This window comes from Lactuca virosa, chromosome 9 (assembly GCF_052849685.1).
Source record: "Lactuca virosa cultivar CGN04683 chromosome 9, Lactuca_virosa_CGN04683_v6, whole genome shotgun sequence".
In the NCBI taxonomy this organism is placed as follows: domain Eukaryota; kingdom Viridiplantae; phylum Streptophyta; class Magnoliopsida; order Asterales; family Asteraceae; genus Lactuca; species Lactuca virosa.
In genome coordinates, this window is record NC_136434.1 from 133,210,536 (window position 1) to 133,282,624 (window position 72,089).

At 35.3% G+C, this 72,089-nt stretch overlaps 4 protein-coding genes across 4 annotated transcripts; 2 read left to right on the forward strand and 2 right to left on the reverse strand.

Moving 5' to 3' along the window:
* Window positions 1-25,550: 25,550 nt before the first annotated feature.
* LOC145139804 (protein FAR1-RELATED SEQUENCE 6-like) lies at window positions 25,551-26,753 on the reverse strand. Its single transcript, XM_079073503.1, has 4 exons — window positions 26,448-26,753; window positions 26,247-26,366; window positions 25,896-26,144; window positions 25,551-25,787 (listed from the first exon to the last, which is right to left on the reverse strand). The coding sequence occupies exons 1-4, from the start codon at window positions 26,751-26,753 to the stop codon at window positions 25,551-25,553; spliced, it is 912 nt and encodes a 303-aa protein (XP_078929629.1).
* Window positions 26,754-27,679: 926 nt separating this feature from the next.
* On the reverse strand, window positions 27,680-28,695 carry LOC145139805 (protein FAR1-RELATED SEQUENCE 5-like). Its single transcript, XM_079073504.1, has 2 exons — window positions 28,022-28,695; window positions 27,680-27,947 (listed from the first exon to the last, which is right to left on the reverse strand). The coding sequence occupies exons 1-2, from the start codon at window positions 28,693-28,695 to the stop codon at window positions 27,680-27,682; spliced, it is 942 nt and encodes a 313-aa protein (XP_078929630.1).
* A 13,478-nt stretch (window positions 28,696-42,173) lies between these two features.
* LOC145139806 (uncharacterized) lies at window positions 42,174-42,695 on the forward strand. The gene has a single exon (XM_079073505.1). The coding sequence runs from the start codon at window positions 42,174-42,176 to the stop codon at window positions 42,693-42,695; it is 522 nt and encodes a 173-aa protein (XP_078929631.1).
* A 5,161-nt stretch (window positions 42,696-47,856) lies between these two features.
* On the forward strand, window positions 47,857-48,642 carry LOC145139808 (uncharacterized). The gene has a single exon (XM_079073506.1). The coding sequence runs from the start codon at window positions 47,857-47,859 to the stop codon at window positions 48,640-48,642; it is 786 nt and encodes a 261-aa protein (XP_078929632.1).
* Window positions 48,643-72,089: the final 23,447 nt, after the last annotated feature.

The window sequence follows — 72,089 nt, forward strand, 5'->3', positions numbered from 1 at the left end:
ACCCTCATTGATTTCGTGTTGACTTATAAGTGTTAGGCCTAGCCAAGACTAAATTGATGTGTTCGATTAGAAGTCTTATGTCGTCATCACAAGTCAGAAATCGGGAAACAAAACTTGGACAATGAGATTGATTATAATCCATGTCTCATGTCTGTACGATATCTTGTAGAACGGATGACTATTTTATCACTTATCTTAGGACACATATCTGATTGGGTCAGAGTTCGACAGCGGCTTTTGGAAGCTACAATTTACTGATCAGTTTAGAAGTTGTACTGGCAATTATAGTTACAGACTTATCCAAGTGGGAGGCTGTTGGGTTAGGTGTTTAAACTCAAAACTATAATTGGTATAAACTTGAATTGATAGTAGCACGATCATTTTTGGTTGCCCTCAAACCTAGCAATTGAATATGATAACTTTTAGAGAGAGAGAGAGAGACTTATTTATTAATTTATTATATGGTTAATAAATTAATTAGAAATCAAAATAAATGATTTGTTAATATATTATGAGAATAATATATTAATTAGAAATAGTAATATTTAATTAATCATAAATTAAGTAAAATTAATTTTGGGACTAATGGAATTAAGTAAAAATACAGGGGTTAAAGTGTAATTGTTCAGTAGTTGAGCAAGAGGCATTCTAGAGCCTTCCTAGATGGTTGGACGATTTTATGGAGGTTCTAGGATTCTAGAATTATCCTTGGAGGATAATTAGGAAGCTGGATAATTACCATAAGGAAATAATATTATTTTATTCCTTTTAAGTTATCTAGGGTTTCCTGATTACACTATAAATAGGACCCTTGAGATATGAATTTCGGTTATGATTTCTTGTAAAGGGTTAGGCTAAAAATTCCATTTCTCTCCTATCTCTCTCTCTCTCTTCAAGCTCCTTGGTTGCTAGGGTTTGGGTGTGAACCATTAGAGCCACGACACTTGTGGTGCTTCCTTCCAAGAGTTTTTCAAGAAGGTTTTTTGATTAGTTATTTACTACAATAACTAAAAGGTAAGTAAGCCCTACTTTTGTTTTTTTTATATTCGAAATTACATAGGGTTTATAGTTTTTGTTGTTCAATAGAATATTACTTCAATAGAGTTATGACATAGATCCTTAGGTTGCATGTACCCTTAAGTGTTAAGGAATTATCCGCTTTAATACATGTAAAACCCATTAGCCTTATGGTATATGGAATTGCTTGATATATGCAATCTGATTGTGTGACTGCTAAGTGTATGTTGTATAGTTGTATACGGGCGAGATTAAATAGCCTTAGAATGATTGATTTAGCCTTATTTCATGTTCCTTGTTTGGTTGTGGACTTAGGGTAGAGTCGATTATTCGAAAATCTATCTGACCCCGTATTGTGTATGACAAGCATGCACAAAGAAACAACCGGTGCGGGAGCGAGGATGATCCGAGGAGGAGTGTCTAGGAAGTTAGTTGTGGCTCGTAGGAGCATGTAGGTGTTTGCACACCTAGGAGTGGTCTAGTGCAGTAACTTATGGGAGGAATTCTTAATCGACTAGGGACATGTGTGGAAGGTAGTATGGGTCCATACTACTGAAAGCACAGGATCCGTATGAGATTCAAGAGCAACCTCGAGGCTACAAAGGAACTAATATAAGGGTGGCCTGGTGTGTTGAGCACTGTGTTTTAATGTTTCACCTTCCCGTTGTATATTTTTCAGTATGATTGCTATCATAGGTTCAGGATCAGGTACAAGTGGCAGCTAGAGGGCAGGTGCGGGTGATGAGGAGATCTGCGGGATCATTGCTGCCGAAGTGGTCATGGCAATCAGGGAGGTGATTTTGAAGTTTTTTGGGTCTAGTTAAGACTACATTGATCGAGGAGTTTGACCAACACTGTGTTGACGTCACGTAGGTAACAGCTGTTGCAGCCATATCATCCGTGATAGTTGCATGTGTTAAGAGAGGCGGGGCGATGCAGTATCGGGAGTTCAGTTATATGAAGCGTCTGGAGTTTAGAGGCGAAAGGGACCTGATAATCACTTTGAGATGGATATCTGATATGGAGGGATGTTTCTCCACATGTTCGTGTCTTGAGGACTAAAAGGTGAAATTTGTGCTTAACCTTCTTCATTGGGCTGCGTACGATTGGTGGGAGTTTGTGACCCATGGGTTTTCGCATGCAGCGCGAGCTGTAATGGCTTGAGAGCAGTTTCTGGATATGTTCTGATCAGAGTATGTTCCTCTTGTGGAGCGAGAGCAATTGGCACAAGAGTACCTGTCGCTCAAGCAGACGACTGAGTTGGTGACAGATATCACCAAGATGTTTACATAGAGAGCTATTTTTTGCCCAGAGTATGCCACTTCAGAGAAGGTGTAGATGCCGTGACACTTGAGTATGCTCAAGATGGAGATTCATGAGGTCATATTGACTCAGTCGTATCAGACCTTGACCAAGTTTCAGTTAAGCGCCAGGATGAAGGAGATTGAGTTGGAGATTCAAAGGAAGGAAGAGAGGACAACTTCAGGTAGTATAAGCCGACGGCCAAGCGGTTCAAGTCAACCAACTCGAGTTCCGGACCAATTGAAGGGAGGAGTTCCGAGTTTGACAAGTGCGGGAAGTTTCATGCGGAAAGTTTCATGAGATGGTTTAAATAAAAACATAAAATAAAGTGAGAACGTGAGAACACTACTTTTAAGTTAAAATTCTATTATGAATTTTGTATATACAACTTTATGTTAATATTCAACAATGAACATATGAATAATTTTACATAATATTTACATTAGAATTAATATAATACTAAACATATACAAAGTTTATAGCAGAATACTAACATAAAAGTGAATAAATAAATAATCATACGATAATATTCACGTTATAATTTCCTATCATACTTTACATATATATAATTCATAGTAGAATAATAACATAAAAATAGTATTCTTACGTTCTTACTTTAGTTAATGTTTTTTATTTGAACATATTCTTATATATATATGATTTTGTGACAACCCGATACTTTCTAGTCATCAAAAGTCAATTCCGTTAAATAAAATTTAGAATTTTGTTTATTCCGTTAAGTTCGTGAGGGTTAGAAAATAATTTAAAATATATAAATAAAATTTATATAATTCTTCAGAACCAAAAACGCTCGAAAAATCAGCAAACTCGTCCAGCCACGCGTTTACCGCTGTAAACCCTTAGGTCGTAAACCCGTTTACAACCGAGAACCCATTTCCGGCTGCAAACCCAATCGATATAAAGGTTTTTCCCGGAGAGATTTTTCATTTCTCACCTTCTTCACCCGAAAACTCTCTCAAGTCACTCCCATGAACCTCCCAAGAACATTCATATCTTCAAGAACAAACCTTCATATCTTCATATTTTCACCAAGAACACCAAGAACATCTTCAAATCTTCAAGCAACCGAGAACTCCCTGAACCGGGAACCCGTTTACGGCTGTAAACCTGTGTTCGGCGGTAAACCTGTGTTCGGCGGTAAACCCGTGTTCGGCCGTAAACCCGTGTTCGACCGCAAACCCCTTTTAACCGAAAACCCTCCCTTCACTTCCAACACTATTGGTAACATTCCGAACCCAAAAGAAAGTGTTTTCTAACAATTTAATTAATGGTTTCGCTAATTTAAATACAATTATGTGTTTAATTATCATTAGGATACCGTTAATTCCGCGTACTCCAACTTGAGTGTCATCTTTCCGGTTTTGCTGTCGAGCACATGCACATAATTAACTGTGAGTTCATACCCCTACACTTTTACTGATTTTAACATTTTCAGGGGGAATACAAGCAAAACACAAAGAAATTTTGTGTTCTTATTTAAAGGATTTCAACAGGATTAAAACTTACGCAATTGATACAATCAAGAGATCACTATATTTTATAAAATATTTAGATATTTTATCCCTTTTTGTAACATGCTGAGCATAAGGGAAGTTTTCAACATACAACCATAATTGCAAAGTTTTTAGTACAATACGCGAATCGAGTACATAACATACATGCAAACTATAATAGGTATAGTTTGGGGATTCAACAAACGATTTTACCATTTCAAGAACTTACACATTAACTAGCATATAAACTATGATAGATATAGCTTATGGTATACAATACTATTTTTCCGAATACAAGAGTACAATACTAATTAATTATTTAAGTATAATTATTTTTACATTACAAGTCATACATACAGTTTCAAGTACAAGAGAACATTACAACACTACACGCAAACTAGTTAATACAGGGTTGCGAGGCACCACTTCAATTGTACCCTTCGGGGTGCGGAACTAAATCCTACCACGGTATAACCAGAGTCTCCTGGAGGGAGAGCGTGATATTTGTGAATAGATCTATTCGGGATTGACAATCCTACACCTAGACTGCTAGCTATAGTTAGGCAGGCATGCCTGGGGTGACAAATATCATACCGTTCCGACGCCTGAAGAACGTTCTAGAGGTCACTAGGTCATATCAAGCATGGTTATATCAAACTCACAACAGTATAAACTAACCAATGTTTACAGGATTTCATTCTTCATTAGTTTTATTTTAATTAATAGAACTACTATACATACTAATGGTAACCAGAGTTTTCATACAAGAACATACTATACATATTGGTGGTAATCAGGGTTTTCATACGAGAACATACTATACATAGTGGTGGTAACCAGGGTTTTCATACAAGAACATACTATACATACTGGTGTTAGCGAGGGTTTTCATACAATACAGTACTTTACATTACTGGTGGTATCCATGGAATTCATACAAGAGTTTTCATACAAAACAATACCATACGATACAGCCGGTGGTAACCAGTCATACAAACTAACACTTTCGTATACAACTACAGAACACAGTAACAAACATACACTTTGTTCTTAGGGTTTAAGACTACTTTACATCACTAAAGAAAATATTAGATTTTCATGAGAAGCATACAAACGTTTTCACAGATTCAAAGACAGGTTTTCGTTACAAAAACATACTTATGAACTCACCAACTTAAATGTTGATACACTTTCAAAATCACTTGTATTCTCAGGGAACCAGTAGATAGGTACACCCGCATGATTTTGAGAAGACGAAGCTTTTAGAGTTACGTCTTTTATACTTTTGCTATACTTTTGTTGTCATACACCCTATGTCATGAATAGATGTAAATAGAATATTCTATTAATATAATGGTTGTGTTTGTTTGATTTACTATTATGAAATCGTTGTGATATTGTACATGACGTCCTCCACCCCCAAACATTTCCTTCGTTCCGGTTTGGGGTGTGACAAATTTAATCATTATAGAACAAAGAACATGTGACAAAAACATTTAATATATATATATATATATATATATATATATATATATATATATATATATATATATATATATATATATATAATTTTCTTGTCACATGTTCTTTGTTTATCATGATTAAATCACATGTATTTTATAATTGAACTATTTAGTTGATTTTTTTATTGTTTTAAATGAGTGTAAGTGTATGTGATTATATTGTTACATTTGCTGAAAATGGGTTTAAATCCAAAACTCGTGAACCTATGGGTTGAACCAAGAAACCAAATCAATTCAGAAACCGACCCAGAACCCGAACAGAAACCGTACCCAATGGGTTCTAAAATCAAAAAACCAAAATTAGCGGGTTGGGATCGATTATAGCCCATTACCAACCCAATCTAACCCATGCACACCACTAGTTCAAGCAATAGGTTTGAAATTACAATTGGCTACTATATTCCATTATGGGTTTTGATCATTGCAGAAAGTAATGGAGGAAATAGCAGACTGCTGCAGTAAACTGAAATTTAAATAAACTAATTTTATAAACTGAAAATAGTTCTCAACACCGAAATTTTAATAATTCTAGTCTTAAAACATTGAAAGAATAATAAAAACAACATGTAAAAAAAATATAAAACTTTTTTAAAAAAAAACCTTACAAAAATATAAAAGAAGCTAACAGCTTTAGTCTAGAAAAAAAACTAATTTTAAAAAACATAAAAAAGAAAATAATAAAAAAAATTAAGAAAGTATTGCGAACGATGGGTACAAAGTTCATAAAAAATTACACACATTAAAAAGGATGAAACTGAAACTGAAAGTATTATTAACAGAAACGGTAAAAAAAATTAAAAAAATCAAAGTTTTTTTTTTTAAATCAAGTTAAAAAAATTTGTGGAAACTATAATAAGAAATTTTATCAAATCCGTAAATAAAAGTTAAAAAAATAAGTTATACAAAAATTCCAAAAAAAACACTTCAAAAAATGAAAGCTGAAGAAGTTTGAAGAGGCAAGTCAAGTGTTGCGCCACGCAGCACACGCGCAGAGGTTTTGCAGTCTGAAGTCTTCCAAAAAACAAACTGCTGCGAGAGGGAAAGTGTTGCGTGTGTGCTGCGCCGCGCAACAGAAAGTGATTTGAAGAGGTTTTTTTTAAAAACAAACAGCACCTAAATGTAGCTTTTGTTCTTAGTGTGTTTGATTAGATTTCAATGTTATGTTTTCGATTTATAACCATTCTTACTTTTATTTTTTAGGAATAAATTTATATCTAGGAATAATATGGTACGACCACATAATACTTGTTAGCCACAACAATATAACCTAGCCCTTCATATATATATATATATATATATATATATATATATATATATATATATATATATATATATATATATATATATATATATATATACAGTGAGAGAAAGAGAGAGAGAGAGAGAGAGAGAGAGAGAGAGAGGATCGGGTGAGGACTTTTTTTCGGTGAGGACACCTTAAAAAAATTGAAAAAAAATACAAATCATAAAATCGAGCATAGTACTATATCAAAGAGAAAAAAAATTGGATAATTTTTTTGGATCATTAAAATTGAAGTATGGATCATTTTTATGATCCATGATTCACTTTTTATATCTATGATTCAATTTTAATGATCCAAAAAAAATTTCTATTTTTTTTAAAACCATTTGAAAATTATTTTAAAAACATTTTCCTTAGTTTGAGACTGGATTCACACGAGTGTTCCTCCAATTCACTCAAACCAAGGCTCTGATACCAACTTGTAACATCCATAAAATTCGAGCCAATTTAAAACTTTTAAAAGTATTTCAAAACCATTAAATCATTACAACTTGTTTTCAAAATGTTTAATATCAGAGTTTTCCCAGAAACATTAACAAAACATGAGGAGCTGTACGATCACGTCTTCGCCTTGCCGCGATCCCCTGATGTACCTGAAACAATAAACTGAAATTGTAAGCCCCAAGCTTAGTGAGTTCCCCCAAAATACCGATACACTGTACATAACACATATACAAATAACAACATGTACTAGGTCCACAGTTTTACCGTCTGGATTGCCTCCCGGGCCCACAGCTCACATCTGGATTGCCACCGAGCCAACAGTACGAGTCTCCCTCATCTCGTATCTGGAATGCCCCCGAGTGCACAGTACGAGTCTGGCATGCCTCACCTGGCCCACAGCTCGTATCTGGAATGCTCCCGAGTTTGTTAGTTACCGCACGGAGCAGTATCACCTCAACCCATCCCACATAATATGTCTACATATAACACAACTAATGCACATACAGATAATCACATAATAACACAGGTAGTCCTACAGATCTACCCAACTAGCATAGCAACTAGCATGCAATACTAATTCGTACTCAACATACTACCAACTGCTAGGATATCATATCCAATGGGCCGGCCTTGGTGCCTTAGAACCCATAGCATAGTGAGGATAACTCACCTCGCACTGCCCATCTGAACCGAAGAATCGAACTCCTGAATCGCTGCCTCACCAATATCCCGAACAGCTGATCTCTCGATTCCCAAAGCTATCAATACCATAATATCACTTAGCTCAAACAATAATGCTCCTTAGGGTAAAATGACCATTTTACCCCTAGTCCAACTTGGTCCATATCTAAGGCTCAAAATCATAATATAAAAAGCCCAACTCTGGATGGTCTTCCCAACCCACTAGTGGCCCATTAATGGCCCAATTTGCTAAATTGGGCCCAATCCCTCTTAGAGGCCTTACACTAAGCCCAAACATCTTCTTGGCCCACAATATCTAACTCCTGATGGCCCACCAAGGCCCAAGGTCCAAAATTCCCCTCCATGGCCCAAACCGAGGCCCAAAATCCATAAGGCCCATAACTGATGAGTACGTTGGGTGTACTCCTATGTACGCTAAGCGTACTAGCCAAAAGGTGCGTACGCTGGGCGTGCCTGCTTGTATGCTCAGCGTACTCCACTGATAAGTCATTTTACCACTAAGTGCTTAATACTCAGATTCAGAAGCTACAATCACAGATCCAAGTCCTTTCCAACATCTTAATCCATAAAGTCACTGACTTGGTGAATTTACTTGTCCCAACCAAGTCCAAACTCCAAACATTATGTATTACTTCCATGAAGATGGTCTTAACTCTTGCATGAATCCATTAAGACCATCAAGGTGGCAACTTTCTGCCGTAGGGACTGATTTAGCACCAAGGATGGCAACCCTTGTCCTGGAAATCGGATTTGGGCTATAAAGCTTCCACCTTTTGACCAAAATTACTTCAAAACTAAACCTTACTAGATCTCAGCACTCTTAGGTAAAGTTAGGAACTTTATACCTCCAAGGAGTTCCAGATGATGATGATATCCCAGATCTATGAGCTCCAACTTCCCAAGTTCTTCCTTGCCAACTTCTTCTTTTCCCTTTCCAAGCTTAAAATCACCAAAATGGGCCTCTCAAGGTTAAAATCACGCACGAATGAAGGGATGAGATGTTCTAGAGTTTTTCTGAGGTTGGGGAGGCTGATAAGGGGCTAAGGTTCCAGTCCTCATGTTCTTTATATAGTGCTTGACCCTAAAATTAGGGTTTTGCGCCACTGAGCGTATGCTGGGCGTACATCTCGTACGTTGGGCATACGTCTTCCAACACCCGCGGCCATTTACCCTCCTACATTGGGCGTACCCCAGCTTACGATAGGCGTACACACCCAGCTGCCACCTTTTTAAGCATGGTCCTTTCTTGCCACTTCCTTCCAACCAAGTGCCAAAAGTGACATAATTCAAATCTGAGGGATGAATATGAAGCTACTTGAAAAATGGGATGTTACAACTCCCCCCCCCCCCACTTAAATTCGATTTCGTCCTCGAAATCATTCCTTACCATTCCCGACAACCTGACATCCTGAGGGCACCTCATACCCATGAAATCCGACGATTTCTAAAGGTGACTAAATGCAATGGAAATCTTTTCGTTCCAGAGAATACGAATCCATAAACCCATGCAACACACAACTTTACTTTGCCTAAACCCGCAATCTGGAAACTTGAATTCGGTCTAGCTCCCTGACAGACCACTCATACTAACCATCGCTAGTTCTCTTCCCAACACTACTAACAGACTATTCAACCCTGGAATCCTGAGGTTCCTATCCGAAAATAGAACCATGGATCATTTCTGCTGAACCCCTGAGCCTAAGACTTACTGTCATCCTACATCGGGTATCTTGCCATACTGCATAGAGCAGGACCGCCTCAGCCCGATCTAGCACAACATGCCACCTAATAGACCATCTGGATAAGATGTCCACATAATACCGATGATAATCTACCATGTCGCTTCTTGTCGTCCACCACATCCATAAAATACAGTCCCGCAAGAGATTCCCACTAACAATATTCCTACCACTACCGGCCAACCAGAAAAAATCCTGATGATCAGCTTTCCCTCTTCCTGAAGCGAACCATTTTGTACTGACAAGATAAAGCGTCCTTCAGCTCCCAAAATCTCGGGCTGGAATACCAGGCATGCCTACAACGGGTCCATTCATCCCTAGGATGGAATACCCTCGTATCCCCACACATGTTTGGCCCAATCAATGCTCGGGTTGGAATACCAAACATATCATGTCCAATCAATCATAGGGTTCGGTCATCCTCAGGATGGAATACCCTAGATTGGAATACCTCCATGAACATAACTCGGGTCTATTCATAACTTGAGATCCAAGGATCTATCCTTGCGTCTCATCCACCATCCTCTGATTCGGCACAACCGAGTGCAACTCCCCCGAATCTCAAGAATACATCCAATCCGAACACGCTCCTACAAGAGACATAACCAACACAATCTCCATGCCTACAACCTATGACTGGAATACCCTTACATGGTCCTCAGCATAGGTCTGGATTGCCTCTGAGCCCACAGCATGAGTCTGGTATGCCCTCTCCGGCCCTCAGCTCATGACTGGAACGCTTCTGATAACCTATCGACACTAATGTCGTCACTTCAGTTGTCCAGCACTCCACCCTGGAGGTACTCACCTCCCCATTGACCAAGAAGGCCTAATCATTATCCTTCATAACACCAACAAGTGTCACAGTGCTGAAACCTCACCCTACACTATCCACTTGTCGAACAAGTTGCTACCCGATAACACATATATACTCAGAACCTGATCATATAACTAACAAAACCCATACAAAGTCTTCAGCATACTCCATCACCATGTTCAATACTTGGGGACAGACCTACTGATTGCTATAGCATAGCAGCATACTCAATACCCGCACACAAATCTACAAACACATACAGAGTCTTCAGCATGACTGGACCGCCTCACCAGGCCTTCAGTCTATCCGGGCCGCTCTAAACTATTGAGCATCTCCCTGGACCACCCCTCCTGGTGATCATTCCCATGCAGACTGTTCTCGCCCACTTGGGGTTCCGAACTCCTGATCCATTCCGTGGACTCTAACCCCGGTCTAACCCTAGGCCTCATGTCGATCGTCCACCATCTTGGAAATCCGTGGTCTGTTCCCTGACCCGCGTATCTACCACATACGATAAATAACCCACACACCCGTGCTGAAAGTACTGTCGAGCCCTGGCAGCTAACAAAACCCTCAATCTATCAATCCAAAAATCCTCAGAGTCGAGCACACCCTCGACCGAATACTCGAACTGAACTCAATTCACGATCAGAACTCCAACCTGATTTCCCCAAATTCTGTTATCAACAACCGAGAAGACGTGATACACATGCTGGGGAGTTTTACCGAACTCCCAACTCACACAACCCTCAAACCAAACAACCACTTGGGTTGTCTTCCTTCCTAACAACGATGTGAAACTTATCCCATTTTCAACACCACTCCTGCTTCTATATCCCGAGACGATTCTCCCCCACTTAGATTCGACTAAGTCTTCACAATACATGAAAATTGTAGAATTCTCAAACTTTCTCACTTCCCAACGATCGATTCGATAACAACCAACTCTTCTAACTAGCGCTCCATTGCTAGCCAATCCCAAATGATCACACACTTCTAAGAACCAGATGAACACTTTCTGAATCCCAGCAAAACCGACAGTCCCTAAATGCTTGAATGATCCCACATTCAAATCTTGAAGACCAAAATACAGATACTCCATCAAATACCTCAGCAACGAGCTACTTCCCTTGGCGCCTTCATCCGCCAATCAATAACGGTTACTAAAACCACTGATTCCAGACAATGCTGAATAGCCATCCTGTAGAACCCTGTCCGCAGACCTCCCACCTAATACCCTTCTTCCCAAGGTTCTACCAACAAGTCTCCCGCTCTTGGGCTTTAGAAATCATTTCATTCAGGGTTCGCACCCTGACTCACTCACCCGCTCACACGTCCACAGCTGAACTGCAGTAACTGAAACGACCTTTTCCCTAAACCGGCTACAACTACTTCCCAAACATAGTCTGCAATCCCAAAAGTGCAATAGGTCGCACAATCAATCCTTACCGCCTGATACAAGAGATCCAAGGAAAACCGAACCTCACAAAATACTTATGCCTCATCAACCCACCTACGCTCACCGGCGCTGAAATACTGTTGCCAATCACCGCCATAGATGATAAAATTCTAAACATCCACTCTGCTTCCCATCCTTTAATGAATCCCTGAACTCTAATCACCTATAATCGTTTGATAATAAATTTCTCCTGACACCTCCAATGGCCTAACAACTCATGAACTCCGCAACACATAGATCAGAAAGAACAGGCAACTAACCCGAGATTACTGCTTATCCATACTCAACAATATTCCAAGACAAAATAAATACCAATCACACACGATTTGGCCACAATAATATTACAGAATGGGGTTTTCCAATTACATTCCAGAGACTTCTTGCGGCTCGACCTTGACTTCCTGAGGAACGATGACCGCTGGAATCTGAATTCCTTCTGTCCTCAACGCAGGACAGCTGGACCTGAAATGACCTGGCTGGTGACAGTGGAAGCATATCTGGTCCCTCTTGCAATCCCGTTGCACATGCCCTTTCTCCCCGCACTTGTAGCACCTGAATTTGTGACAAGCAAATTTGTGGGTCCCCCCACACTTGCCACACACCTCCTGACCCTCCTGACTTCCAGAACTTAGGTTAGCTGTATCCAAATCTTCTTCCTCTGCTGAAAAGTCCCTCCTCGTCTTTCCTAGTTATGACCCCACCACCGGCACTCCCCCAGTGGTCATCCAGGTAGCAACATCTCTCACAGATTGCAATGCTGCAACTTGTTCCTCAAACTTGGCGATCACCCTGGCGGTGACCCGGTCCACGACACTGAACAATTCTTCTCGCAAAATCTAAGAAACCTCCATGGAAATCATCTCTCGTATCTGATCGACGGACAATACCGGCCTATCGTAGCCACTCGCTTCCGATCCTGATCCGGATCCCGCCTCAAATCGTTTCTCCATCACCATACTGAACATATACCATGAAGATATCAGATATTCCGCATAAACGACGGGAAACCTACTCCCAACCAAAACCATAGGGGTTGTGACTTCCTTGCTACGCGTATGGGTCATGTGCTTTCAGTAGTACGGGCACATACCACCTTCCACACCTACCCATATTTGTCTCAAGTATCATCACAACGCCCTAACTGAATACATAACATAACGAGCACTCAATCCTCATTCCTAGAGGAATGCTAAATATCTCATAATTGGCCTCCTGGCCTCTCACTACCCACCCATCCACCAACTGCCACGCAACCCTCCATTGGTGTCAGCTAACTATTGCATGAATACAATCACATACGGCACAGATTAAACAATCTTAGACTAAAAGATTTAATCCTACAACGGTTGGACTCAGATAAGAGCTGCGCAGCAGGACCAAATCCTTTACCCTAAGATCATTTAACCGAGGTAGCATGTGACTTGGAGTATTCACCCAATAATTAATTCACACACGAAAGAGTCATATAACAATCAATGAGGTGCTCTACATAAGATAAGGCATCAAAGATTAGGCAATTCTATCATACGATTCTTAAGGATCCCTATCTTAGTACTAGCATGCTGTTCTAACATATCACATAATATCAAATAACTTGTATGGTAATTTGCGGTCCACTTACTGGCTCCGGCTGATCGTACACTTACATCCTCCTTTATTATTTTGAAAGCCATTTGAAAATTATTTTGAAAACATTTTCCTTAGCTTGAGACTGGATTCACACGAGTGTTCCTCCAATTCACTCAAACCAAGGCTCTGATACCAACTTGTAACATCCATAAAATTCGAGCCAATTTAAAACTTTTAAAAGTATTTCAAAACGATTAAATCATTACAACTTGTTTTCAAAATGTTTAATATCAGAGTTTTCCTAGAAACATAAACAAAACATGAGGAGTTGTACGATCACGCCTTCGCCTTGCCGTGATCCCCTGATGTACCTGAAACAATAAACTGAAACTGTAAGCCCCAGGCTTAGTGAGTTCCCCCAAAATACCGATACACGGCACATAACACATATACAAATAACAACATGTACTGGGTCCACAGCTTTACCGTCTGGATTACCCCTGGGCCCACAGTGTGAGTCTGGATTGCCTCTCGGGCCCACATCTCACATCTAGATTGCCACCGAGCCCACAGTACGAGTCTCCCTTAGCTCGTATCTGGAATGCCCCCGAGCCCACAGTACGAGTCTGGCATGCCCCACCTGGCCCACAGCTCGTATCTGGAATGCTCCCGGGTTTGTTGGTTACCGCACGGAGCAGTATCACCTCAACCCATCCCACATAATATGTCGACATATAACAAAACTAATGCAGATACAGATAATCACATAATAACACAGGTAGTCCTACAGATCTACCCAACTGGCATAACAACTAGCATACAATACTAATTCGTACTCAACATACTACCAACTGCTAGGATATCATATCCAATGGGCCGGCCGTGGTGCCTTAGACCCCTTAGCATAGTGAGAATAACTTACCTCGCACTGCCTATCTGAACGGAAGAATCGAACTCCTGAATCGCTACCTCACCAATATCCAGAACAGCTGATCTCTCGACTCCCAAAGCTATCAATACCATAATATCACTTAGCTCAAACAATAATCCTCCTTAAGGTAAAATGACCATTTTACCCCTAGTCCAACTTGGTCCATATCTAAGGCTCAAAATCATAATATAAAAAGCCCAACTCTGGATGGTCTTCCCAACCCACTAGTGGCCCATTAATAGCCCAATTTACTAAATTGGGCCCAATCCCGCTTATAGGCCTTACCCTAAGCCCCAACATCTTCTTGGCCCACAATATCTGACTCCTGATGGCCCACCAAGGCCCAAGGTCCAAAATTCCCCTGTATGGCCCAAACCGAGGCCCAAAATCCATAAGGCCCATAACTGATGAGTACGCTGGGCGTACTCCTATGTACGCTAAGCATACTAGCCAAAAGGTGCATACGTTGGGCGTACCTGCTTGTACGCTCAGCATACTCCCCTGATAAGTCATTTTCCCATTAAGTGCTTAATACTCATATTCAGAAGCTACAATCACAGATCCAAGTCCTTTCCAACATCTTAATCCATAAAGCACTGACTTGGTGACTTTACTTATCCCAACCAAGTCCAAACTCCAAAAATTATGTATTACTTCCATGAAGATGGTCTTAACTCTTGCATGAATCCATTAAGACCATCAAGGTGGCAACTTTCTGCCTTAGGGACTTATTTAGCACCAAGGGTGGCAACCCTTGGCCTGGAAATCGGATTTGGGCTATAAAGCATCCACCTTTTGACCAAAATTACTTCAAAACTAAACCATACTAGATCTAAGCACTCTTAGGTGAAGTTAGGAACTTTATACCTCCAAGGAGTTCCAGATGATGATGCTATCCCAGATCTATGAGCTCCAACTTCCCAAGTTCTTCCTTGTCAACTTCTTGTTTTCCCTTTCCAAGCTTAAAATCACCAAAATGGGCCTCTCAAGGTTAAAATCACACAAGAATTAAGGGATGAGACGTTCTAGGGTTTTTCTGAGGTTGGGGAGGCTGATAAGGGGGCTAGGGTTCCAGTCCTCATGTTCTTTATATAGTACTTGACCCTAAAATTAGGGTTTTGTGCCACTGAGCGTACGTTGGGAGTACATCTCGTATGTTGGGCGTATGTCTTCCAACACCCGCGACCATTTAACCTCCTACGTTGGGCGTACACACCCAGCTGCCACCTTTGCAAGCATGGTCCTTTCTTGCCACTTCCTTCCAACCAAGTGCCAAAAGTGACATAATTCAAATCCGAGGGATGAATATGAAGCTACTTGAAAATTGGGATGTTACAGACGAATAGGAGTAACAACTCTCGACCCAACTTGTAAACCGATACTGACCCAACCTGAAAATAGATGGGTTTGGATTGAGATTTTTGACTCGCCAACCCACCAACCCGTATATATATATATATATATATATATATATATATATATATATATATATATATATATATATATATATATATATATATATATATATATATATATATATATATATATATATACAGAGAGAGAGAGAGATTTAGGATTCTAGGTTGAAATGTGGATTGACATCTATTGTGCGGACGTGTGGACAGTGCTATTCTGCGAGAATGACAAAGAAACTATGTTGTTTGATAATGTGAATACATTTAATCTTACATAACTATTATCATTATGACATATTCTCACTAGTTAAACCGTCTATAAGGTTACTATAAACTTTTTATTATTATTCTCATTCTGTCATAATGTTGTTAGAATGTTTTTTGAATCGTATTCTGTAAGAATGAAAATTAGTGAAAAACGATTTGTGAGAAAAAAAATGAATTAGAATTAGTCAGAATGCATGAAAATGACAATACTTGTGTGAGGTTGAATGCATTTAGATTATTAAACAACTTATTCTCTTAGTAATTCTCATAGAATAACATTGTCCACATGTGTGTACAATAGTTGTCTATCCACATTATAACCTAGCCATATATATAAATATTACATTTAAAAAAAATAGATATATTTAATTATTAATAAAATCTGATTTGCTTACCTATTCGTAATAATTTGTATCATTATATGCATTCTGTATTTGTATGTGGTTAGTCTGCATTTGCGGTGCCCTAATAAAAAAACACATGTTGTCATTTTTAGATGCTCACGAATGAAGAACACATTCACTTTGTATGAATGTTTTAATTTTTCAATTTTATTTGGATGTTAATGACTTTATCAATATATGTTGAAAACCTCTTTTTTTTTTATGTGAATGACTTTAATCACTTTGACTTTATGTTGAAAAACCGCATTTTTTAAAATGTGTTCCTTATTTAATAAACGAGTTATATGAGTTGGGTTCGACTCACTAACATGTGAACCCACGAACCTACATACTTAAATAGGTTATATGAGTTAGGTTGAGTTGAGGTTTCCAACCCGCCAACCCGTGACCCGCCAACCCACCAACCCATATATTATATGGGTTGGATTGAGTTTATGTTTTCTGGCACGCCAACCCGAACCCAATCCGATTGTCAGGCCTATCGACGGATACAATTGTAAGAGCTACCTTTAAATATATTTTTGCTTATATGACTTGTCCCGGACCGCAACTAGTTATTTTTTTATTTTTATTTCGTTTTGTATCGGTTTCATTTAGAAAATGAACTATGTAATTTTTACGTTCTACACTCACCGTTGCACGTCACCGGTGCCAAGCCTTATGTGCATGCAATTGCTCTTATTAATCACAACTTAACGACTCACTAGTTCATATATCTTCAATTTGGTGGCAGGAGTATCGATAAAGTTTTTCGGCCTATTCATGTGCATCCCTTGGTTAGGCGTCATCTCCTTTTATACATTTATTTTAGTTTAATTAGTTTCGTTGAATTTTTTGTTTGATTTTTGGTAGTTGATGTTGCTTCAATTTTGTAGTTGGGTTTGATTTAGAACGGGTTTTTTGAATTAAAGTGAAAGTGATGATTAAGAAGAAAATGATGTTATAAAGAAAATGATAAATTGTACCATCCATCTAATGTTTACATCAATTCGTTCCAAAGCCAAGTGAGAGCTTGACTGTTGAACATTAGTAATATTTTGGATGTGTCAGGATTTGAGCTCACTACTTCTATATGGATTTCACTTTTCAACCATTAAGCTGCGATTACAGAGCTGAAATCACGTGTGTGATTACAGGGCTGAAATCACGTGTTATATTCGACACTTGAAAAAAGCAAAAAGGTTTATACATTTTTAGGGGACCGCCGATTCAACCAAGAATTTTTCTATATCTTGCGGTGGTGTGCCTTGGCCTTCGAGTTGTGTACACTGCAAAAATATTCAATTTTCTTTGGAAATGAATTATTTTTTGAACGAGATAAGTAAATTCAACATAAAACATGTCATTATTGAACTGCTATTATCCTCGATTCCCGGTCCAACCGGTTCAAACCACTTCTTAAAACATTAACTACATCCCTAATCGTTAACCAATGGGCCAAATATGTTTGCAGCATCTAACTTTTGTTTAAATAAGTAATCTTTTTTTTGTAACCAATGGGCTTTGCAGCATCTTATTTTTATTTAAATAAGTAATTTTTTTTTGTGTACTACTCAAATTTGGTATTCCGACTTAAATAATATTATATATTCAATCCATGATAATTAAATGGGTATTAACATATTTTAGCGTATCTTGGGCGGTTTTAATAAATTTTATGAAGAGTTCCAAAATTTACAATTTGTTAATCGAATGGTCTCAATTTCATGCTAAAGTCAATGAAGAAAATTCTACATAGAAGAATGCCAGATACTAAAAGACATGAATAAAAACATTAGATTAAACATGTTGCGATAATTAATGTAATACAACTTATTAAATTATTATTTTGTTAGGTAAGTACAGCAACCAGATATCTTGCTTTGAATGTTGTCATGTACATATGCATAGCGCGGATAAAACAACGCGGCAAGAATTAGATCAGTAGTTGATTTAATTAATATAAACGTCTGTGATGATCAACTTCAAGATCCAACATAAGGTTTTTAGTAAAAATTAAACATTATATGGAACATACTTTATCACCTATCCATCCTCTAGAAAGTGATTGTGGATGACATTTTCATACTCTATGCATATAGCTCCAACTACTTAATTGTCAATTATATATATATATATATATATATATATATATATATATATATATATATATATATATATAGACACATTTCAAGAACGTACATATTTTTATATATCGATCGTTTTTGTGTTTGTTAGATGTGTGTTTTAATCGGTTGTTATAATGATCTTTTATATATATATATATATATATATATATATATATATATATATATATATATATATATATATATATATATATATATATATATATATACACGTTTAATCCCTTGAGATAAAAAAATAGAGATTTTGAGATATGTGTATAACCGTTTGATGTGTTTATGTTTGTTTTTGAAACTATGCGGTGACATATTTGTAATTATATTGGTAACTTATTAAACTAACGCCGTTAATTTACGATTGTGGGGCTATTGTTGTAATTTTACAAAGATTGATATGAATTTTGCAGGCTACGATACTGTAACCGCCTATTGTTTTCTTTTCTTTCTCGATCAAAGTCTCACTTCGAACTCTCAGGAAACCCTCTTTTTCTTTCTTTATCGTATTTTGCCCTAGTTTTCGTTTCTTACCTGTTATTGAGAAATCAGTAAATGTCTTCAGAAGAAAATATAAACGAAGTCGCATCTTCGTTAATCGAAATGAAAGGTTAGAATGCGAGTTATTTTTCATTTTATTGATAATGCATGTTTTTATTAATTAGTTAACTGTCTTTTTATGTTGATAATGATGTTTTTTTGTTTTGATTCAGTAGGTTTTTCGTTATTTTAACTTGATTTTGATGATTGTCTCGTTTAGAGTTGATATGTTTTTTATTATGTTTGTTTGTGGTGGTTTTTTATGTAAGTTTTTGTTTATATTTTCACAGATAAGGATTTCAAAAGAAACTATGTTCGAAAAAAATTCAAAAATCAAAAAAATATTGAATGCGGTAGAAGTGTTGTTATTTCCGAAGGTACAGTTCAAAAAAAATCATCCATGATTAGAAGTAGAAATAAACATATAACTTAATGTTTGAAGTTATTTGTTGTAATCATAACTGATTTTTTGATTTTTTGATTTTTCCAGTGTATTGAACATAACATTTAGTTATATGTTTATTTCTACTTCTAATCATAGATGATTTTATACGTTTGTTTATAATCATTGGTAAATAGTAATGATAAATGTATTTTTATGTATCAAACATGAATATAAAGTTATTTTTGTAATCATAACTGATTTTGTGGTTCTTTTAAGTGGATTGTATATAACATTTAGTTGTATTTTTATTTATTGTTCTAATCATAAATGATTTTATACGTCTGTTTATAATCATTAGTGAATAGTAATGATAAATGTATGTTTTATTTTTTACTAACACTATGTTTGTAATGAAAATTGTAGTTAAAAAAGGGAATGTAGATAGCTCAAGGAAGACACAGTCATCTTCCAAAAGAGAAAAGGCGAATGAGGTGTCGCAAACATGTTCAAAGACATCCAAAAAAACAGTTATTGAACAACCAAAAGTGAAGCTGAGGGTTAAGGTCAAAACTGTAAGTAAGAAACGTGAACTATCTGATGAAGATGATTCAGATTTTCAGAGTCGTCCTGGATCTTTAAAGAAACCAAAGAGAGAAACTAAAGTTTTGAAGAAACATAAAAAAGCTGCTGTTATAAAAGAATTTCCTTCATTGAAGAATAGATGTTCACCCGGGTCATTGTTGGGTGTTATTCAAGGTTTAAGTAGAGAACAGAAGGATTGTGTTAGGGCTATGGGATTTGGGAGTTTGTTAGGGATGAAGATGATTGACGTACCGTTGAAGATTGTTTATTATGTTCTTGATCATTTTAATTTTGAATCTTTGAAAGTGGAGTTTGATAATTGTGAAGTTAGTGTTGATAGTAAGTCTGTTCAAGAGATGTTAGGATTACCATCTGGTGGCTCATTACTTTCAAACATGGATTACATTTCGGAGAATAATGAAGAGAGCTGTATGTTTGAGTGGAAGAAACAGTATGAAAATATTGATAAATTGAGATTGAAACAGCTAAAGAATGAACTTGTTCAAACTAGTGCTACGGATGACAACTTCAGAATCAATTTTTTGATTCTTTTTATGAATACTTTCTGTGAGTCTACAAGCATCGGTAAATGTAATCTGAATCCATTATATTTAATCAGAAGAGATACTGATTTAAGTAGCATTGACTGGTGCGATTACATTGTGGATTGTTTGGTAAGGACGAAGAAGGTTTACAATCCAGAGAAAGAATCTTCTTTCTTTTATGGACCAGCAACATACCTTATGGTACGTGAGTTATTTTTTTTATATTTATTATTCTTTTTAGTTGTAAAAATATGTTTGTTTTTATAATAAATCATATATGATTTTATTACATATAATCATATATGATTATGTAGTATAATTTTTGTTTAATTATATATTACACATCAAAATCATATATGATGTTATATATGTTAAGATGTTATATATGTTTTTTTTGTAGTTGTTGTATGTGGATACTTTCAAGTTTGATCATTTGCAAGTCACACGTAAACGTCCAACTATTTTTTATTGGACGTCAGAGAAGATAAGGTTTCTTGAGGATATTTTACAAGAGAGTGGAGGATTTGGATGTAGACATGTTAATGAAGCATATGTTGAAGAAGAATTTCAAGAATCTGAGTATAATGAGGAGGAATCTGGTGGTGATGAGGTTGAATCTGATGGTGAAGAGGATTTATGTGATGAGGATGAAGAAGATTTTGATGTTAATAAAGTTAGTGATGTGGAGGTAATTCTATAGTTTTATTCATTTATGATTTAATTAGTTTATTCATTTATGACTTTTTATGTTTAAGTAGTTTAGTTGTAAGTATCTTTTTTCTTATGTAGGTGTATGAAAGTAAAATTTCATGTATGTATCAGAAGATGGAGGATTTGAAAAAGGATCTTGTTGTAAAGATAGATGAGGGAGTGTTGAAGTTTCCTCAAAGTCAAAATTTGAAAAATTGGAAATTATTATTTCCTGTTGAAGATTTAAGCACAGAAAGTTTTGATTTCAATTATGTTTCAGAAAAATATAAAGAACCGATATTAACACCTGGTTTTGTTCAAGTTAATGATGAATATTATGGGAATGATTTTCTTAATGATGATGAAAATGTTGAGGATTATGATCAAGGGAAATGTTCTGGTCGTCAGGGGGATGGAAGTGGTCCACATGAGGGCAATATTGGTAAAAATCATGTTGAAGGTAAAGGTGATGATGATGAGGATGATGAACAAGGAAATGGAAGTGGATGTAATAAAGAAGAGGCCATGAATTTAAATTTTGTTGTCGAATATGTTACTAAGAGTGTGGGTCTAATTGCTAGCTAGGAAGGTGTATCTTTTAGTCAATTTATTTGCGATCCAATTGTTGAAAGTTTTCTTAAAACTTTGGATCAAGGTAGGCATATTTTATTATTATATATAATTTAATCATATATGATTTTAATTTTTTATATTTGAATTTTATAGGTACTGATGGTTGTTTAAATCAGAAACTAGTTGAAGATGATGTGAATTTGAATTTGACTAGTATTGATGATGGTATGTATTTATTTATGTATTTTGAATACATAAAATATATATAAATATGTTATATAGATGATTCATTTATGATTTTAATAATTTAGGGACTGTAAATTTGGGTGAAGATGATCATAAAAATAAAGATGGAGGTAATTTGTTTATAATTATTGTTTATTCATATATAATTGTGTTTATAATTATTGTTTATTCATATATGATTTTTATAATTTTATTGGGTAGAAAATGTTGAAGATTGTTCAAATAAAAACAAGGATTCAAATGAGACTCGATCATTGAAAAATGATATTGTTCCAAGTTTTAGTCTTGGATTTAGTCAAGATTCTGAAGGTTCCAAGAAGTCATCTCAAAGTCAAATTTCTTCTGAACGGATGACAAAGAAAAAGATTAAGGATAGAGTTATTTTGGGAAAACCAAGTGCTGGTCCAGAGTGTGTTATTCCAAATGTTGATGTTATTGATGCTAGTCCAATTTCTTTTGCACCCCCTTTGGGTACATTTGAAGGACCATCAAAACCTGTTTCTGGAAAACCTAAAGATATAAATGAAGAAGCAACATCAGTAGTGGATGTCAAAGGAAAGATACAAATGAAGTTTTCTTATGTTTATAAGTCACCATTAAGGAAATGTTAATTGATTTTAAACCTAGTTTGACACAAGTAGAAAATGTTGTTTGTGAATGGCTTTTCAATCTTCAAGGAAATCCAGGGTAATTTTTTTTAATATAATTTTTTATTTTTATAATTATAATTTTTTATTTTAAATAACACATAATTAAATATATACAGGGATATTGTATTGCTTATGGAAACAGATGTTATTGGTTTTAGAGCTAATTATGAAAGTCTTTTTAAAAAAATCCATTTGCATGTTAGTGTTCTTGATTCATGGTCTCGTATACTAAATCATCAAGAGAAATTCAGAGATGTTGTTAATTCTCCACTCAGATTGTTCATGAATTCTGACACTGTAATTTTTTAGTTTATTCTTTGCTTTTCATATGTTGATAATCATTAATAATTTTTTTATTAAATATTTACATGTTATTATATAATCATTTATGATTTTCTTATATTACAGACTTTGTCATTTGAATATACTCATTTGAATGAAACTGCAAAATATAAAGTTTTCAAGGACAGCTTCTCTCGTAGTGTTTCTGGTGATAGAGACTTGAAGGTTTTGAAGGATGTTGATATGGTATATTTATTTTTTTTATAGATTTATATATATATTTATTAATATTTTATTTATAATATTATACATGTTGATGTTAGGTATTTTTCCCGGTTTTGAGGCATAAGCACATATATCTTATTGTTATGAATCTGAAGAAACGTGCTTTTGAGGTTATCGATAATGGTGCAGATGATGCTGATTTCGATGATAAATATGATGCAGTTTTTAAACCTCTTGTAAGTTTCAAATGATATTTATTCTTTAGATTTGAAATCATATATGATATGTTTTATAATTATCATACTTATATTTTTCTGACTTGAAATCATATATGATTTTCAGAAAAAATCTTTTTTGAAGTATCTAAAAGAGATCGATCATGTTAAAGCAAATGAAATGGCTGATAAAAATCTTACTCCAGTAAGATTGACAATGCTATAGAGGACAGTTTATAACAAAGTGGATTGTGGAGTTTTTGCTATGAGACATATGGAGAGTTATTTTGGAGAAAAATGTTCTAAATGGAAATGTGGTCTTCCAAAAGAAGGTGGTTCTCAAGAAAAAAATTATGGAAAAGTTGAGAATGAAATATGCAGCAGCAATTTTAACTTCTGAGATTAATACAAAGCGTGATGATGTGTTGAAAGCTGCATATGAGTATCAAAAAGTTGATCAAAAGATTCGTGGTAAGCATTCATATGATGCTCAATGGAATATAGAAAGAAGGCTGTCAAAATTTTTTTGATTGAATATTTTCTTATTGATGATGTTATAAGAACAAGTTTGTTTATGTTGTGTATGTTATGGATATTATGAAGAATGTTTGTTTTTATGATGATGGAAAACATGGTGATGGAAAACAAGTTAATATGTATTTTGGTGGTTTTTATTATGTAAGTTTGTTTGTGTGAATTATGTTATTGAATGTTAATCATAAGTGATTATGTTATATTTTTATATGTAATTTATGTTTTTAGTATTGATTATATGTTGCTTATATGTAATCATTAGTGATTGTATCAGTTATTTTTTTATGTTTTTGTAATCATAAATGATTATATTTGTTGTACAACACATTATAATTTATTATATATTTTTCTTGATAAGTGAGCTTATCTTTACTGCATGGAATACATCACCATGCAGAATCTTATCTTTGTAAGATTTTAGTTTTGTTTTTTAGTGTTTGTATTGAAGAATCTTTTCTTTATAAATGAAAACTGATTTGTACAACCATATATTGTATTTTTGATAAGTGATTATGTTTGTATAAAGGGGGTAGCCTCGTGCTACCCCTTATATTTCTTCAAAGATGAGTCCTTACACCATTATTTATTTATGATCTAAACAACTTCCATTTTGTTTCAGGTAAAATATGGAGTCTATAAGTCTAAAAGAACTAATTTTGCTGTATCTAATAACATGTTCTCCATTTTTTCAAGATTCTTGTTCTTTTATTTGTAGCTAGATTTTCATACAGATTGTAGCTGACTCCAAGAACGCCTCTTCCACCATTACTTAAAAAGTTTATCTTCATTGAACATATCAGATCTTTACTAGATGTCTTTGAAGTAGAAGAATGTTGTTCATTTAAATAATATTTCTTTTTAATGAACAACATTTGTCTACATAAGATATGTAGTAAAGATTTGTTATGTTCAATGGAGATAATCTTTCTAAGTAATGGTGGAAGAGTTCTTGGAGTCAGCTACAATCTGTATGAAAATCTAGCTAGGAATATGAAGAACAAGAATCTTGGAAAATGGGGAACGTGATATTTGAGACTTGTGAAATTGTTTGTTATTGAAGATTTTATCATGTTTGATGTTATTCTATGATGATGAATATTGTTATCTTTAGATTTTTTATGAGAAGTGTTGTATATTTGTTAGGAACGATGTTGTTGTATATGGTTATATGTAATGGTTAGTTGTTTTTTATGTGTAATCATATTTTTAATAACTTATGATTAAACAAAACATATGAAGTAGTATTACATAATATTTTATGATTATACAGATGAATATTGTATATGGTTATGTGTAATGATTACATGTATTGAATAACAGTTTATATGTAATCTTAAATGCTTGTAGTAACATTTAATAAAAGTTTAATCATGAATGAATATATTATCAAATCAAAGAAAGAATTATCAAAGTAGATTAAATCCAGTAGACAAAATCATAGTAAATTCTGTTTTATAAAAAGAGTAAAGTCTACTAAAGTATATTATTTTGAAAAAAAAAATTCATGACTTATTCATTACTGATTAAAGCAGTAAATATTTATGTAGCTTTTGATGATTGTTATGTTGCAAGTTTGATTGGGCATGTGCGCAAGTTATGAGGAGCCCTTTCACCACATCCTGAGCATCTTCTTGCTTGCTTGTTTGAATTTTTATACGCTATTTCTGTTGCACTTTGAATTCTACTTTTCTTTCCGCATCCTTTATTGCTTTGAACATTTGGAACATTGATGTCAATGTCTTTTGGAATAGATATGCCCATAATCTTTCCTACCTCTTCAACATCTGTCCTATTCTTCTACAATTCATTTGTAGGATCGTTTTCATATTCCTTCAGCATGCTTTATGTTTTCTTAACAAACAAATCCATTTTTTCTTTATTTTTTCTTACGTATTCCAAACATACTTCAAAGTTGTAGTATGCTTGATTGACAGATTTGTTAATTTCACTGTCTCCTGTATCATATACATGTCTACCAAAATTATAATGCCTTGATATCACATCCTTTCTCCAACGATTCTCAATGTACTGTTCAGGTATCTCCTTAATTCCATGTTTCATGAGTATGTTGAATGCATGTTTGCACAAAGTCCCAAAGCGGTTGAAGTGTTCACAAGTACATTTTACATCATTTGTTGGAAGTTTTATTTCTACCTGTTCAAAATAAAATTAAAGCATTAAGTGTTTTATAATCGTAACTGAATATTTTTTATATTATGTGTTGATTCAACAAAATTTAAAATAAGAATATATTACCTCAAATTCTGTTTTTAGATCACTGTTTTTGTTCAGTTGTTCCACTTTGTATAACTCCCACCCATTTTTTGTTCCAAGATGTTCGTATTGGCAGTACCAGGAACCTTTATAGATTTCTTTCTATACTTCATAAAACAATGTAATTGTATAAACTTTTGCAGCATGTTTTTCTATTGGTCGTGGTGAAATAAATTTATATACCGCCTTCTTTGTTTGATGATCAAGCTCATGTTGTGTATTTCTTTGTTTTTGAATTGTTGTGTCATAGTTCATCATGAAATGTAAAAGTAAATTTCCAGATTGAGAGTAAGTGTTGAAGAAGGAATTCATGCTTTCTGATCTTGAAGTGCTTTTCATCAATCCAGACATTCTTGTGTCACTGAAGTATGCAGGTATCCATTTGTCACGTAATTCAAACATATCATTGAACCATCTTTTATCTTCCAGATTGAATTCATTAATAATCAAATCCCACTTCTTTTCAAATTTATCAGGTTTGATATGCATGTTCCAAACAAGCTTGTTAAATCTTTTCTTGAAGTCTTTGTTTTTAAATAAATCGCCAGTAACTTATGAATGAACAACTTTGCTTATATAAGTATAAATTATATACCTATTTGGATATATCATATATGATTAATCATATATGATTACTGTAATGTAAGATATATCATGTATGATTAATCATATATCATTTATGTATTGTAATCATATATGATTATATATGATTAATCATATATGATTATATAATCATATATGATTAATCATATATAATCATATATGATTAATCATATATGATTAATCATATATGATTACTGTAATGTAGGATATATCATGTATGATTAATCATATATGATTAATCATATATCATATATGTATTGTAATCATATATGATTATATATGATTAATCATATATGATTATATAATCATATATGATTAATCATATATCATATATGTATGATTAATCATATATCATATATGTACTGTAATGTAGGATTGATCATATATGATTATATAATCGTATTATATAATCATATATGATTATATACTGTATCATCATAATCATAGTATGATATATGATAACTTATATTATTATAATCACATACGATTAATCATATATAATCATATATGATTATATAATCATATTAATAACATACTTGATTATATATCATTATATCAATCATATATGATTAAGTATTTTAATAATATGATTATATAATAATATATGATTATATACTGTATTATCATATTACATACTATGTAATCATATATGTTTATGCAGTAAGTATGGTATATGATAATTCATATTATTAGAATAGTTAATCATATATGATTAATCATATATGGTTATATAGTATGATATCTGATAAGTCATATATGAATCATCTGTCATAATACTATATAATCATATATGATTATATAATGTATTTTTATTATACCTTTGCTTGCAGTTTTTTCATTATGTGCCACATGCATAGTGTGTGTCTTGAATTTGGTAAGACAGATTCCACTGCTTGTTTTATTGCTGCATCTTGATCAGTTAGAACATTTTTTGGTGCTTTCCCTTCATGAGCTCTAAGAAAGGCTTTAAGCAACCATTCATACGACTCAATTGTCTCTCTACTCAGCAACCTAGCACCAACAGTAACTGATTTCTTGTGGTGGTCAACTGCTGTGAATGGAACAAATACCATTTTATACCTATATAAAGAAAATGTGTTTAGTACAATCATATTTGATTAATAGTATGTTTGAATTTATATACATTAACTTACTTGTTTGTTCTAAAAGTTGCATCAAAAGATATAACTTCTCCAAACTCTGCATAAAAAGCATTTTCTCTTTCATCTGCCCAAAACATAGCAGCCAACAAATCGCCATCACGTAGGAACTCAAATGAATAATTTGGGTAATAATCTCTACGATCATTCATTTTGTTTATCATTATTTGAGCATCATTGTAACATAAGATTCTATTTACTCCTCTCCTCAAGTTTTTGTAGTCTGTTACCTTCGCCCCTACATATTCATATCCTCCTTTCAAAACTGCTCGTATTTTGTGAGCCATTGTGGGACCAGTTTTAGCTTTTGATGCACGTACTACAAACTCTTTTTCAGAATATGACATCTTTCTTGCCTTTTTCGTATAAGGTCTTTCCTCAATACTTTCCAGTGGGTGGTTGTGCATTTCAAATAATTTCTTAACTTTGTAATCTGTTGTTCCATAAACATTTTCAAATATAATCTTTGTTGTACACCCAATAATTATCTTGTTTGAATTTGGTTTCCTCTTGACAGAACTTTTAGCCAACGTATCACAAGGTTTTGGTTTATCCTTGCCACCCCTATTGCATATAACATATTTTTCTTTTATTATTTGGCTATTGTATTTTGATTGGCTACTCAGTCTTGTATGAAAACCTGTCATTTCTGCATAATCCGTATACATTTTTACTGCCAAATTTAGTGATTTGAAAACACTGTTTACAACTGGTACAAATTTTGTAGGGACATCTGGTTTATATTCATATTCTTCAATTATGTTACTGCAATATGATTCATTTGTTGAATTGGAACTTTCACCTGATAAAAGAAGGGAACGACAAATATGTTATTATATAATTTTATGTTGTAATAATCATATGTGATTAACGATATGTATTTATATTTTAGTATAAAAAATCATATATGATTTTAGATATTAATATATTATTAGATGTTAAATCATATGTATTTGTACATTGTATTATATGATTGATCATATAATATACTGTGTAATCATAAATGATTATACGTATTAATTTATAAATAATCATACTTGATATTGTTTAATCATGTATGATTAATCATATGTATTTGTAGTTTGTAATATATGATTAATCATATTTTATGATGTATAATCATATATGATTATTCATCCAAATATAATATTAATATAGATTTCAATTTGAAAACATATATGATAAATCATAATTACAAACTATAAATACATATGATTAATCATAGATATGAACAGTCATATATGATTATTCATCCTTATATGATAAAATCACATATTGTATTGTATAATCATATATGATTTTTCATAATTTATATTGTATAATAAAAGAATCAGAATGAAGTGTAGAAACTGTAATGTAATATGTAGTATTAGAACGAATTAGTTGTACCTTCAATACGAATCGTATTTTGAAGTTATTCAGAAGTGAAAGAAATTGAATCGATTTGTTCGTCGTTACGAGATGAATTGATTTCAGCTATAATAGTATCAGTTGCGATCGACTTGTCAATTTCTTTTGGATTCGACATCATTTATGAAAATTGATTTTGATTCAATTTTCAAATGCTTTGTTTATGATTGCGAGGTGCTTGTTTCTTCGATTTGAGGATTGTATCTCGTATTTATGAGGATATGAACTGATGATCTGTTTCGATCGTTTTTTTCGATTTGATGATTGCGATTAATTTGATAACAGATTCAGTAAAAATAGGATCTTTTTTATTATATTGAATAATTCTTGAAAATTGGATGATATGATTACGTGACTGATACTCAAAATCGATGATTTAGCGATATGATGATTTTTAGAGAAGGAAGGTGTCCGCTTTCTGAACATTAATTTGAAGTTTACTGTTATACCCCTTAATCATTTAACAGTTGACGTTAAGTTCCATTGGCTGATATTTAATCTCACAATCTCTAATTTTTTATTAATCTCAAGGGAATCATCCCATATATATATATATATATATATATATATATATATATATATATATATATATATATATATATATATTCTTTTATATCAAAATTACATAAATAGTCGGATATAATGTTGAAGGTTATCAAATAAGGTTATGTGTATTGTTAATGTATTTAGATATTTATTAATCTATTATAAATAGTATATTTATGGAATGTTATGATTTGTAAACTTCAAAGATAAATATAATTTATTTTATGTAAAGAGGTGTTTGTCATTTCTAAATACTTTGTTAGTATTTGTTTATTAAACTCATTCTATTTCAAAGTTCTAACAGGCTATAGTACTGTCTTATTCTAAATCGTTAAAAAAAAGATTTCTTTATTAAGCTAATTTGTTTTTCTTTGGTTGTAGCATGTTTTGTGTATGCTCCTTTCAAGAAATAAGATTGGTAGCGGTAGGTGATCCCTTTAGCAGCGCAGACCCGCGCAGACCCTTAAGGAGTGACATGTAGCCTAACGCATTTGATGTCACTGTTAAATGATCTATCGTCGTTAAATGTGTCGTGATTACCGGTCTATTTAGTGATCCGTGCATTGTACATAAAGACCCAACTGCCGAGACACGTTTCGATCAAAACCAATAGTGGGGCTAGCAATTATGGCGCCACTAATGCCAACCAAGCGTATCACGCTGCTCATGTCAAAAAATATGGAATAATGACCCAATATTCGAGGAGTAATATGTAAGTTTTTATTGCTTAAAAGTGAAGTACGTTGTTGTTTTTTTGCTTTTTATTAGATGTATATTAATCATCTTTGTAAGATACAAAATGCTTTAGTTTGTGAGCTTGCTATACAATCTCAACTATCACCCTCCTCCAGTAATCAAACCTCGGTTGACGTGGTAGGCATTTTTGAAAAGGTTTTGGGTCCTCGAAAGGAACATATGAAAGACATCAGACGAAAACCTTCTTCCATAGTGGATTCTAATGCTCACTTTGAAGGGCACTCATACTCATAGGTATTGCAACAAACACATATACTTATTTATTAATTTAGTAATGAGTTAACTATTTAGGACATAATAAATTTTTTATGAATTTTGTAGTTTGGTAGTTTGCTAAATTGTTATGAACTTCATACAATTCATATAAATTTGGTACTTTGGTACTTTGCTAAATCTTAAAGACTATTCATTGGTTACTTGTAACTTATGCTTCTATACTTGTATTATGTATTGTACTGTATGTTTATATTTAGTTTTGTATAATTTGTGAATTCTTTTTGTTTTTATTTTAAAATTTAAAGTTGTATGGGTTGGAAGGTATTTGATGGATACATTTACATATGATATGAGATGGGAGGGGTGGAAGTGAGAGGAGAAAGTAATTTTGATGTGGATATGAGGTGACAAATAGGTGTGGAGGGGTGGAATGAAAGGATTTTTTTTCACCGTTAAGGACCTAATGCATTTGTTATGGATTTGATAGTTTGGCAGTTTGTTAAATTGTTACGAACTTAAATATTATAAAAATATAACGAGCGTTCGATACTTAATTATAATGATCCATTGTTACATGTAATGACGAAATTGGTACATGTAATGACCAAATTGTAGGTGGTTTTAAAAATTCTCTGATCCGGCGATTTTGGGGCTCCTCCGCGGGATCAAACGCCAACCGCCTCCAAGTCATTTCTGGTCATCCCTTCATTTGCTGATTGTGATTCTAGTTCGAGTAGCATGTCATCTCGCTAGAAACCTTCAGATTCCCAAAACAAGTTTCGACAACCCTATTTTTCGAATGAGACGGGTCACCATGATCACGTAAAAAAACAATAATCACGTGAACCCTAAAGTCTCTGCCTTCTACATCAAGAGTTTTCCTGATTATATTATTCTGAGGGACTTGTGGCGAGTATGTGGACGTACTGGAAAAGTTTCTGATGTTTTTATCTCAAAAAAGAAATCACGATTGGGTAAACGATTTGGGTTTGTTAGATTTCCGGGTGATTACAAGAATGAAGATATGATTAATTTGCTTCATGAAGTTTGGTTTGGATATGACAAATTGTTTGCATCCCTTACTAGAGTTCCAAAAACTGCTCCTTTACAACACTCTCGGAGGGCTCCATCTAAAAATGAGAGACCCGTTTCACCAGTTATTTCCTATGCTAGTGTTCTTAGAGGTTCGCCCACTATGAACTGTGATAAAGCTCATGTTGATGAGATTCTAAATCTTCCATATGGGGATTTTATTGTAGAGAAGAGGAAACATGCATGCTTTGTCAAAGTTAGAGATTACTCCACTCTGCTTAATATTCGTATGCTTTGTTATGATGAAGGATTTGATGATTTTGATATCCGTTATGTTCGTGGGTATTGGGTAATGCTCGAATTTAAAGGAACAGAGGTGTGTAAAAACTTTATGATTAGTTATGCTTTGAGTCATTGGCTTATGGAATAACGAGAATGGGATAGAAATTTCATTCCACTTTAAAGGCTTGTGTGGGTTGATGTTGAAAGGGTTCCTCCTTGAGCTTGGAGTAAGGATGTGTTTAGAAGGATTATTTTTAAATGGGGTTGTATTGCACATATTGAAGATGATCTTGGTGAAGATATCTATAAGAACCGCCTTTTCATATTTACTTCCTTTGAAGGTATTATTTCGGATGAGGTTAAGGTCCGGGTTGATGATATTGTCTTAAAGGTCTGAATTAAAGAAGCTCCCAGTTTGATTCCTTCTTTCTCAACCAATTTTCCAAAAAACTACGTATGAAAATCGAGAGGCTCATGGTCCCTTTGAAGAAGAGGAAAGTGTACATTCTAAGTTTGATAATGAAGATATTTCTGAAGACCCTTTTGGTATATATGAAACAATGGAAAACATGAAGTTAGATGAGGAAAGAAAAAAGGAAAGAAACTGAGTGTAAAGTTAGGAATTCTGGTGGTAAGGGTCGTGGTTGCCAAGATTAGGTTCAAGGACAATTTCGAAATGAGTATATGCCAGACTCTTATCCTAATGATCCGGATAATGTAGATGGCGATCGAGCCTTGTATTCTAATCAATCTCCTCTAGACAAACATTCTTCAGATGTGAATTCAAAAAAAGAAGCTGCCCGGGGAGCAGTTCCTCAGTAGAAGACAACCCCTGCTGCTGTAAACGAAACAGAAACCGATAGGCGTAACATTCCGATGATGAGGTATTTTCAATTTTAACCCTAATTATGTAACGTTATTGCATTTTAGCCCTTGTGCAAGAGAAAGCTTGAAAAATAGCCCAAAGTGACATTTTTGTAATTATTGAGGCGGGCTCACGTATGTTGGGCGTACCCAGCGTACACGAGGCATACGTGTATGAGCCACAAACCCTAATTTTTAGGGTTTGGACCCTATTTAACCAACTTTATGGCCTCTAAATCCCATCTCTCATCAGCCTCCAACACCTCCATACGATCTTAGCAAACCCTAGCTACTTGTTTGAGCATTCTTGACCCTTGTGTGTGTTTTTAGTGGTCTTGAAGGAGAAAGAAGGAAGTAGAACCACCATGGAAGCTTGAAGGAGCTTTGGATTTGGGATCTTCACCTGTCTAGCAACCTTCAAGAGGTATGAAGCTTTAAACTTGGCTTGTAATTCCTTATATCTTCCTAAGTTCTTGATTCATGAGTTTTTTGGTCCCAAGTCTTGACCTTTTTGGATGGTATGCTCCAGCCCATTTAGACTGTCCTTTCAGACGTTTTGAGAAGTTTAGAAGCATAAAAATAGGGTCTTGGCTATTAATTCTTTCCCATGCATGTGTTTGGTTGTCTTAATGGGTTAAAAGGTTGGGGTTTCTAGCATTTAGCACTTATTGACCATGCAAGACCATAAAGTTGGAAACTTTATGGTTAAGAATGATATTTGGGACTTAGATTTGCATTTTGGACGTAAAAGATTAAGTATTAAGCACTTATTATGTTAAGAAGGAGTTCAGATGCATACACTGGGCATATCAAATGGTACGCTGCACGTACGCAGTCAAGCCCCCGTTTCCTGGTCAACTATCGAGTACGCCCCGCATTCTACTTAGTGGGCTGGCTCGGCTGAGTTGTTGACTTTGACCGTTGACCAATGTTGACCTAGGAATGGTTTGAATATTTTGGGCCTCGGGCTTGTTAACTAAACTTAAGTCCCGGTTCCGTTTAGGTGATCGGTGTGCTGACTTTCGGAGTTGCGTTCTGTTCAGCGTTCACTTCGGACTGAGAGGTGACTTTTCCTCACTGTACTTACGGGTCGAAGGCACCAAGGCCGGCCCAATGGACTGATATCCTGTTAGATATTGGGTTATGATATGTTAAGCATACGATAAACCTGTTTGATTATCTGATAGTTACTGATACGCGTTAGACTGATAGACCAGTAGGACTACCTGTGATTATTGGTTGTATAATTATCTGTCTGCTGAATATGTATATTACTGTTATATGTCGACATGTTATGTTATGGTTGAGAATACTGCTTTGTGTTGTCAGTCCACAGACCGGGACAATCCAACCGAGAGGATGTGGGCAAGGGCATTCCAACTAGGAGGTTGTGGGCCAAGGGTAATTCAATCGGGAGGTTGTGGACCCAATATATGGTATGCAGAGCAATCCAACTGGGAGGTTGTGGGCTAGGGTAATCCAATCGGGAGGTTGTGGACCCAACATGCTAATCTATGTATTTTATATGTTGTGTGATGGTACTTTGGGGGAACTCACTAAGCTTTGACCTACAGTTTCGGTTTTATTGGTTCATGTACTTCTGATGATCGTGGGAAAGTGAAGGCGTGATCGTGCACATCTTCCTGTTCTGTGTTATCGGGTCTTGGGAAAACTCTGATTTGGAATAATACTTTTGATACAATGACTCTTTTTTTGTAAACAATGTTGGTTAATGGTTGATTTTAAAATTTTTAAATTTATATGATTTTTGGAGTGTTACATAGGGCACCACCTGTTGTTCATGTCGATGCTGATGTAGCTACTGCAGCAACTAAATTTTTGGCCATAACTCCAATTTTCTTAGCTTCATTTCATACGATGAATAATCAAAAGGTTAGGGTGGCTCCGGAGTGTTTTGTAGGGGGATTTGGAAGGATGTCGGGTGTGTCTGAGTCGTAGGATTCCTTGTCTCGTCCTCCAGGTTTCTCAAATTTCGTGGAACAAGGTGGATTTTCTAAAGCTTCAATAAATAATCAATATTTTCTCAACGAAATTCAGAAGTCTTTAGATATTGGTAGATCCTTAGGCTTTAATATGGACGAGTGCTATGATTGGGTGACAGATATTGTACAAGGTCATGTGAAAGGACAAGGTGTTTCATGAATTACCTTTCCGTCAATATTCAAGGAGCGAGGTGTAAGGATAAGCGGGTGTGGATACATTTGATGGGTTTTGAGCATTCTAACACTCCTATGGTGTACATGCAACCCTAGATGCTTTGGATCTATGTTTTCTCTAATATACATGCAAACTTTGTTTTTTCCAAAGCATCATCGTAACTAGCATACAATGGAGTATCTTTACCACAAAATTCTAGTTAGATGACATACCTTTTGTTTTAGCTGGAAACCTTGGACCATTAAGAACATAGGACCAATAATATGAATGCCTCAAATGGAATCACAAAACACCTAGAACAAAGGATGACTTTTGAGTGAATATCCTCACACCAAAATCGGCTCAACGATCTTTTCAAGAGCTAGTGCACAATTTCGGAGGCTAAGGGGCTTCTTATATAGTGTGGCTTAATTAGGGTTACACCATGCAAACCCTAATGTGCATGACTTTCCACATTCGTTAGCCTCCATGGAGTATCCATGGGTCACCACATGGGTTTAGCCCAACATAAAGAACTATGGATCATAAGCCCACTTTACAAGAATGAATGATTTACATAATCAATCCCCATATATTTAATTAGTCTCTTTTGATCAAAAAATTAATTCCAAATTAATTCTTGATCAATACTAATTAAATAATATGTTTTCATATTAATATATTAGAACTTATAATATATTAATAAATCATAAATAACTTCTTCTCAGAAGTCCATCCTATCAAATTGCCCTGGTGATATGTAACCCAAATGGACCATGCTACTATCGGGTCAAGTACATACCAATTATAGTTATGGGCTTAGACACCTAATCCAACAGTCTCCCACTTGGATAAGTCTAATAACTATTATTGCAAGTATGACTCCACAACACGACTAGCAATCGTAGCTCTTAAAAGCCGCTGTCGAACTCTGACCTAGTCAATGACGCGTCCATCAGATAAGGGATCATATCTTCCTCCATTATAGATATCATATGGACTGAGACACGTATTTAAAATCATCTCTCTGTCCATTTGTTGTTTCCCGATTTCCGATTTATGACGACTGACTAATTAAACAAATCATATCAGTCCAGGCTTGGCCAAGCACTTCAGGGTGTCATCACTAAATCATCGAGGGGCCCACAGATATCGCTTTTATCCCTCTAAGGGTAAAAGGAATGGATAAACTTCTACTCAAATGCTTGCTTGTATTTACTCATCAAATCACACACAACAATATGTTTTATAACACCAAGTTACTAGTGCGTTTACATATGTCAATGTGAAACCGACTTGTAAACTACAACTCACATGTCTTGGTTTCAAGAATATAAGATATTATCATCTCACTAATCACTCGTGATAAAATCCATGAAGTGATTCAGATAAGCGTGGGTTTAATCCAATACTCGAATCTTATTCCAGGAGCACTCATGAACACTGCAGTTATGTCCTAGACAAACTACAGGCCCATTCATGATAGTCTTGCCTCAATACCTACTTCCAAAGTATGATCGATTGTGGATGGTTTGAATAACCTAGCTATTCGGGAAGTCAAAACATGCAAAGCGAAACACAAGAATAACACTAATCCTATATGGCCCAAAAACTTTTGAGTCATATTGATTACTCATTATTCATTGTATAATGTTTTGAATAATCAACTTAATACTTGAATTAAAACAATAGCTATTCCATGCTCCAAGCATGCACACTATGTTTGTCTAAACAATAGTTATGCCATGCTCCAAGCATGCACACTATGTTTGTCTACGGTCCTTACTTTGTGAAATAGATCAATTGAACACATCTTCAATGAAACTCATTTCAGAATTCCAAATCTTTATCACCAGTGTAAGAATTCCAAATTCTTGTCACTGCTAGAATGTGTTAGATTCTAAGCTATCATGCAATGATTCCTTTGTAATGTCTAGGTATAAAAAGTCACAGAGACTTGACCAACGATATTACAAAGTATTCCTTTGTATATTTTTACAAAACAATCCTATGGAAGCGAAGTCTCAAATTCAAAGTACATTCCTTTGAACATCCTTTTTGCATAAAAGTTTCTAACCACAGATTCTTAATATCCAACACCCAATATGAAAACATTCCATATTTTCCATATGACAACTCATTATTAATAGAATAATTTCTATTTATAATAATGTCGATATAGTCCATCCATTACTATCCTTCCAACTGCCCATAAGTGACCAATCCTCGGTGAACCTTAGATTGTCCTTTAACAGTTGTTTAACCACTTTAGTCATATCCGGTTCTATCTCTTTTTTTCCCTCTTAATGCCCTAGGAATTTGGAAAGCATTTAGAACGTATGAATATTATAGCACATGTAATCGATCCTATACCCAAAGCATATGGGATGCGATTCATAATGTCTAACATAAAGACATGATACTTGATCAGCCTTTCGCTATAATATATCTATTTGTCATGTTCTCATCATTCGAATAATGAATAGGGATGACATAATCATAGTCGAATTTTGAGAACGCAATTAACACATCTATATATAGAATTTCCTTATGTTGAACCATTCCAACATAACATTCATATATATTTGACTAAATCTGATTAAAATCTCAATCTAAGCTTTAAGATTTGAAATGACGTATGAATTCCTCTCCCTTAATTATAGCAAAACAACTTTTCAAACCCTGCAACTTGCGAATTGAAACTTTTGTTTTCTATAATTAACATTGCTAACTTGCAACATTCATCATAATTGATTATGCTCCCACTATCATAATAATCATTACTTTTATTAGCATAACATTTATGCTCCCAGTAGCTTTGACATGTACCCAGAAATCAGTTGGACTTCCAGAAATCAATACTTATTGACTTTCATTACCAAAGTTCAGATTTCTGATACGAGATGTTTTGATAAGACTTTATCTAGGCTTCTCAAACTCATACACCTTTCCTTAGATAGCTCACATGTGTGTCTTAACAATTTTAGAACTTACAACAATAAGTCTCAAATGTTTAGACCCTTTGCCATTTCTCATAATTCAAATTATGAATAGGGATGCTGTAATCATAATTGAATTGGAGAATGCAAATATCACAATTCTATCTCCTTAAAATCTACTTAGTGAAAGTTTTTCCTCACAATCATTTTCACGAATTGGAGAGAAACCTTATGACGCTTAGATTTTATGGTGTATTTGTTCCTATCCATGTGAATTTGTCAAAACCATAATCACAATACATGGTTAGTGACAAATCCAAACTCATATGGACTGAACTTGTTCAATCTTAATTTCTTGCCACCTGTGAGCACAAGGGCCTACCATTGCTCCCTAGGTTGTTACGCAAACAATTGAGAACTCATAGAACTCACATACATAGTCAACTTTAACTGGAATGGGCACCGAAACAAGAATATGTAAACACGATATGTTACAAACCTCAAGTCGTGTGCTAGTGATAAAGAATAGGTTTACTCTTGATTAGTTCTTGAAGCTTTCAAGATCTTTAAGACTCCCACTGACCTCTTGACATATAAGATTTTCTTGTCAAGAACCATTCCTTGACAACCAAATATTCAAGAGTTAGTGCGGATTCTTATCAAGAAAGACACTTCACACAATTGGTCTTATTTGATCTTTGTCTTATCCAAGACATCACAACTTACCAATTTGAAATGTACAAGAGTAAGAAACATGTTACTCTACATTTGATGAGTGTTATAAACCTTCTTAATTTAGTGTCACTCAAGGCACAATCTTGGAGTATGACTCTAAGACTTGTTTTTGGAACGAAGTATGATTCATCCTCTAGATTTAACCATTTCAACAATTCACGATTCCTCTTCTTAGCCATAGAAATGCACTAAGATGTCCTAAGAGAATCAATTGTGATATGGTTTTCATAGTCGTTAAGATGATCATAAAACACGATACTCAAGTACTCTCCCATCTTTTCAGATTGGAGAAAATTCTATCTTTCTGCCTAATTTGATTCTTCTTATTCGTTTTGCTACACATTGAAACTTTTCTAATGTTCAAAATTATACTTAAACTTGTAAGTATAACCATATTTACTAAACTTTAGTAAATCATGACGAATAGTCTTATCGTTCTTTGTGGTGGACCTGACCAGCGCACACCCAGTGTACCCAATCCCCTAGTCCTTCACTTGACTCACATATACATGTGAACATGGAATTAGTCTTAATTTCCCAAAGATGAAGGTTCTTATTCATCACACAATACAAGTTGCATGATTCCAAGTTTCTATCCAACTGAAACTTTGGGTGATGAGAATCTTTCCTTATTTGGCAAATTATGACACTACCACAAACGGAAGAATCAAATCAATATTGAACATTGCTATAATATACATAAACATCAATTTTCACAAAATCCATTGTAAGGAGATATAAAATAAAACAAAATCAAAATTTTATTTATTTATAAAAGGCGGAAAACGTTTCCTTAAAATGCAATTACAAATGAAAACTATGTTTCTAAATATTTCTAAGCAATCTATCATAACTCTTAAGCAACAGCTCAAGAATCTGATCATCGAACCATGCGATCGAAATCAATTTCTTCGCGATTAGACTCAGCCTACTCTTCTTTTAAGCTTCCTTTGATTCTAAAAAACATCAAAATGTAATTGCATTACATTAGGTATTAAGAATCTCCAAATAGGAACTTAATAGACGTAGACAGTTGACTTACCTGAAGTAGAGTCAAAATTTTGTGACTTTACCATCCTTGCGATCTTTCAAGTATATATGGCATCTTCGCAACCAATGCCCCTTCTCTTGGCAATAGAAACATATGGAATCTTTAGGAATGGTACACAGGACTATCTCAGACTTAGCCTTTATCTTTACCATTTGGTCAAATGACTTGACCATGGCCGATCCCTTTCCATTGGGAAGGGAAAACTTTTCTGGACTTCCAATGTTACCATTCTCAATGTCCATGGAAGTTTGGGAAGTAGATCTTCCAATCAAATTTGCTTTACCAGTGTGCCAAATCATTACTGATTCAGCAGCAACAAGCAAATATGTTAAGATCAATAAGGGTCATGTCGTGGTCTGTCACATAGTAGTCCTTAAAGAACCCGCTATATGACTTAGGAAGTGATTGAAGAACCCAGTCAACAGCCAACTTCCTTGAGACTTTGACACCCAACTCTCCGAGCTTGTCAATATGTAACTTTATCTCCAAGACATGAGCACATACATACTTTCCTTCCTGACAATAGGGTTTTGAGTGACCTAGAACTTGTGGGTTAGGGAGAATTATTGGAGGAGGTGGAGGAAGTGAAGTTCCACTACAACACGAAGAAAGGATTAATCTTTCACCTTGATCGCCTTGTGGAAAATCATCTTTATAAAGAAAGCTTTTTCCAAAAGATTCGGGAAGACCATAGTTGTCTGAACTAGACATTTATAATGGGAGAAATTCAAGTTTAGTTGATTTTAGTCCTTAATATAACACCTAAATGAAATATTAAGGCTAGGACCCAACACAATATTTTACAATTCGGAAGAGGGATGCCGTAATCCTTTTGCAAAATATTTGAAGGTAGGTAAATGACGATTTACCAATTTCCACCATGAAAAACGAAAAAGACTTTAGGTTTTAAGTGAATTGAAATTCCTAGATCCTTTGAGATTCATTGAATTTTTCAATGGCATGTTTAAATCTCGATTGTGCCCTTCAAGTTTGTGACTGGAATGCCGAGGATCAAAAACAAGGTGTGAATAACCATGCAAATTAGCTTGGTACACCCAATGTTACAACCACCTAATCAATGTGCCGGTTAACCACACACGCTCCATTGATCTATGATTAACATCAAGCTACCCTTTGCCACGCACTGTCAGTCCCAGACTAGTGTGACAGTTAACCACACACGCTCCACTAACGACTTAACAAGCTGCAAAGTGCAATTTCATGGGTTAGCACCAAATTCACATTTTCCTAAGTAACTAAGATTGGGAATTTATAAGTGTTTAGTTACTTAGTATTTCATTATACTTTTAATGAGAATTTAAATGTCCTATCAAACCCGTTCGGCTAACGACCCTCCACCAGTCAAGGAAGCGGTGGGTGAGAGTGGACCTCCATGGAGTATCCATGGGTCACCACATGGGTTTAGCCCAACATAAAGAACGATGGATCATAAGCCCACTTTACAAGAATGAATGATTTACATAATCAATCCCCATATATTTAATTAGTCTCTTTTAATTATAGAATTAATTCCAAATTAATTCTTGATCAATACTAATTAAATAATATGATTTCATATTAATATATTAAAACTTATAATATATTAATAAATCATAAATAACTTCTTTTCAAAAGTCCATCCTATCAAATTGTCCTGGTGATATGCAACCCAAATGGACCATGCTACTCCCGGGTCAAGTACATACCAATTATAGTTATGAGCTTAGACACCTAATCCAACAAGATTCACTTTGTCAAAAACATAAGGTGAATTTATTGGCAATTCAAGAATCGAAGTTGGATAAGTTGGACTTGTTTACGGTTCGTTCTTTTTGGGGTAATAAATTTTTTTCTCATGTTTTTTCTCCATCTTGTGGAGCTTCGCTGGTATCATTGTTATTTGGGACCCAAATTATATTTCTCAAAAATATTGGTGATTTCTGATTTTTTTTTTGTTGTTGTGGTTGAGGTGATATGGACAAGAACGGGTTTGCATATTTTGTTTATTTCGGTGTATGCTCCTCAAGATGCGGAAAGTAAGAGACTTCTTTGGTTGCAACTTCTTCAAATGATTACTGCTTTTTTTAGTGAATGTATTATTATGAGAGATTTTAATATTGTGAGAGATGAATCAGAGAGATTAGGTTCACATTTTAATATGTCGACGGCTTCCTCGTTTAATAATTTTATTGAGCAGGCTAATTTGATTGATATTCCTTTGGGAGGGCCAAGATTTACTTGGAATGATAAGTGGGGGTCGAAGTTTAGTAAATTAGATAGATTTTTGGCCATGGATGGAGTTATGGATCTTTTTCCTCATCTTATGGGTTTTGTTTTGGATAAGAATATCCATGACCATCCTCTTATTCTTCTTTTGGAGCACAAGGTAGATTACGGGCCTATTTTGTTCCGGTTCTTTAACTTGTGGTTCGATATGGATAGGTTTGATGATGTGGTTAGGGGCTCTTGGTTGAAGGACGTGAGTTCTACTAATTCTTGGGTTATTTTTAAGAAAAATTTGCAAAATCTCAAATCTAATATTCGTGTGTGGAATGCCTTTTCTCGTGATCATTTGTGCAATAAAAGAAAGGATTTAAAAGATCTGCTTGAATCCATTGATGCTCGTCTCATGTTTGATGTTGATTCAGCTTTCCTCCGGGAACAAAGGGTTATAGTTTAGAAAGACCTCAATGACTTAGATCACATGTCTCATACTGACGTTGCTCATAAGGCTAATGTTCAATGGGGCATTGAGGGGGATGAGAATTCTGGCCTTTTTCATGGCACTGTTAACCGTCAGAGGCCCCAATTAGCTATTAGATTTGTTTTCAATGATGACGTTTGGGTGGATTATCTAGGCCTTGTGAAGGAAGAATTTTGGTCCTTTTGTTAAACTCTCTTCTCTCGGAAGGCAGGGTTTAGAATTAAATCTGATGGTTCTCATTTTTCCACCCTTTCGGAATCCCAGATTCAGTTCATTCAGGCTCCTTTTACTCAGGAGGAAATCAAAAGGGCAGTTTGGGATTGTGGTTCTTCTAAAGCCCTGGGTCCAAAGAAATTATCGCTTGCCTTTATAAAAAGATATTAGGACATCTTGGAGGAAGATGTGGTGCTTTTGTTATGCATTTCGTCAGTTACTCTATCATTCCTAATGGATGCAATGCTTCTTTCTTTACTATTATCCCTAAAGTCAGGGACCCAAAGACTATTCATGACTATAGACCTATTAGTCTAATTGGTTGCCAATATAAGATAACTGGCAAACTTTTAGCTAACAGATTTGCAGAGGTTATTGGTTCTGTGGTCAGCTTGGAGCAATCTGCTTTCATAAAAGAGAGGCATATTTTAGATGGGTCATTTCTTCTCAATGAGGTGGTTGCCTGGTGTAAGGCTTCTAAAATTCCATTTCTGGTGTTTAAAGTGGATATTGAAAAGGTCCATGATTCTCTTTCGTGGGACTATCTCATTGAAATTATGCACATTATGGGTTTTGGTTCAAAATGGTGTGGGTGGATCTTGGAGATGTTAAGCTCTGATAGAGCTTCGATTTTGTTTAATGGCTCTCTTATGAAAGAATTTCAGATTCAAAGAGGTTTAGGGCAGGGTGATCCTCTCTCCCATTTTCTTTTCATTTTGGCTATGGACGGTCTTCACGTGGCTCTTGAGAGGGCATGCATAGCTGATGTTTTTAGTGGGATTTCTATTGGTGACATTGAGATCTCACACCTTCTGTATGTAGATGATGTTGTTGTGCTTTCACCGCGGAGTCTTGAGAATTTTTCCCATATTATTCGGATTTTGCGATGTTTCTTCTTGACTTCGGGTCTTAAAATCAATCTGCATAAAATAAAATTGATTGGAGTTGGTGTTACCCCTTCTCAGGTTGTGGAGGTTGTGAGTTCTATGGGTTGTGCTTCTGATTCTCTCCCTTTTATTCATCTTAGAGTGTTTGTGGGTTATAATATGAACCGGGTGAACGTTTGGTCCTCTGTTATTGAGAAATTTTATAGTAGATTAGCAGGGTGGAAAGCTAAATGTATTTCCTTTGTTGGTCGGCTTACTTTGATCAAGTTGGTTCTTCGGTCTGTAAGCAACTATTTAATGTCAGTTTTCCCTACTCTAGTCATGGTTCTTCGTTCTCTGGAGTCCTTCAGAGATAAGTTCTTTCAGGGTGCAGATTTGGATGAGATGCGGATGCATTGGCTTAATTGGAACAAAATTATGGCTTCTAGAGAGTTTGGAGGTTTAGGAGTGGGAAGCTTGTTTGCTTTCAACAAAGTGTTGATGTTCAGGTGGCGTTGGAGATTCTTTCATGATACTGATCTGTTGTGGGTGAGGGTTGTCAAAATCATTTATGGGGCTGATGGTGGTCTTTCTTCTTTATTTCCTCGTAGTTCTTGGTTGGGGCCTTGGAATAACCTTATCCGTATGATTGCCAATCTCCAGGATCGCGAGATTGATCTGTTATCTTTATGCCCAGTTAGAGTGGGGGATGGTTATTTTACATCTTTTTTGCAAGACAAATGGCTGGCGGATACGTCTCTTGTAGTTTTCAATTTCATAGAGTTTATGCGTTGGACAATCATAAACTGGCTTCTGTCAGAGATCAGTTTCTTTTAGGTTGGGACTCTAGTAGTCTTCAGTGTTGTCATGTGTGTGGGGGGGGGGGGGGGTATTGAGCAGAGCCAGTGGGACGATTTCATGGATTTACTGAAGCATTGTTGGCTGCAGGATATTCCGGATAGATTGGGTTGGCTCAGTGATGTGTCAGATGCTTTTTCGGTTTCTTCAGCTCATTCTATTATTGATTCTAGTCTGCTTGGTGTGAGTGGTACGGAGACCAGGTGGAATAATTAGGTTCCTATCAAAATTAACATTCTCATTTGGAGGATCAGACTAGGTAGCATTCCGACTAGGGTGAGATTGTCTATTCGAGGGTTGGAGTTGCATTCGATCATTTGTCCGATTTATCTTAATGTTGAGGAGACTATTGATAATCTTTTTGTATGGTGCATGGAGCTGACTGATATATGGAGTAGGATTGCTATTTGGTGGGGAGTACAACTTCCTTATCATTCTTCTATTATGTATCTTATCTCTTGGTCTGATTTTGTTCGGTTGTGTGGTGGTCAACGAAAAGCTTTTGAAGCAGTGGTGTTTTCGGCCTTTTGGTGCTTGTGGAATTTCAGAAATTCCTTTACTTTTGGAATGACTTCTCCTAAGAAATCCATTATTTTTTATAAGGTTGTTGAGCGTTTTTATTTATTTATTTATTTCCAATAGGTATAGTAAAACTAAACTTAAATAGACTGATTAGTTTTACAATCCCACTTTAACTTCTATTTTGTTGTAATGTGTGTTTTTTTTTCTAGCGCTTTGCTAGTTTTTTTAATAAAATCTTCCACCATTCTAAAAAAAATTGGGGGGGGGGGGGGGGGGGGGTGAGGGTTGTATTATTTTTAGTTCATGATACACTACCATATTAAGTATTAACAATCATTTTTCGGTCGACAATAATTGTACCAAATTTTGGAGCATTTGATGGATATGATTCCTTTTGATCATAAACTACTAAATACCCTAAATTCCAAAAGATTGATTAAACAACATACACAAGGGACGCATTGCTTCTTTCCTACTACAACAATAGATAATTAATGCAAGTCATTGACTTGAAGACCAAGTACTCCAATCCTCTTGCCCTATTCAATAAAATAGTCGAATTACAACAAGTAAATGAGTAATTAGCCCTTTTAATCATAAATTTCCATAAACGACGATTCTCTTTTCTTCTAGAACAAATTAACTTTTAGTTTAAAAATCCATATGTTGTGATTTTGATTATTGAAATCAACATCAATGTTATTAAATGTTTTAACTTTATAGATTTTTTTTAAACGGCGGAAATCTCTATTCTAATAAATAAATAGTTTTAATATTCTTTACCAAATGTCACTCTAATATAACTTCTCATTAATATTATGTCATGTGTCATGTAGATATATTACAAAACTTATTTCAAAATTCAAATTTACATTTGTAATTATATGTTAAATTTGAAGTTATAATAACTTTAAAAATTTGATATATCTCTTAATTATTAATTTATTTAAAATGACTTATTTAAAATAGCTGATTAATAATTATAATTTTTTATTATAAAAATTTAATTAATTTTATAACCATGGTTTCCACGGGTTATAAACTAGTAAGATTATATATAACAACACTTCATGTGGTTATTAAAGATCCACTGCTAGAATTTTTCTTTTGTCTATAAGAGAGGTGGGTGTGGGCAACGCCGTTACCAAATATGATGGTGGTAACGGGAAGTAACGCGAAAACCTTTAACATGTAATAACGGAAGGGTGGGGCGGTGTTTATTGGCGTTATCACGTGTTATAAGGCACAGTAACGGGAGTGGGCGTTGCCCACTCCGAATAGTCTAATGATATCGTATGTCATAAATAGTTATAGATAACAGATATGTTTATGTAATTCAAAGTCCGTTATAAAAAAAAAAAGAAAACCGACATTTCTTTATCGTAAGTTTAAGATATACTATATATTTACGGAAGACCTTTACGACATATATCTACAACCAATCGTTAGTGCGTCATAATTTTTGTTTTTTCTTTAATTTTTCACGGACTTTTAGAACATATATTTTACATTTTTATAAAAAGAAATATTTTATTTAAATGTACTAATATGCAAATTAAATCACATTTAATATCTTCTAATAAAAAATATCATATAGACAAATAAAGACAACCTATTACACAAAAAAAATATAATGTATCAAATAAACATAATGTACGTATTTAATAAACAATATTAATTACTTCAACCTTAATTCCAAAAATGAAAGTATGTGAGATAACAACTATATAAATGATATGAAAAACATGCTCATAACCGTACTTACCGTGTCTTACTATCTGTAAGCTAACCAAACATCATGCTAATTTTAATCACTTGTTCCCTTTGACTTCAGTTTTAGACACTAAATTCCGCCGTGCATTTGTTTATTTCGAGCATGTTTTTTCATTTTAGTCACTAAAATAAGATGTACATTTTGTACGTCGTGCATATTTATAAACGAAGACATAATTTTACAACTAACAAAAATGTCGTAACTCTTTAACATTTCAAAAAGAATAACATAAATTTTTAGGGCATACTTTTTCTATCATAAAATCGATGTACATAGTAATTCGTCTGCCATCAATTTCATTTTTTAGAGCACTGAGAAATAAGTACACATTTAAAATATTGGTAGAACACATTCCACAAACCTATATCCGAAGTAAATTTACACGTCTCTATGTAGTTACATAAAGAAACAAACTTGAGCACTACCCTCCTAAAAACATAATCTCCCAGATCATACTATTAACTGAACTCCAATCATTTCTAAATGGACGCCAAAATATTATCATTATTGATCCTTACCTCATCTCCAAGTTCACCATAACATTATGTATATAAAGTACTTGTCTCATCTCTAAGTAGACTCGTGGAGACAAATTCACATGACTATAATTCATCATGTTATATTATTTGACTCATCACCACTACTTTAACAAATCGGGTCACTCACCTTGAAAAGTTCTACGTGAAAAACCATGTTTCAATTCTATTTGTTTTATTTGTTTTCTAAAATTCCCAAATAATTGATCATGATTCAAGATGTTTGAATCTTGTTATACCCAGAAAAGCCCCTATAAAACCTCAGAAAAATGATCCAGTTTTGCCTTTGGATTTTCATTATTGGCTTAAAAAGAATTGGCTAGAAGATTCTAAGAATACACCTCCATTATTCCATTAATATAATAAATATGGGTGGCTGTAAATACACTTACCTAAGAGATGATGGCACTAAATTAAGCAAGATTGATCGTTTTCTTGTTTGTAACCAATCCATTCAGATGCAACCTCTTTCAGTAGTCATTGCCCTTGCCAAAGAACACTCCGATCACTCACCTCTTATTTTATCATACTCGAAGGCCAATTTTGGAACCCCACCTTTTCGATTTTATAATTCTTGGCTGCTACTATCCGATTTTAATGAGGTATTCGATAACTCTTGGAGCAAATTTAGGGGTTTTGTTACTCCATATATCTTTCTCAAGGCAAAAATCAAATGGGTGAAGGATGCCGCTCGAAGCTGGAAGAAAGATCATGTTAAGGAATTGGGTGGGCAGCTGGATCAAACAAAAAAGAAGATAATTGATTTAGAAAAAGTGGCGGATGCAAGAACTCTATCTGAGGAGGAAAGAGGTTCTTGGAAGGAATGTAAAGTTAAACTTATTGAGCTAGAACGTTTGGAAAAACTATATTTACAACAAAAAGCAAAGGTGAAATGGATAACTGATGGTGACGAAAATTCGGCATTCTTCCATGGTTCTCTTAAAAACAGAATTAGGAAGAACAAAATCCACGGTCTTATTATCAATGGCTCCTGGTCCACGAGCCCAACCGATATCAAACAAGAAATATACAACTTCTACTCATCAAAGTTCTGTGAAGATTGGTGTGAAAGACCTCTGCTAATCAACTCGAGATTTAAAAAAAATCTCTTCTGTCCAACGTGCCTATCTGGAGTCCCCCATCTCCTTAGATGAAATCAAAAATGTAATTTGGCAATGTGGTGGTGATAAGGCACCCGGTCCTGATGGCATGACTTTCAAAATTATCAAAGCAAAATGGGAAATTATGAAAAGCGATATCTTTAATTTTGTGAGACATTTTCAAGCACATGGATCAATTGGTAATGGTTGCAATTCATCTTTTATCACTCTAGTTCCCAAAGTCTCTGATCCATTAGCACTTGGTGACTACCGCCCTATTTGTTTACTTGGAAGTATGTAGAAGATATTGGCCAAGGTTCTTGCCATTCGCTTAAAATCAGTGATTAGCTCAGCAATTGATGAAGTTCAGTCCGCTTACATAGAAGGTAGTCATATTTTAGATGGACCGTTAATGCTTAATGAGATCCAGTCCTGGGCAAAAAAGAACAAAGTAAAAGCGTTCCTTTTCAAAGTGGACTTTGAGAAGGCCTTTGACTCTGTAAATTGGAGATACTTCGACTCAATTCTCGATCAAACTGGTTTTGGTGAGACTTGGAGAAGTTGGATCCGTGAATGTCTCAAATCCTCAAAAGCTTCTATACTTGTTAACGGGGCGCCCACAGATGAATTTTCCATTTCAAAAGGGCTACGTCAAGGTGATCCCCTATCCCATTTTTGTTTTTCTAGCAATAGAAGGTTTAAACGTTGCCATCAAAACCGCCTGTGATAAATCCTTAATTCATGGTATCAAACTTCCTCACAATGGGCCCACCATCTGACATCTGTTATATTCCGATGATGTCATCCTTGCAGGAATTTGGGAGCCAACAAGTATAAGGAATTTAGCTTAGATTCTTAAATGTTTCCACATCTCCTCAAGGCTCAAAGTAAACTTTTCTAAGTCCAGGCTATTTGGAATTGGAACCAATTCCAATTATATGTCTCGTATGGCAAGGGTTTTAAGATGTAGGACGGGTTCCTTTCCGTTCATATACTTGGGTGTACCTGTAGGAGCCAATATGTCTCTTAAAAAAAATTGGGATCCAATTGTCAATAAATTTCGAGCCAGGCTCTCAACTTGGAAAGAAAAATCATTATCTTTCGGAGGTAGACTCACCTTGATCAAGTCAGTCCTAAACAGCCTTCCCACTTACTACATGTCATTATTCAGGGCTCCTAATGGTGTTCTCGATGTTCTTGAAAAGATCAGGCATAACTTCCTTTGGGGCGGTAGTAAGGATAAGAAAAAGATACACTGGGTGGATTGGGCAAAGGTCACAGCTCCGGTAAAAGAAGGTGGTTTAGGAGTCGGCACTCTCAAAGCCCAAAATTTAGCCCTACTTACTAAATGGTGGTGGAAACTTTTAAATAGTAGGGACAAGCTTTGGAATAAAGTAATCACCAACATTCATAATCTTGATCGTAAGCCTGCCAATTACATAGCCAGGAAAACTTTACCACGTGCTTGGAACAATGTTGCCAAATCAATCAAATGCATGTTTGAACTAAACATCGATCAGAATCAAATATTCTCTCTTGTTCCAGGATTGGGTACTCCTATCATCTTCTGGAAAGATGTTTGGTGTGGAGAAGTGTCATTTCAATCACGTTTTCCTCCCTTGTATTCCCTTGAAAAAAGAAAACTATGTCATTTCAATCATGATTTCAACTAGTTTGAATTGGAATTGGAAACAAGTCCCATAAAATGCGACCTCCCTATATGAATTAATTCAACTGTATCGAAGTTTCGAGTGCTTGAGGAGTATGCCAAATACTAAGTTTGGCTTCCATTTTAACTTGACCTCTGATGGTGATTACTCTGTTAAGACGCTTCGTAGCTTAATTGATTCCAAAACAATGAACATCGGTGGAAAAGCAATCTGCTAGTATAAGGTTATTCCGCTCAAGGTTAGATGTTGGGTTTTGAGAGCCTCATTGGGTAGAATCTCGGTGGCTGAGTCGTTACAAGAAAGGGGTATCCTGGTCAATAATTCACTATGCCCTCTATGTAAAAAGGTAGCTGAATCCGTGGATCACCTGATGGTCAAATGTGAATTCACCAGTAACGTGAGGGATTGGATTTTCAAATGGATTGGTTTAATTTACAGACAGTTTGATAAGGTTATTGACTTTCTGGATCATGTGGCTATGTGGGGGAACTGTCCCCGAAAAAAGCAAATAATTAATACCATCTTTTACTGCTTTCTTTGGAATGTCTGGTTAGCAAGGAACGATATACACTTCAAGAAGGTGAGGTACTCGGCTACTAGAATTACTGATAATATAATTGCTACATCGTATTTATGGTGTAAGCATAGGGGCAAGGACCATTGTGGTAATTAGATTGAATGGAGCTGGTCACCACTTTCCATTTCATAGTTATGTCCTTTTCATTTTTTCAATTTTGTTTTATTTGTTTTTTGACTCTGTTTGTATTTTGTTACTGCCTTAGCTCCTTGCTAAGTGCTCTCTTTTTATAAGATACTCCCTATTTGCCTTTTCAAAAAAAAAATAATAATAATAAATCTAACAATTTTTTAATCGAAAAGCCCATGTCGACGGAGCATATATGGGCTAGCAAACCATGTCTTCCTTACCTAGTTTTTAATCGAAAAATCTAACAATTTTCAAAGAACTATTATATCCTTACCTAGTTTTCTTGATGCTTTTTTGCATATGTCTTCCTTTCGACTATAATTAGACAAATTAATAAGAAAATGATGTGTCCTAAATTATATATATTTTGTCACACCCCAAAACCGGAACGGCAGAAACGTTTTGGGGTGGAGGATGTCATGTTTAGTATCACAAGTCATGCATCATAGTAAGCAAAGTAATAAACAACCATTTCATTAGAAAGAAAGTGTTTAGAAAGTATGTGATTCACATAGTATAGAATATATAGCAAATAACAAAAAGACATGAAGCTATACTGCTCCATCTTCTGAATCCCAGTGCGCGAACCTGTATACTGGTCTCCTGAGAATACAAGTTATTTTGAAAGCGTAGATCAGCATTTAAGCTGGTGAGTTCATAAGATTTTAGGGATGTAAGTGAGTAGTAAGAAAGTTGTAGTAAGTTGTAGTAAGTGATAGTAAGTTCTGTTTAGAAAAAGTTTGCCAGTTCCTATAGGAAATCCTATATTTCCTGCTTTGATGAAAGATAAGTAAAAATGACTCTACAATCCTTTCTATGAGTACTAAATGGATACAAGTTATATAAAACGCAGAGTAAACAAACAATCGGTTGTGTGTATCTGCCCTAAGCCCACAACTAAACAAGGAACAGGAAATGAGGCATAAGACACACATCCCATTGTTTGTTAGATCATCGTTGTATACAACCCTGTCGTATTCACTTGGTACTCACGGAGTTAACTGTAATAGTTTCTTTATATTTGATGAAAGATCCTTTAAGAAAACCCTTATTTCTTATAGTAAAATGGTAACCACAATAGTTCCTTCTATAATCACTTAGTTTATACTAGCCATATATAATCTAATATCGAATAGATAGTTAATTGTGTGAATCTGCCCTAAGCCCACAACCAAACAAGGAACGGGAAATGAGGCGGAAAGCACACATCTAACTACCTATCGGATATTAATTATATATAACCCTGATGTATAAACTAAGGTATTATAGAATTAACCACCTAAGGTCTTTTAAGTTATACTGGTTTAATAAAAATGGATTAAACCCTTTACTGGTAAGTTTCTAGTTTTGTATACCAAAAGTTCTTATTTGGAAAGTATGTTTTTGTACTAGAAAACGGTGCATTGATTTAGTGTCCTATGACCTGGCCCACACCTGGTACCCCTTATGTTACTTGGTGTATACAGAAACATATATATATATATATATATATATATATATATATATATATATATATATATATATATATATCTAAGATCGGATAGATAGTAGGGTGGGTGTATCTGCTCTAAGCCCACAACCAAACAAGGAACAGGAAATGAAGCGGAAAGCACACATCCTACTACCTGTCGGATCCGATTAATATATATCCCTGAATGCATACACTAAGGAATCATAAAGTTAACATTATAGCCCCCCTTCTACTGAATGTACTAGACTCGACTGTTCTGTGTGTCGGTTGTAAAATGTAAGTTTTCCCTAGTTTATAACTATCTTGACTCGAAAATAGTTTGTATTAACTTTCAAGTGGAACTGTCACAAAATGAAAGTAATAGGAAAATATAAGTACTTAGTTGTCTTATGAACTGATATCCTGCAGTACTGATTACCTCTAACTTATTAGTTTAATTAAGGTAAAATGTGATATTATTGTATGCATGCTTGATTTGACTTAGTATAACACGACGTTCGAGACGTCGAAAAGATATGACATTCGTCACCCGTAGACCTGCAGGTCCCACTGTAGCTAGCAGCAAGGTGTGGGATGATCAATCCCGTATAGATCTATACACAAATTCACGCTCTCCCTCCAGGAGACTCTGGTACAAAACATGATACAGAACTGTATGTTGCACCATGAAGTAGTATCTCACATTATAGTTATATTATCTTAGTAAGTTCGTTCTGTTATAGCATCTTAGTATCCAATTGTTATAGTATCTTAGTATGTTCTCATTATAGTATCTTAGTATCCTCTAGTATCTAGTATGAACTGAACCCCTAAACTATACCCCTTATAGTTTACTAGTATTTTACTTGAACTGTTACTGAAAGACTCATTTTTCTACTAAGTTATGCTTTTATTTTAAAAACGGAGTTTTGTTAAACTATAAAGTAACATAACTTTAAAAGAGTTTTTGAAATGTTTTGACCACTTATAAATGACATAAGCAATCTTTTTGAAGATATTTATAACAAAAAATTACACAATTATCATTGTGCTTAACTTGTATTCCCCCCATTAAAAGCATTTAAAACACTTTAAAAGATTGATTACAGGGGTATGAACTCACCTTATGTGGGTGATTCAAACGAATATGCACGTAAGGATGAGAAGTTCCACGAATGAAGTCCCGAGACTCAACGAGTCCTAAATGACATATAATGGCATAAATACAGTGTTTAGAAGCAACCAAATGCAAGGAAACACCTTTAGGGACTAGGAAACACCTTGACCAAGTGTTAGAATCACATGTGATTCATCTAAGGGGAGTGTACGACCACTTTGAGGAGTGTGCGGCCATGGGTGTGCGGCCAAGGAGTGTGCAGCCGCACACTCATGGTAATGAGTGCACAAAAGTGTTTTCCAAAGGTAGGGAGGCTTGTGGGACTAATGCTCATCAAGTGTTGAGGCTAGAAATGCATTTTGAAGGCCCTTTAGGGGTGTTATGAGGCGTGTACGGCCACACCTGGGTTTGCGGCCGCACACACCTTAGGTTCATGAGTTCTGGGCATTTTTAAGGTGTTAAACTAGTGTTCTTAACAAGATCTAAGCATAGGGAAGGAGTACTTACGATCTGGAAGCTCGAGAAGGCTCAAAATCACCAAGAACAAGTGTGTGTTCTTGGTGTTCTTGGTGAAATGGATGAAGATTTGAAGATCTAGCCAAAATATGATTTCCAATGGATGAAATCAAAGGGTGTTACTAGTTAAAAATATTAACAACAAATCATAGGAAGAACACTTACAATCTTGAAGATCTAGGATGAAAATCGGATGATAGTTGAGAGAGAAGTCGAGTTCTTGGCTTGGGAGGGTGAAAAGAGTTAAATGAAAGCTAAGTCCCACCTATATACACGAGAGTGTGCTGCCAGGAGAAGGGTGTGTGGCCACACACCCAAGTGTGCGGCCGTACATTCCTCATGTTGGAGTGTAAGGCCTGATTTTGATGTTAGAAGTGTACACGACCCAATCCTATACTCAATGCTTGAATGTACCGAGCTTTGAACCTTTAAATGGACTCTAAACAAGGCTAAATGATAGCAGAAACGAGTCTGACACTCAGTTGAGTTGCATGGCTGAACTGATAAGGCAAAAAATTTCGGGTTGTCACATCATCCCCTCGTTAGATGGAATTTCGTCCCGAAATTAGCTTTCTTAGCAGTACTATTGGGGTTGCGCTCCTCTGGCAGAATACCCACTCGTAGACCTGGCAACTTTGCCCTACTGTTCATGATAGGATTCATACTTGGTCCATCTATCATTACCTCATGTATACAAGTCGTATATAATTAGTATTAGTTAGACGGTCGGATGTGCGACTCTGCCCTAGGTCCACAACCAAACAAGGAACAGGAGATAGGGCGGAAGCACACATACTAAATCTGCGTAATCATAATTATATACCACCCTCGCATATACACTAAATAGTGATAGGTGGGCTGTATTCGTCCTTAGCCTCTGTGCTCGAACTTGGTCTGCTGGACGAGTGGTATTTCGGAAAGGTCTGCTGAACATACGACGACAAGGCTTCGGAGGACAAAGTACCCTTCGCATGAGTACTTCGGGGTTTAGAATACGAAAGACAAAACTGAGGTTTAGGTCGGACTGTCGTTACGAATGACGAAGGTTTCGTGAACTTGACGGTCGAGGCGATAGGAACATATGAACTTAGTATGGTGAGGACCACGCCAACTCATGACGAATGAAAGTAACGAACTCTTTACTGAACAAAGTTTTGGCCGATTTGAAAGATACGTTTGTTATACGATGATGTACTTCCCTAGTGTGCTCGAAAGTGTACTCTTTGTAAATGTTCTAGTGCTTTCTATTTTTCCTCTTGTTGTTAACACTTCTATGTATCGTACCGCGATGTGCGCGTACATACCGCGAAAGTGCTTTGATAACTAGTGTCGATACTTTAAACTACGATCCTCCTTGGTACCACTACGATCGCCTGGAATATACAAGTTATGAATAATTAAGATGAATTGGACGGTCGACTGAGTAACTCTGCCTCAAATCCACAACCAAACAAGGAACAGGAATTAAGGCGGAATCACTTACTCTAAGTCTGCAAAATCTTAGCTATGCATAACCCTAACGCACATACTAAGCCATCATAGCTTCTCAGAACGGATCTTTTAGTTCTCTTGAATACTGTGACTTATTTCAATAAGTGAGTTATTATAATTACTTTTAAGTGTTTTCCCCAAGTTTTAATCTTATATAAATATAAATTAATTTTTCAAAGTAATTACTAGATCGAAAACGTACCGCTGCTCGCTGAAGACTCCGGGGTCGATTCTCCTGCGGTGATCATTAGAATTTGTCCGTCCGCTCCTGAGTTCTTTGTTATCGGGCAGTCCCTCTGGTAGTGTCCAGTCTCACCACAGCCATAGCAGGCTTGGTTTTCTTCAGCTTCGGGGACTTGGGAGATCGGTTGAGTCGGTGCCCTGTAGAAACGGACTGTGTGTCCCTTTCTGTGGCAGTTCAGACACTGCATTTACCGGCATACTCCGGTGTGGTGATAGTTGCACTTTCCACACTTCGGGAGGGTTCCAGCATACCGACTGGCAGGTGCTGGAGTAGCAGGTTTTGTAGCGGCGTACAGAGTACTCGCTTGTTCCTCCTGCGGGGTGTCCTGTGTTGTTCGCTTCTACTTCCTCTTGTTCCCCGACTTCTGGTTATTGTCCTCTTCCCTCGATGGCTCGGGAACGGGGACTTGCACACCATGGCTGACTCCATGGTCGATGAGTCGTTGTGCCAGAAGTTTAGCACTATCGAATGTGGTTGGTTTAGAAGACAGTACATCTCCTTGGATCGGGGCAGTTAGACCCCATATGTATCTTTATATCTTCTTGCTCTCCGGGGTAACCATCCCGGGGCATAGAGCTGCTAGGTCGTTGAACCGGTCAGTGTAGGCCACTATGTCTGAGCCGACCATCGTGAGCTCCCATAGTTCTTGTTCCAACTTTTGAACTTCGCCCCTCGGGCAGTATTCTTCCAACATCAACTCTTTTAGGTTCTCCCAACCAATTGAGTTAGCCACTGCTAGGGTCAGTAACTTAACATGGCTGTTCCACCATGTCAGGGCTCTGTCAGAGAACGTGCAGGCAGCAAACTTCACTTTGCTCCCTTCAGGGAACGAACACATTTCGAAGACCAAATCTGTTTTCTCGAACCATCGCATCAGAGCGATGACTCCACCATTTCCATCGAAGGAATTTGGTTTGCAGTTCATGAAGTCTTTATACGAACACTCCCTTGGGTGTCCGTGAGTAACTCCTGTTGGGTTATGAGCATTCTAACACTCCTAAGTGTTCATGCAACCCTAAATACCTTGGATCTATGTTTTCTCTATTATACATGCAAATATGAATATTCCAAGGTATTACCCTATCTAGCATACAATCTTTGATACTTGGGTAATAAAACAAGTTAGAAGACATACCTTTTTATGTAGCTTGATTCCTTGATGCTTAAGAGCCGAGTGCCCCAAGTGTGACACCTCAAATGGTTCACACAACATCAAATGCACTTGGAATAACTTAGAGAGAAATGAACACTTCATGAAATCGGCTAGCCCTCACCATTTCTTCATAGTCTCACATGGTTGCCAATTTTGGGAAGAATAAGATGCTTATATAGTATGTCACAATTAGGGTTACACCATGTAAACCCTAATTGTCATGGCCTTTCATTTCCATGATCCATGTGTACAAAAACACCATGGAGCATCCATGGAGCATCCTATGGGTTTTAGCCCAACTTGATAATCCATGAAGCATTAGCCCACTATATAAGTATGGATGATTTACACAATCAACCCATATATTTAATCAGTCTCCTTTTGATCACTTAATTAATTACAAATTAATTCTTGATCAATTCTAATTAAATAATCTTATTAATATATTAGAACTTATAATATATTACCAAACCTTAAGTGTTATGTCTCTCATTTTAGTCTATCCAAATGCATGATGCCATGCAACCCAAATGGACCATGCCGAGTCGGGTCAAGTACATACCAGATATAGTTATGGACTTAGACACTAATCCAACAGTCTCCCACATGGATAAGTCTAAAACTATAATTGAGTATGACTTCAAGAACCGACTCGCAATCGTAGCTCTTTAAGCCGCTGTGGAACTCTAACGTTGTAACTGAACTCTGATCTCGTCAATGACTTGTCCATTAGATAAGGGATCATGTATTCCTCCATTCTAGATATCATATGGACTGAGACATGGATTATAAATCATTCTCTCTGTCTATTTGTTGTTTCCCGATTTCCGATTTATGACGACTGACTAATTGAACAAATCAAATCAGTCCAGACCCGGCCGAGCACTTACATTTGTCATCACTAAATCATCGAGGGGCCCACAGATATCGCTTTTATCTTGAAGGTAAAAGGAATGGATAAACTTCGACTCATATGGCTTGTTCTACTACTTATTGAATCATACACAAAGGCACGCTTTATAACATCGAGTTACCAATGCGTTTTCGCGCAATCAAGGTATAACCAACTCATAGTAACAACTCATATCTTTAGGTTTGAAGAATATAAGATATTATCGTCTCATGATCACTCGTGATAAAATCCATGAAGTGATTTAAATGACTGCGGGTTGAATCCAATACTCAGAACTTATGAGCACTCATGAGTGTTGTAGCACCTCTTTGCTATGTCCAACATCTTAGACATCTACAAGACAACTCATGACAGTCTTGATTCATATCTACTTCCAACATATGACCGACTGTGGATGGTTTGAATAACTTAGTCATTCGGAAAGAATGACCTAGTTTATTCTGGAAGTCAAAACATGCAAAATGAAACACAAGAATAATTGAATCTAGTATGGTATCAAAACCTATGAATATAAATAGAACACCTTTTATTTATCACCATACTGATTACTCATTATTCATTGTTTCGGTTTTTATCAACTTTATACTTGAATTAAAAACACTGGTTGTCCCATGCTCCAAGCATGTACGCTATGTTTTTTTTCCTAAACAATAGCTTTGCCATATACCAAGTAAGCACTCTATGTTTGTCTATGATATTTACTTTGTGAACTAGATCGATTGAACATAATTTTCAATGATTCTCTTTTCACACTCCCAAATCCTTATCGAAAATGTAAGAATTCCAAATTCCTATCATTTACCGAAATCTGTTAGATTTTAAACTTATATGCATTGATCCTCTTGTAATGATTATGCACAAAGTCACAAAGACTTGTCAACAGACATTACAGAGTATTCCAATGGAGATCAACTCCATGGAAACATCCTTCTTGCATTTAGTTTTTCTAATCTTACACAGATTAAATAACTTCCAACTATGAAACATTTCCATATTCCCATTTTGACTGTCACTTCTGAACAAGAGTTGCCTCCTTTCGGAGTATGTCAATATGGTCCTTCCAAAATTTAACACTATACTTCCAACTGTCCCTAAGCAACCAATCATTGGTAAACCTTAGATTGTCCTCAACAATTGCTTAATCAGTTTAGTCATATCCAGTTCTAGACTATTCCCCTCTTAATGCCCTGAGCATTTGGAAAATTTAGAAAGGATGAATATTATAGCACATGCAATCGATCCTATATCCGAAGCATATGGGACACGATTCATGATGTCTCACATAAAGACATGATACTAGACCAGTCCTTTTGCTATAATATTTCTATTTGCCAAGTTTTCATAATTCATATATAGAATTTCCTTATGTTGAGCCATTCCAACACAAAATTCATATATATATCCTTGACTAAAGACGATTAAAACCTCAATCTAAGCTTTTAGAATTGAAATGAATTATAATTTCCTCTCCCTTAATTACAGCAAAACAACTTTTTCCCAATTGAAACTTTTGTTTTCTATAATTAACATTGCTAACTTTTATCATGCTCCCACTAACATGATGATTATTAGCATAACACTTATGCTCCCACTAGCTTTGACATGTACTCAGAAATCAGCTGGACTTCTAGAAATCAATATTGTATTGAGTTTCTTACCAAAGTTCAAATTTCTGATACGAGATGCTTTGATAAGACTTTATCAAAAAAAACATACACCTTATCTTAGATAGCTCACAGGTGTGTCTAAACAATTTTAGAACTATGAAAAGGGATGTCGTAATCATAGTCTCGATTGTTTATACTTTTGCCATTTCTCATAAGTCCATGTTAGTGTGCCGGTTAACCACGCATGCTCCACTAACGACTTTTAGATTGCAAAGATCACACTTGCTATCTTACTTAAAAACTACTTGGTGGAAGTGTTTCCTCACCATCATTGTCATGAATCGGAGAGAAACCTTATGAACCTTAGATTTTATGGTGTATGTGTTCTAATCCACGTGAATTTGTCAAAACCATAATCACAAGACTAGGTTAGTGACAAATCCAAACTCATATGGATTGAACTTGTGCAATCTTATCTTCTCGCCACCTGGCAGTACATGGCCTGCCATTGCTTCCAAGTAGTTATGCAGACAATTGAGACCATGTAGAACTCAAATGTATAGCCAACTTTACTGGATTGTGCACAGAAATGTCAACACAATAAGTTATAAACCTCTAGTCATGTGCTAGTGATGAAATACAGGTTTTTATTCTTGATTAGTTCTTGAAATACCTTCAGAATCTTTTAGACTCCCACTGTCCTCTTGACATATAAAACTATCTTGCTAAATATTCAAGAGATAGTGCGGATTCTTTATCAAGACAAACACTTCACACAATTGGCCTTAGTTGGTCTTTGTTTTATCCAAAACATCACAACTTACCAATGTCAAATGTACAAGAGTAGGACACTTGTACTCTTACATTTGACAAGTGTTTTAAACCTTTCTTTAAGATATGTCACCCAACTTACAGTCTTGGAGTATGACTCTAAGACTTGTTTTCGAACAAAGTATGACTCGTCTTCTTGATTTAACCATTTCAACAATTCATGACTCCTCTTCTTAGCCATAAGAATGTACTAAGATTTCCTTAGAGGACTAATTGTGATATGATTTCTAAATCATTAAGATGATTACAAAACCTGATACTAAAGTAATCTCCCATCTTTTCAGATTTGAGAAACTTTTATCTTTCTGCCTAATTTGATTCTTCTCAATTCGTTCTGCCATACATCAAAACTTTTCCAATGTTTCCGAATTATACTTAAACTTTTAAGTATAATCATATTTACTAAACTTTAGTAAATCATGACGAATAGTCTTATCGATCTTTTGTGGTGGACTTGATCAGTGCACCAGAATGTGTACTTGATCCCTTAGTCCTTCACTTGACTCACATATACATGTGAACAAGGAATTAGTCTTAATTTTCCAAAGATGAAAATTCTCATACATCATACTATACAACTTGCATGATTTCCAAGTTTCTATCCAACTGAAACCTTGGGTGATGAGAATCTTTCCTTTTTTGGTAAATTTAGACACTACCACAAATGAAAGAAACAAATCCATTTTCCATTATTGCTATCAATGGAATCATATAAGCAACAATTTTTTCACAAATGCCATTGTAAGGATGCTTAGAATAAATAAAATCAAAAATTTCCTTTAATTTTAAAACTTTGCGGAAAAACTTATCCTTACAGTTCAAAAGCATATAAAAAAAACTTGTTGTTATCTATTCCTAAGCAAGATATCATAACTCCTAAGCAACAACTCAAAATTCTGATCACTAAACCAGCAATCGAGGTCCATCTTCGTGATCAGAATCAGCATACACTTCCTTTAAGTTTCTTCACTTTTCTTTGATTCTTAAAACATCAACATGTGACCCAGTCACATCATGTAACAAGAATCTCATAATAGAAACTTAACAGAGTTAGATAGTGGACTTTACCTGAAGTAGAGTCAAACTTCTTGACTTGATCAACCTTATGATCTTTCAGGTCAATAGGCAGCTTCGCAATCAATGCCCCTTCCTTTGGCAATAGACACATATGGACCCTTTGGTAGGACTATCTCAGACTTAGCCATTCTCTTTACCATTTGGTCAACCGAGTTCACTATGGCCGATCCCTTTCCATTGGGAAGAGAAAGCTTTTACTGGATATTTAATGTTACCATTTTCAAAATCCATGGAAGTTTGGAAAGTTGATCTTCTAATCAAATTTGCTCTATCAGTCCTCAAATCATTTCTGATTCAGCAGCACAAAGCAAATAGATAAGATCATTAAGGGTCATGTCATAGTCTGTTTCATAGTAGTCCCAAAGGAACTAACTATGTGACTTAGAAAGTGATTGAACATCCGACTTTCTTAAGACTTTGACACCCAACTCTCCCGGCTTGTCAATATGTGACTTCATCTCCAAGATGTGATCACACATAGACCTTGCTTGCCAATAGGGCTTGAGTGACCTTGAACTTGTGGGTTAGGGAGAATAATTGGAGGAGGTGGAGGAAGTAAAGTTCCAGGAGATTTGGGAAGATCATAGATGTCTGAGCCAGACATCTTTTTGGAGATATTCAAGATAGTTGATTTAAAGGCCTTAATATAACACCCAATATGAAATATTAAGGCTAGGACCCAACACAATATTTTATAACTTGGAAGAGGGATGCCGTAATCCAAGCAATATAATATTTGAAGGTAGGTGAATGACGATTCACCAATTTCCACCATGAAAATGAAATAATTTATTAGGTTTTAATTGGTTTTTGAAACTCCTATATTCTTTTGAGATTCATTGAACTTTTCAATGGCATGTTTCAATCTCGAGTGTGCCCTTCAGGTTTTGTGACTGGGATGCCGAGGATCACACAACAAGGTGTGAAGTAACCATGCAAATTACATGGTACTCTTAAATGTTTGTCACCCAACCGATGTGCCGGTTAACTAAACATGCTCCACCGGCCTATGATAAACTTTAAGAAACCCTTTGTCTACCTTGTTAAATCAAGCTAGTGTGCCGGTTAACCACACGCGCTCCACTAACCGACTTAAGCAAAGTGCAAAGTGTAATTTCATGGGTTAGCACCTTATTCACATTTTCCTAAGTAACTAAGATTGGGAATTTATAAAAGGTTTAGTTACCTAGTATTTATCATTAATACTTTTAATGAAGGGAGAATTATAGTTCTTATCCTACCTGTTCGGCTAACGACCCTCCACAAGTCAAGGAAGCGGTGGGTGAGAGTGGACACCCATTAAACTGCCATTTTATAGGCAGTAACCTTATACCCCCCTTATAGTTCGGCTTCGTGAATGAGGCCTACTAATGGTAAGACGACTTGCTCTTATACATATATATATATATATATATACATATATATATATATATATATATATATATATATATATATATATATTATTAACTTATAATATTATAAACTATAAGGGTTGAATTTTAACTTTTAAAATCCTAAGGGATAAATTTGGAATTAAAGTATTCATGAAAGAAAACTTTTCAAATTCCAAAATTTGAGGGCAAGTTTTGAACTATTCAAAAACTTTTCAATTCCATAACTTATGTGTTTAAAGGAGTTTTAATTCAAAAAACTCTTCAAGTTCCATAACTTGAGGACAAGTTATGGAAGACTTTAAACTATTAAAAGAATATGACTTTTCTTTATTCATAACCTATGGAAATATTTATGAGTTTTATGAATCTTAAATGTGAATTTTCATATAACTTGAGGACAAGTTACAAAAACACATTTTAGAATCAACTCTTAGATTAATTTGGATTGAAAACAACAATTTCACATAACTTTCCTATTAATCTAAGCAACTCATAAGAACAAGATACTTCAAATCAAACTTTTTCATGAAATTAGCCTAACCATTTAAACTAATACAAAATCATGAGTCTATTGATAATTATCTTTGAAATTGGATTAGAATGAACATTACCACATCAAAAACATGTTTATAGGTTCAAAAACAGCTTAGGGTAATGATTCTAGTCCAATTCCAGCCTTAAAAGTCGAAAATATGCTGTCAGGTGGTCCTACTCGTTGAGTGTATGAACCTACTCGACGAGTAGGATGAGTTTACTCATGGACTCGGCGAGTCCATCAGTGGACTCGGCGAGTCCATCAGTGGACTCGGCGAGTCCAGTGCCCAGACAGCCCGAAAATCGATTTTTCCAGCATTTTTCAGCACTTTGCATCAAGTATAATTGAAAACAAGCCTAGGCTCTGATACCATTGTTGGGTTATGAGCATTCTAACACTCCTAAGTGTTCATGCAACCCTAAATACCTTGGATCTATGTTCCTCTATTATACATGCAAATATGAATATTCCAAGGTATTACCCTATCTAGCATACAATCTTTGATACTTGGGTAATAAAACAAGTTAGAAGACATACCTTTTTATGTAGCTTGATTCCTTGATGCTTAAGAGTCGAGTGCCCCAAGTGTGACACCTCAAATGGTTCACACAACATCAAATGCACTTGGAATAACTTAGAGAGAAATGAACACTTCATGAAATCGGCTAGCCCTCACCATTTCTTCATAGTCTCACATGGTTGCCAATTTTGGGAAGAATAAGATGCTTATATAGTGTGTCACAATTAGGGTTACACCATGTAAACCCTAATTGTCATGGCCTTTCATTTCCGTGATCCATGGGTACAAAAACACCATGGAGCATCCATGGAGCATCCTATGGGTTTTAGCCCAACTTGATAATCCATGAAGCATTAGCCCACTATATAAGTATGGATGATTTACACAATCAACCTATATATTTAATCAGTCTCCTTTTGATCACTTAATTAATTACAAATTAATTCTTGATCAATACTAATTAAATAATCTTATTAATATATTAGAACTTATAATATATTACCAAACCTTAAGTGTTATTTCTCTCATTTTAGTCTATCCAAATGCATGATGTCATGCAACCCAAATGGACCATGCCGAGTCGGGTCAAGTACGTACCAAATATAGTTATGGACTTAGACACTAATCCAACAACTCCGGGATTGGTTAAGTGGGTACCGCTACCAGATCCGAGGGTACCACTTTCATTGAAGTGAGCTAGAGCAGTTTCCACTGCGGCGGATATCGTTGCTTGGAGAGCAGCAGGATCGAATTGCGGCGGTGGAGTTGGAGTTATCGGAGTAGTGCGTCTGTTTGATCTACGAGGAGTCATCTTTGCTAAAAGAATGCAAAGATGAGATGGAATAAGTCTAAAGCAGTGGACATAAGCCGAAAGCTGAAAGACAAGGTTATCCTAGTTCTGAATGCATCGGGTCCTGACTTCCACAGGGTTCTGGAAATAATTCATAAAAGAGTCTATACCAAATAAACCTTACGAATTTGAAATGGCTATCCTCGAATGAATATCTGTTACCTGAATAACTGTTACCAGTTGCATGTAATAAAATAATCCTAACACATAATGTGAGCAGTGTTTCCACTAACTCATTAAGTTAAACAAGATTATTATTTATTAGAGTGACGCATAAGACGTTTTGGTTACTTCGGTTGATTCTTCTTTGAAAGCTTCTCCTGAACTTGCTCTTGTTCCTCCTTGACTCTTTTGTTGTCTACTATGAAGAAGTGGTTACATCTATCTGGGTTTGTCGTGCGAGAATGGATGTGACTAAAGAATCTATGAGATTAAATGAAACATTATGGGGTGATCCTTGCAGAGTCCTCCTATAATTGCACAATGTATACAAGTTGTATATAATTTAAGATTAGATAGGCCTTCGAATATGTGATCCTACTCCAAAACCACAACCAAACAAGGAACAGGTAGTGAAGTGTAGATCACAAATTCTAAGTCTATAAAATCTCAATTATATATAACCTTGGGAGTATACATTGCAAGATTATAGACCTATCCGTAAGGGTCTTTTAAGTTATCACATAAGTTATTTATTTAGTGCCTAAAATACTCCTATAGTATTTTAATGTAATGTACTTGGTATGTTTTAAACTTGTTATTGAGTTATAGTATCATAGAATACTCCTATAGTATTCTAACTCTATGTACTCGATCTAGAATTCTCTTGACTAGTGTTAGGTAAGTTTTAAGACCGTTGCAACACCACATCACTCCCAAACACATGTCGGTCACATCTCGAATGAATATAGTTGATCAGGCTATATTGATCCTAGCTATGATTACATAACTGTCCAGGTTTGACCACAATGTTCAATCTTTAACTTCTTATGTTCTGTTCTTCTCGTGATACTTGTTCTAGTTTGTATATTTGTATAAGCACGTATGTATACTTTTATAAGTTATCATTATATATTTAAAATATATTCTTATCCAGAGCACTTCGGCCCCATTGTATTTATAGTTCTATATCTTTTATCGGTTGATATACTTAGTTCACTATAAACAATGCTCTGATACCAATCTATCACACCCCAAAACCGGAACGGCGGAAACGTTCTGGGATGGAGGACGTCATGTTTAGTATCACAAGTCATGCATCATAGTAAGCAAAGTAATAAACAACCATTTCATTAGAAAGAAAGTGTTTACAAAGTATGTGATTCACATAGTATAGAATACATAGAAAATAACAAAAAGACATGAAGCTATACTGCTCCATCTTCTGAATCCCAGTGCACGAACCTCTCTACTGGTCTCCTGAGAATACAAGTTATTTTGAAAGCGTAGATCAGCATTTAAGCTGGTGAGTTCATAAGATTTTAGTGATGTAAGTGAGTAGTAAGAAAGTTGTAGTAAGTGATAGTAAGTTCTGTTTAGAAAAAGTTTGTCTGTTCCTCCAGGAAATCCTATATTTCCTGCTTTGATGAAAGATAAGTAAAAATGACTCTACAGTCCTTTCTATGAGTACTAAATGGATACAAGTTATATAAAACCCAGAGTAAACAAACAATCGGTTGTGTGTATCTGCCCTAAGCCCACAACAAAACAAGGAACATGAAATGAGGCGGAAGACACACATCCCATTGTTTGTTAGATCATCGTTGTATACAACCCTGGCGTATTCACTTGGTACTCACGGAGTTAACTGTAATAGTTTCTTTATATTTGATGAAAGATCCTTTAAGAAAACCCTTATTTCTTATAGTAAAATGGTAACCACAGTAGTTCCTTCAATAATAACTCAGTTTATACTAGCCATATGTAATCTAATATCGAATAGATAGTTAATTATGTGAATCTGTCCTAAGCCCACAACCAAACAAGGAACAGGAAATGAGGCGGAAAGCACACATCCAACTACCTATCAGATATTAATTATATATAACCCTGATGTATAAACCAAGGTATTATAGAATTAACCACCTAAGGTCTTTTAAGTTATACTGGTTTAATAAAAATGGATTAAACCCTTTACTGGTAAGTTTCTAGTTTTGTATACCAAAAGTTCTTATTTGGAAAGTATGTTTTTGTACTAGAAAACGGTGCATTGATTTAGTGTCCTATGACCTGGCCCATACCTGGTACCCCTTATGATTACTTGGTGTATACAGAAACATATATATATATATATATATATATATATATATATATATCTAAGATCGGATAGATAATAGGCTGGGTGTATCTGCTCTAAGCCCACAACCAAACAAGGAACAGGAAATGAAACGGAAAGCACACATCCTACTACCTGTCGGATCCGATTAATATATATCCCTGAATGCATACACTAAGGAATCATAAAGTTAGCATTATAGGCCCCCTTCTACTGAATGTACTAGACTCGACTGTTCTGTGTGTCGGTTGTAAAATGTAAGTTTTCCCTATTTTATAACTATCTTGACTCGAAAATAGTTTGTATTAACTTTCAAGTGGAACTGTCACAAAATGAAAGTAATAGGAAAATATAAGTACTTAGTTGTCTTATGAACTGACATCCTGCAGTACTGATTACCTCTAACTTATTAGTTTAATTAAGGTAAAATGTGATATTATTGTATCCATGCTTGATTTGACTTAGTATAACACGACGTTCGAGACGTTGAAAAGATATGACATTCGTCACCCGTAGACCTGCATGTCCCACTGTAGCTAGCAGCAAGGTGTGGGATGGTCAATCCCGTATAGATCTATACACAAATTCACGCTCTCCCTCCAGGAGACTCTGGTACAAAACATGATACAGCATTGTATGTCGCGCCATGAAGTAGGATCTCACATTATAGTTATAGTATCTTAGTAAGTTCGTTCTATTATAGCATCTTAGTATCCTCTTGTTATAGTATCTTGGTATGTTCTCGTTATAGTATCTTAGTATCCTCTAGTATCTAGTATGAACTGAACCCCTAAACTATACCCCTTATAGTTTACTAGTATTTTACTTGAACTGTTACTGAAAGACTCATTTTTCTACTAAGTTATGCTTTTACTTTAAAAACGAAGTTTTGTTAAACTATAAAGTAACATAACTTTAAAAGAGTTTTTGAAATGTTTTGACCACTTAAAAATGACATAAGCAATCTTTTTAAAGATGTTTATAACAAAAAATTACACAATTATCATTGTGTTCAACTTGCATTCCCCCCCTTAAAAGCATTTAAAACGGTTTAAAAGATTGATTACAGGGGTATGAACTCACCTTATGTGGGTGATTCAAACGAATATGCGCGTAAGGATGAGAAGTTCCACGAATGAAGTCCCGAGACTCAACGAGTCCTAAATGACATATAATGGCATAAATACAGTGTTTAGAAGCAACCAAATGCAAGGAAACGCCTTTAGGGACTAGGAAACACCTTGACCAAGTGTTAGAATCACATGTGATTCATCTAAGGGGCGTGTACGACCACTTTGAGGAGTGTGCGGGCATGGGTGTGCGGCCAAGGAGTCTGCGGCCGCACACTCATGGTAATGAGTGCACAAAAGTGTTTTCCAAAAGTAGGGAGGCTTATGGGACTAATGTTCATCAAGTGTTGAAGCTAGAAATGCATTTTGAAGGCCCTTTAGGGGTGTTTTGAGGGGTGTACAGACACACTTGGGTGTGCGGCCGCACACATCTTATGTTCATGAGTTCTGAGAATTTTTAAGGTGTTAAACTAGTGTTCTTAACAAGATCTAAGCATAGGGAAGGAGTACTAACGATCTGGAGGCTCGAGAAGGCTCAAAATCACCAAGAACAAGTGTGTGTTCTTGGTGTTCTTGGTGAAATGGATGAAGATTTGAAGATATAGCCAAAATATAATTTCCAATGGATGAAATCAAAGGGTGTTACTAGTTTAAGAAGATTAACAACAAATCATAGGAAGAACACTTACAATCTTGAAGATCTAGGATGAAAATCGGATGATAGTTGAGAGAGAAGTTGAGTTCTTGGCTTGGGAGGGTGAAAAGAGTTAAAGGAAAGCTAAGTCCCACCTATATACACGAGAGTGTGCTGCCAGGAGAGGGGTGTGCGGCCACACACCCAAGTGTGCGCTCGTACACTCCTCATGTTGGAGTGTAAGGCCTGATTTCGATGTTAGAAGTGTACGCGACCCAATCCTATACACAATGCTTGAATGTACCGAGCTTTGAACCTTTAAACGGACTCTAAACAAGACTAAATGATAGCAGAAATGAGTCTGACACTCTGTTGAGTTGCATGGCTGAACTGATAAGACAGAAAATTTCGGGTTGTCACATATTTGAAGAGACATTTTATATATATTTTCTTGGTATTTTTATAGTTAAAATATGACAAAAATTCTTAATTGTTATACATTTATATTTTGCAGCTGAAAATGACCATAAAATGAATAGAAGTTGAAAAGAGCAATTTTTGAACATAATTTTGTGGATTAATGACCAAGGAAGACAGTTGGATATTTAGCATAGAGAATATTTTGAAGATTTTAGAGATAAATACCAAATTTATAAATTGGCGCAATTTATGTCGGGTCTAAAAGGCTATAAATAAAGCCTTTAATCTTCTAAAAACAAGAGTGCCAAATATATAGAAGATATACAATAAAGGGACGTGAGAACAGGGAAAAGAGAAGCAATGATGACGAATTGCGGCGAGGAGGCTCTCAAAAGGAATATTTGGTTTGTTTTATATTAGATTTCTTTAGTTTTTTATTATCTTTTTAATTTAGTGCATGGCTAAGTCTCATTACTTTTATTTAGATGTGGATACTTGACTTGATTATGGTTTGATTCATTTGAAAGGAAATTAGTAGCCATTCAATTTATTATGATTGTCTCGTTAAAGATCCTTGAGTATTGATATTAGTATTGTTATGTCTGTGTAGCTAAGTGCATAATTTTATGATTGAGTTCGGATTATATTACTTGAACCAACTATTTAGTTAACAATTAGGAGATCAATACTTGACTAATTGAGTCGTAGGGAGATCTGACTAGTGGAGACATCCTTAGGTTAGGCATGTAAATACTGATTTAATGCACATGATTGTACTATTGATTTAGGCAATTTGAGTAGTCGCCACTAACCATGGGACTAATCATACCAATTAAGTATGTCATAATGCGAATTAACATAACGGATCTAAGAAAATTATCATTATCGGTGAATAGCTTATAAACATATGATTAAAGACATTGAACTTGAATTAATCTATTTAGAATTTGGTGCATATTCGTTAATCTCCATTCCAGTTGGTATGAATCAATCATAATCAATAGGTGAATCGAAATCTAAGAAAAAATACTTTTATTATTATTTGTTTGAAGTATTTATTTTGTTTGTTTTATTTAGTTCTTAGTTGAGATTATTCAGTTTATCAATTCCTCTTATTTTTATTTGTGTAGTTTACATCTTATTTATTGGTATACTTACGTTTCCCTTAAGTATGACACCTTTAATTACCCTAGTTATAGTATTCATGATCAAGTACACTGTCCGGTAATTGATAGTCTGAGTTTGTTTTGGTTAGGTTTTATAAATTTAAAACGAGTTTTTTAATTTTATAAGGTTTACTTTAATAGACTGTTCAATCACCATCAAGTTTTTTTGCGCCGTTGTCGGGGAATAGATTTCAACCAATATTAAGGTTCCTGAACCCGATTTGTGGACATTCCCCACTAAAAGTTGTAAAATTTTCTTTTCATACTTACAAGCGCGCCCCGAAAGAGCTCTTTCTACGAATTATCTCGTCGACATCCTATAATCACGTCGTAATTTTCGTTCGGTACTAATATTTTAGCTAAAATTTTCCCTTTTGAGCCAATTAACGAGTTTAAGATTTCTTACAAAAAAATATGACCCGAAGATTGACAACGTTGTTAGAACCAATTGTTGACGATCCTGAGCAATTCATTAAATCATCATAAAATAAAGGAAAGATGCTTGATTTATTCGAAGGACCATCAAACTTTGTTGAAAACAACGAAGAAAGAAACATAACCGGCAACTTGAATCTGGAGCAGTATATGACGCATAACAGCGAGAACAAAGGGTTTGGAGTAAGAAGGTCGGACCTCCAAAATTTGAACTTCGAACTTAAGGAGCAATTCTTACATTTCCTTAGAGCTTGCAAAAATCGACACAACTCGCCAACCCAACCCAAAATTACGGGTTGGGTTGAGATTTTCAACCCATTTAAGTTAGATGGGTCAACCCGTCTAACCCATTTAATTAAATAGGTTGGGTTGGGTAAAAATTATCAACCCATTTTCAACTCGCCAACCCATTTAACTTTAATATATATTTAATTTAGTAATTATTTGAATATTATCATGTATTAATCAAAGTATTAACTTAAATATTATAATGTTGTACTATTATTTATATTTTATAAAAATTCGATCCGAATTCCCATCTTTATTTTAACATTGATAATAGTAGTCACTCTCCAAAATCATTTTCAAAATAAACATTTTTAATGTTATTTAAACAATTTATTTGTATTTATGAATTTGGATTATGCATTTGTCATACTTATGAAGTTTTATTTACGAATGGGACTAATTTAAGTGGTATAATATTTAGTTAATTAATTTATTTATTTGATTTTAAATGGGTTAACCCAAGTTTAACCATTTATTTAATAGGTTGGGTCGGGAATTATATAAACAGGTCAACCCGGTGACTACCCATTTATCTAAAAGGTTGGGTTGGGTTGGAAATATCAACTTATTCAAATAAACATGTTGGGTTGGGTTGAAACTTTCAACCCAATTATTAAATGGGTTGAACCCAAACCAAACTCAGGTCGACCCATTGCTAGCTCTACATTTCCTCAAGGAGACCCCATTTCAACATCACAAACACTTTAGAATATCAACTGATGTCGTACGTGTCTCCAATAACACTCATCAAAGCGGCGAAAGATTGGATCAAAACCACTCCATCAGAAGAGATTTCAACTTGGGAGGACCTAAAGTCGAAATTCCTTAAAAGATTCAGCCCTCCAGCGAAAATTACGAAGAAGAAGGACGAAATTCAAAATTTACAACAAGGCGAAGAAGAAATACTCTACGAGGCGTGAGACGTTTTAAAAGGATCTTGTGGAAATGACCTCAATATTACCTAAATGGGTTGGATTCTATAATAAGAAAAATCATTGATGTAAGATGACCGATTCCAAAAAAAAAAAAAAAAAAAAAAAAAAAAAAAAAAAAAACTACATAAGATGTAAAGGAACATGGGCATAGGGAGTAGGGGCTGAGGGGTGTTGGGTCGCCCTAACCTCTTTATTTTACAACAC

Excerpts from the sequence above, each read along its gene's own strand:
- LOC145139804 (XM_079073503.1), bottom strand. The coding sequence starts at position 26,753 with ATGCATATCAAACCTGATAAATTTGAAAAGAAGTGGGATTTGATTATT. Across the intron at positions 26,367-26,447 it reads ATCATCAAACAAAGAAGGCG|AAAGAAATCTATAAAGGTTC; the intron begins GTATATAAATTT and ends TATGAAGTATAG. Across the intron at positions 26,145-26,246 it reads ATCTAAAAACAGAATTTGAG|GTAGAAATAAAACTTCCAAC; the intron begins GTAATATATTCT and ends TATTTTGAACAG.
- LOC145139805 (XM_079073504.1), bottom strand. The coding sequence starts at position 28,695 with ATGTATACGGATTATGCAGAAATGACAGGTTTTCATACAAGACTGAGT. Across the intron at positions 27,948-28,021 it reads GCAACTTTTAGAACAAACAA|GTATAAAATGGTATTTGTTC; the intron begins GTAAGTTAATGT and ends TTCTTTATATAG.
- LOC145139806 (XM_079073505.1), top strand. The coding sequence starts at position 42,174 with ATGTCGACGGCTTCCTCGTTTAATAATTTTATTGAGCAGGCTAATTTG.
- LOC145139808 (XM_079073506.1), top strand. The coding sequence starts at position 47,857 with ATGGGTGGCTGTAAATACACTTACCTAAGAGATGATGGCACTAAATTA.